This window comes from Cololabis saira, chromosome 23 (assembly GCF_033807715.1).
Source record: "Cololabis saira isolate AMF1-May2022 chromosome 23, fColSai1.1, whole genome shotgun sequence".
Taxonomy (NCBI): domain Eukaryota; kingdom Metazoa; phylum Chordata; class Actinopteri; order Beloniformes; family Belonidae; genus Cololabis; species Cololabis saira.
Window position 1 is genome coordinate 18382253 of NC_084609.1, and position 65209 is coordinate 18447461.

Genomic DNA, 65209 nt, shown 5'->3' on the forward strand with positions numbered 1-65209 from the left:
TTCTAGTGCTTCATTTGAAATGTGAACCACAAAAAAAAACACAGCATGGTTGGCATCTCAGTGGTTTGTTGGTCACCAAGGTTTCCATGTTTCTGCCACAGTCCAACACCATGCATGTTAGCTCATTAGTAATGTATAATTGTAATTATCAGTGTGTGTAGTTGTCCATCTCTAGGACCTCTGCATTTCCACCCAAGGCAGCTGGGATATAGATCCAGATGAGCCCTGTGACCCTGAATAGGAAGAAGCAGGTACATATGATGATGGATGGAGTGATGACCTTCGTCACACAGCCAAGGGTTTAACAGCAGGTTCAACCCCTACACCTGAGCTAGTGCTGCGATTAAAGCAACTGTTTGAAAGATGTTGTTTTTTGGGATTTCTAAAATATACCTTTGTGTAAATTGGGTTTTCGTATGCTTCACAGTTCTTGGTGAGGCTATTTTTTTTTAAATGAATTTGTTTATTGTAAACAGGACAATGATAAAAACAATAACAAGAGCAACAAAGTGAGTAGAACATTACTATATACAGTACAGGTGCTTGCTGATCAGGGAAAACAATTAAATAACAATAACAACGGTGAATAACAAGAAAAAAAAAAGCAGCACAATATATGGGAGTCTCTTGAGAAAGAAGAAGAGGTGTGCTCCATCTTCACATCGAATCCTGTTTACATTATTTTTTTCCATTTTTATAGTGAGCTTTTACCCACTCCCCCCACCCCCCACCCTCGCCCCTAGGTATGTTGAGCCACAAATAATAAAATGACTAAGTTAATAAAAATAAAATCATAGGTTAATAAAGGGGAAAAAGTGAATAAGTAAACTGGTTAAATAATAATAAAAAAAAAGGGGAAAAGAAAAACAGCTTAATAGACAAGAATGGGAAATTAGTATAGCAAGATGGGAAGAAATTTCAGATGATAGAAAGGAAGAGGAAGGGTCACCTGTTCTCCAGAAGACTAGAACTAGGAGACCTCGTCAGCATCAGGAATGATAGTAAGTTCTCTTATAAGGACAAACAGGGGGTCCCAGGTATTCTGGAAAGATTTCAGGGATCCTTTCAATGAAAATCTTAACTTTTCTAACTGAAGGCATTGTAAGATATCTCGTGTCCATTGGTCATGTGTTGGGGGGGAGGCATGTTTCCATTTGAGAAGGATACAGCGTCTAGCCAGCAGAGTGGTAAAGGCAATGACACGGCGTACAGTGGTGGGCATATTATCAGCTGGGGGAAGACCAAATAATGCAGTCAAGGGGGTTAGGTTCTATTATTGTGTTGAAGGCCTGATCAATTGTGCCAAATATGTCGGAGCAGAATTTATTCAGCCTTGAGCAGGACCAAAACATGTGTAGATGGTCAGCAGGTGATTGACTGCATCTGTTGCAAGCATTGTTTCAATCTCGAAACATTTTAGCGAGCCTAGCATTGGTAAAGTGAGCTCTATGGAGCACCTTACATTGCAGTAAGCTGTGTCTGGCACGAATAGATGATGAGTGGACTAAATTGAGAATATCGCTCCACTGGCTATCAGATTGGTGAGGCTATTGGCCCAGAAGTTACAGAAGAAGCAGGTGACAACACATATGGGAAGTGTCAGTACATAAAACAAGTGCAATCTGGAGCTTGTCAGGGATGTGGAGGATAGGACCCAGACGCAGGAGACCAGGAGGCAGGAGGTCCAAAAAACGTGTTTATTTCTAACTTAAAGGAGCTTGAGGCCGGATTGTGGCAGGATTTATGAAAAAAATCCGTATACATTTTAAGTTTTCTAGTAATAATGTCAGATGAAGCGTTCCAAACCCAAAAGAATGAGCCCTCTACTGTATCTCTCCTTTGCCTTGTGTGCTGCAAAATGTGCTGCAATTCGGTCCCGAATTTCCCGCGCTGGGCTGCGGATGTGACGTCACATGGCGCTGCATGTGCGTTCTCCCCGTTCTCCCGTGCCAGTGTGGGTACCAGATTGTATCGGCCTGAAATATTTTCCCCGGAAGTGTGCATTTTTTCCCCGCGATGGTATTTTTTTGCCATGTTAAGCTAGGAAGGTAGTTTTTCACCATGTCTTCACATTCAAAACGTCTTTTTTGGCAATTGCGGATTAATCAGTGAGCGCTTAGTTGACGTTACATTTTTTTAATTATATTTATATAATGTATTATGACTATTTTGCTTAGACATTTACAGATTCAACAATGAGAACATATAGAGACATACACTTCTGTAAAGTCAGAAGCAGCAGATCATAGTGGAGGTAAAAGGGAGAAGAAACATATACAAGGAATTATCAGAATTATCAGTGATTTTACTGACATAGGCTACGGTCAAAAGCCAATCACAAGACGGAACGTCATCACGTACGGTCAAAAGCCAATCACAAGACGGAACGTCATCACGTACGGGGAGCCGGTAAAAAAAAGCAGGTGGGAAAAAAAAGCACCGACACCGGCTTCACTGTTGGCTGCAGTACCCCCAACGGCCGTCGTGGTGAAGGGTGGCGCTAGAGAGTCTCATTTCTTAAAAGGAGCCTCAAGCTCCTTTAAACAGACAAAAAGCACTGCTGAGAAGGATTACAAACAAAAACAGAACATGAACAGGACAAAACCCAAAAACTCAACCTGAAATATGGGGGGTAGAAACAGTACGGACCAGGAGGGAGCAAGGGAAGACAAGACCAGATATATACAGAAGGCTTGAGGAGACACAGGTACAGACGATCAGGGCAGACGGGAACAAGGGGAGTCAAGACAAAACTTAAACATAAGGACATGGATTTTCAAAATAAAACAGAAACCTAAACACCAAAACTGTGACATTAACTCAAAGGCCTGACAACAATTGTGCTGCCAGCTAGATTTTTTTTATTTATTTATTTGTTCTGAGACATAGTAAGCTATCCTAAACCCTACAACTAATAGAAAGCACCTAGCATACCTGTTGTCGTGAAGCTGAGCACTCTGGTCATTAAATCAACTGCAACGGTCCTTGTACAAGCAGTATTATTGAGCCGTAGCTGTAAATGCACTGACTTAGGCATATAGCTAAGGGTTTTAAAGTTTTATGAATTAAAACATCATGGGTGTTATGATATGTATTTGTTTTTTTTCTGATTGAGTGGGTGATAATATCTTACAAGAGGTTACAGGTACAGTTAAATATGGCAGCTATTCTGGTGTTCAGTCCTGACTGATCTGACAGGACTTGCTTTGTTTTTTCCCCTCATGACTCCAAAAGCAGGAAATAAATTAGGTGACAATGAATGTAGTAAAGGGCCGTCCAGCTCCCCACCACTGAATTGCTGTGCTGTAGTTCAAACAGAAACATCTGCCTTGTTTCCTGCACTTCCCTGATGAGGGCAAAACAACCAGGCCTGTCATAACACACATTTGTTGCTATCAGAAGGCAGGATGTCAGTTCGGGCTGTCGCCTCGTCTCAATAAGTCCTCAGTAGTCACCCAACAAAGACGTCATTCTGCCTACAGGCTGACAATACACACTTGTGAACAGAAATAAAAATAAAGATGCATCTTATTGAAGCCAATAAGAGATTATATTGTATATTTGTACATGTATACTGAAGTTTTAAAGTCATTTATTATCAATCTTGATTAGAAAGCAGATAAAGCAAACACAATTGATGAAATGAGACAATGGCAGAGTGTGTATGAGGGGTCATGAAGAGAATGAGACAAACAGACACAAACCTTTGAGCAGCTGAAATCTTGCATTTGGCAAGAAAAGGTGAAGACCTTTCTTTCAGAAATCTATGAGTAGGGTTCAAAGTTGAAAAACCGATTAAAAAAAACTGTTATAAGAAGGAAAGGTCATGTAACGAGGTAAATATGCCAGTCTCTCAACTTTTGGTGAGTGTCTGGCAACAAATAGTAGAGTGGGTTGTATTCTCTAGTTTTGTGTAACAATAAAAACAAATAAGGTTTAGGTTTAACCCTGAACAACTTCCAAATCTGTCTGGATGTAGGTTTACACAATATTTTGGTTTATAATTGGGTTCTCTTTACCTACCTTCAGGATTAGCTATAAAATACGATGCTCTTTAAGGTCATATGGATGCATTAACATTACTCTGTATATAATTCTTCAGTTTCAGGCATTCGTCGACGACACTGGAATCGTTACCCTCAATTAAGAGACAATAAACGTCATGATGAAGAGATGTTCACTGGCTCTAACATAGAATCTTCTCCCAAAAGCCATGTAGCCTAAATCAAAGATTTTTACATTGCCCTCCCGACCCAAGTCCCCGGGATCATCTGGTAGAGAAGAGTGACTCAAGAAAGATTTGTCAAACTCCTGTAACCTTGTTCTGACAGACAGTTACAGTAAGTAAGCTGGATCTTGGCATGACATGACAATTCACACTGCAGCAAAAACCCTCCTCGTCTGTCTTTTCTTCTTCTTCTGTAAGTCAAGAGTCTTTTCCACTTCCCTTCCCTGAGGTGTGGTGCTGTTTTATGAATGAGTCGTTATGCAAGAAAAAGTGACCTGAATACAGACAGGCAATTCGAGGGAGGGAGGGAGGGAGGGAGGGAGGGAGGGAGGGAGGGAGGGAGGGAGGACCCAAAGTGCTGAATGCCTGCAAGTGACGTCATTATGTTGTGAAATGAAATAATATATATGCGGCTGTTTGCGACTGCTGGTAGTATTCGGGTACTATTATGAGTACATATTGTTTTTTTGCTGGTGTATAATCATGGCTAAAGCTGGAGGTTTACCAGTGTTTATTAAGAAGGTGTAATCTTCACTACGACATAACAATATGCAGCAGTGACTCTGTTATCATCACATCTGCCGGATGGTGTAACAGGGTTTAGGTGCCGGTGAACATCACTTAAAATGTGAAGTAACTCCCATAACCTTGCAGCAAAGCATGTTTTTCTCTCTTGATTCAGGTTCATTAGACATAAAGTAGCACTCTCGGTGCTCTGGCTTCTCCTACTGTCAAAACATGAGCATTTTATGTTGAATGGGGATTCTCAATTGACCATAGATTTGAGTGTGTATGTGTTGTTTGCCCATGTGTCTCTTTATGGCCTTCGGTGAACTGGTGTGTCCTGCCTCTCGGCTGATGACAGCTGGGATAGGCTCCAGCCCTCCCACAGCCATGAACTGGATGAAGCAGGTATAAGAGAACAATCATTTATATTGAAGCACGTGTAGGTGCCCCTTCACCTCCCTGTTGCACCACAATGTCACTACAGAACAGACGGGATAAACCAAACAGTGGTAAGAGAGCATTAAAGGGCAGCTGGATTGTCTCAGGACTCATAACAATCAGAGAGTCAATCAATTCCTTGCTAGTATACTTTAAAAAAGTGCCTTTTACAAATCTTTTGCAGACACCGTAGGTCATGCAGTCTGTAACGTTGCAACTAAATATCACTGGACCTGCTGCATCACTAACGTCAGTGATTAAACTTTAATCGCTTGTTTATGTCTTTATACAAAGAGCAATGAGAGTCATTCACAGGGTCGGCTTCAGATAACCATCAAACAGATTATTTATTTCGGCAGGTTTATTGAAAATAGTGGATATAGTTGAACTTCAAACTTTAAAAATAATGTTTAAAGCAAAAAAAAGATCATTACCAGAACAGTTACAACATTTGTTCAGATTGGAGGATGAAGATAACAGACTTAAATTTGATTTCAAACATACTTTTGCAAGGCTAAACATAAAACAAATGTGTATTTCTGTTACAGGTGTAAAATTATGGCATAGACAAAGCAAGGAACTGAAAAGTTGCACAAGTTTGTGTCAGCTTAAGAAAATATTTAAAAAAGAAAAGATAAGTGCCTACAAAAAAGAAGAAGGAGAAAGAGAAAGAAAATAGATAGAAGAGTGGTATTTTTGTTTGTTTTCTTGTTTATATATGTATAGATAGATTGGTGTTCAGTAAGTCAATGTAATTGTATTAACAGAGAGGGGCAGGTATCATAAGTTTTCTTCTTCCTGCTCCTTTTCTTTCATGGTGATAATGTGTACTTCATGGAATTTTCTACAACATTGTTAAGAAGATATACCATGAATGGAATAAATGAAATGAAATGAAATGAAATGAAAAAATATGTGACTTGCAGCCAGAGTAAGCTTATTGGTTGAGTTGAGTGTGAGCAATATTTGGTGATCTTTAGGAAGTGTTGTCTACCTGTCCTGGTGTCTCATCGCTCAGTAAAACCAACCCAAAGTAACTTTGGTTGTCTCTTACCACAACTACTACACAGCTACACATGTGAAAGTAGCTCACAGAGCTACAGGGGGGTTTTGGTTGCGGTCTGTATTGATCTGCCACACAGTTTGAGACTTGATAACAGGCAGGGTTCAGTCCACTGATTGAAAATTACTGGTCAGCACTTTTCAAATCATCCAAATAATGGATCAATTGTTTCAATCAAAACCAAAGTCTTCAATAGTCCTAACAGAGACTTAAACGGGGAATCAACATTACTAATCTAAAGAAGATAAAACTTGGTATTCCAGTAACGTATGTTGTTGATTTAATCTTTCTGTGGAAACCAACAGAAGCTCAACTTACTGAATTCTTGAGTGCTGCTCGTCAACACTGTCTGACAGGTTATTGACCAACATCGGCAGCGTTAGCGTGACTCCCTGTTTACATGCTGCGTGCTGGTTACCGCGCCCCGGAGGGGTTGTATGAATGGACATTGTTAATCATTTACATGCTGGGCGAGACCACCGCCGGGCCCCAAATGAATGTATGAACAGCATGTTTATGTGCGTGGCTGCGAGTAGATAAGTGTTCTGACCTGGTCGTCCCCAGTAAGTGATCAGTGACACAAACGGAGCTAAGTGGCACAGTTTCTGGCCTCGCTAACAGCAGCACCAACCACGGGGAGGCGTGGATGTCATGTCAATATCCATCAAAATATTTACAATTATCAAGAGAGGAGGGGTTAGGGGCTGGCATTGGAGGTGTTTTTATGTGTATCTACTGTATGTGTACAGGCAATGAGGAATTCAACCAATCAGAAGACAATTGAAGCTTGGGTGCAAAAAAACAAAGATAAGAATAAGGTGGCAGGAAATTAGCATAATATGGACACTTTAATCGGAGGTGCAAGAAAAAAAAAAGGTTTGAGAAAAATATAGGATCAAAAACATCCAGAAAATCTATTGTGAAACTTTAATGTGTCATCATAAGCGTATTAAACATCTTTTTTAAATGGAAAAAAACAAGCCACCATACACAAGGTTAATTTGGTCACAACATTTCATGAGTATCGGACTCCCATACACCGTAGACAAACACCCATCCTTCGCAAAGTTTTCCAGTAATTTGTCTTTTCTACTTTGTATTCAGTTGTGAGTGGTTACGGCGAGGAGTTAAAATTATATAGTTAGGGTTAGAAAAGTAAACACGATTAGGGCTTGCAACATTTCAGTGACTTGAGCACAACCCTGCACAAAACAACCACCACCCCCCAATTATTAACCAGGAATTGTGAAACCTAACCCTAAACCTTCCAGGTGAGTGGACTAACTATTGCACATTTTGCGGTGATACGGTGATAATCAAATTACACCAAAAATGTAATAATAACAGTATACAAAGCTTCGTAATGAAAACATTACCCTGAGACATGTTGTGACTATGTCATGCGCACAGAAATGAAAAGACAGTCAGGCTCAAAAGCCGAAACACATCAGAGACTAAAAGTGAGGAGAAAAAAGCTAGAAAACCACAGCCTGCGGTGTTATTGCACTGCAGCTGTCTTGTATAACCCTAAAACTCCTGAAATATTGAGATGCTGAGGAAGGGCCTGAGGTCGTTCTGGGTACCTGCTGCAGCTGAAAGGAGGGATTCCCTTCTGGCTGCTTGCTGACTTTTCTTTTTACGCATGGGAGGATAATGAGGATGGTTATATAACATGAGGAGGGCTGAGGTGAGAAGGTTCTGACTGCAGTACCCTAACATCTGCAGTGGAATAGAGGGGAGGAGGAGGAGGAGGAAGAGCAAGGTTTCAGAGGAGGAGAGGGGCAGAAAGGGGGATAAGAGAAAGAATAAAAGCCCTGAGAAATAAAAAGGGGAAATTAAAGAGAGGTGGGAAAAGAGGGAGGGACACATGTGACAGGAAGGGGAAGAAAGACGGAGCGGCGAGGGTTATGTGAAGGATAAAGGTTAACCCACTTAAACGATAAGTTAAAGGAATGATATATGAAACGGTCACATTTCACATCACCCCGACCATAACCAACGTCGGGGTTGCAGTAAATGCCTCCGACATGCACCAGTCAAAACAAGATGTCTGTCCTCACCTGTTGGCTCAACATCACTAGCAAGTGACGGCGGTGTTTTCACCTGCAGTCAGCAGTCACAGCGAGAGATGATCTGGTGTGTCAGAGGAGCACGGCTATGTTTAGGTTGGGGACACCATGGCCATCGAGGCGGCAATGTGGTCGCAGCACTTTATTATCACATGCTTACATGGATAACTTACACCGTGTTTATGGCCAAAAAAAAGGCCTTGCGGTTGATTTATGATGACTTCCAACGCTGCTGCCGTCACGAGGGCTGGTGGCAGCTCCTATAGAAAGCAGCTTGGTTCCTCAGATGAGGAGGAGTAACCTTTAGAGGCATAGCTCTCTTTTGATTTGACTCCTTGGAATTAAAATAAGTATTTGTACACCAGAATTTAAACTCTGAGATGTGAGAAATGCAAGCTATTACTAAACTAGAATGAAAGTCATAGCTGCAGTTCTGCATTTGAAAGCCTCTTGGAAGAAGTTCAAAATATTAATCAGTTTTCTTCTGACAAGAACCTCTGTCCCAGAAATGTTTTTATAAGCAAAAGCTTTTATTCTGAAGTGACTCAATTGGATCAGTCTCGAGATTCACATGGAGGCTGCATGGCCTGAAAAAGTGACAGTGGAGGTGAACGAGTGCAAAATTCTGCACAGGTCCATTTATATATATATATAAAACAACATCATAAATAATGTTTTTGTGTTTTGAGTGCCTCACGTCTCCCGTGAGCTCCTGTTTATGGGTGTGAGTCAGTGACCGACTACTACAAACTATCACTTTGCTGCTCTGGGGGCGACCTGCGCAACAACAAAGCCTTCCCAGAGACGCACCGGTTAATGTTTGGTCAGATAATTCAGATACCAAAAGGGAGTCATCGTTTCCTGCTCTCAGAGAAAGCCTGCATACCACCCTGAATGACTCACTGTTGCCATATGAACAGAGACATGGATCGTAAAACATTGTAAATATTGTGAAACCTTTTTTTCTATGTGTGATGAAGACACATAATCTTTAAAAAAATAAATCACATGTGCTCCCTTGTAAGCAATAAAGAGAAATGTGTTGCCAAAGCATGAATGTTTCTCAGTAAAAATCTTAACTGGATGAAAACGTGTGATTTTATGGCCTGGGCTTTGGGCTACTGGTGCTAAGGTGAAAACAAACTGAAATGAATGTAAACATAAAGAAACGCACATCTCGTTGATTTCAAGGTTTCGGTGTTGCATTTGGCGCCCCCTTCTGGTTTCTGGAGGAAGCGCTAAAGGCGGCCAAAAGATTTAGTGTCATAAATGACAATAACACTAAAAACTATTTTGTGTTCTGCTGCTTTGAGGTGAAATGTAAAAATGAAGGTATATAAAAGTTATAATTTAATGAGAAAAAAAATGTACCTGAGTTTTACCATTATTCAATAATTACTATTGATTACTATTATGTTGAATAGATAGCACTAAAATATTCCAATGTAAAACACATGTTTCCGGCCATAATTTAACTCTAAAGTATCGGCCACTTAAACTTTCCCATTAAAACTGATGACTGAGTTGGGCAAAATTTTGAAGTTATTTTATTCTAATTTCCCTTTAAGATCTGAAAATTATCAATTTAAATGTGATAACTTGAGTCTCTCTCCAGGCTCACGACTCAGAGAAATCAAGCTTTGAAACTGCACATTAAACATTAAATATTTTTCAACAATAAACTCACAGTTGCACTAATAGTTCAGATGTAGAAAGTTTAAATATGCACTGTTTACTCAATATATCAGTTGTGAAGAGATATTAAGCGCTCTATCAACTGAACACAATATTTTAGCATTACTTTTAACCCACGTGGCCCCAAATGTTAATGCTGGTTGGGTTGTTAAGCATGCGAAACTATGAATGAAACAAATATCTACCCTTTAAATATATTCTTATTGCCATAAGCTGGCAGGATTCCACTATTGTTGGTCTCTCAAGAAGCAAATAAACAAAGTCATGATGATTTCAGTGCTTAGGGAGACAGGGTGGCACCTCGCAGGGCCTTCCAGTGACTCGGCATGTCCACTGTGCAGCGATAAAGGGACATTTATTTTAACAGAGTTTTTAAAGATTTTGTAACAGACAAAGCAAAAAGTGAATCAAAATTAGAATTTCCTTTAATCCTTAAGATACAGCATGTTAACCTGCGTTTTCTGTGTGCATGTCCACTTCCCCCACGTGAGAGTTTGTGCGTTTCTCTTTCACCTACATGAAAATCACTGCTCACCTTGTGTTTATTTGTTTTTATACTTCGTTTCCATTACAGGAAGAAAAAACCCACAATGGTCAGTGAGATAATTTGAAACTGAGAAGTGACAAATAATTTACTGCAAATTGACTGATGAAAACGACTTGGACAAAAATGATGGGACCTTTCATTTAAATTTTCTTTTTGTTTTTCACAACCTTTTGAGTGAATCACTGCAGTCTAGGGATTTCTGTGAATCTGCACCTGTAGACAGGTATTTTTGGTCCTCATGAGTAAACTGCTTCAGACGTCTCAGGTTTGAAGGGTTTATTCTGTAGACTGCATGTTTGAACAGATGCTCAGTAGGATTTAAACATTTTTGTGTGCTTAGAAGCGTTTGGGTCAATATCCTGTTGGAGAACCCCTGACCTGCGACTGAGACTGAGCCTCTTGACATTGAGCACATTTCCGTCTAGAACGTCTTGAGATTTCATCGTACCTGCAAAGATTCAAGACACCCTGTACCAGCTCCAGATGACAGCAGAGCATCCTCCATGTTTCACAGTAGCTACAGTCTTCTTTTCTTTGAAGGCTGTGAACATGTGACTTGCCAAAGTATGCTTTTACATCTCATTTGTCCAAAGGAGATTCTCCCAAAAGCTTTGTGGCTTGTCTGAATGCATTATGACAAATTCCAGTCTGGCTTGCTTGTTTTATGATTTGCTTTTCAGTGCAGTCCACTTTGGCCCAAAAAGTGACAGATGGTGCGATTTGACACTGATAAACATTGACCTTGGAGTTCACCTTGAATATCTTTGGTTCCCACAAATATTATCCATCTTTTATTTGTTTCCATGTTTGTCTATAGTTTTCTTTCTAACCTCATCAGATGATTCTCTCCTTTCCTTTTTCTGGTCCACATTCAGTTTGGCAAACACATTGACACTAAACAGCAGGGACCACTTTTAACCCTTAAAATAACTATACTGACCAACTGCAAGACTGAAGACACCTGCAATGATAATGCTTTTGTTTAACATGTCACTTTGGTCAAATTATTTTCAATCTTTTAAGCAGGTCTCAACTCATTTTTCCAGCATAGCTTCAGGAGTTTTTGTTCAATTATGCTGCTGAACCATGATGCAAATGCAGTACCTGGTTTCATTAGTAATTTTTTCAGTAAATGATTATTACTTTTACTAGTCTCAAGCCATTTCAGTGACCATTACAAGTTTTTCCTTTCTTTAATGGAAAAGTATCAACACATTTGTCCACTTGTGTTCAAGGAAACTGTCAATGTGCCAGAAAAACTCAAAATAGCACCATGTTTATAATGTTGGACGTGAACTTCTTTCTTTTGGATGTTGTTCTTCCTTAATGCCCGTGCTTTCCAGATTTCTTCTCAAACTTTGAGGTGTCTCAAGATTGTAATCATTGTAATATGAATAGGCCTGTTTTTCTTTCTCAAACCTTATTTGTAAACGTAAAACAGAAGCAGCCATATTAAAAAATAAAATAAAATCTGTTCTCCCCTTTACAGATATTGAATTTTTATTTTTAAAACAGTTAAAGTTCCACCGAAAAAAGTGAATTATAAAATGTTTTGTTTCTTTGCTCCAACAAAACTGGTTCCTGGAAATTAATCACCACTAATTTGTCACCAGACCCTGCACCCTAGTCTGTTCATTCAGTCATTTGAATAAGGTGTTGCCACTGCTCTGCTCCTCTGCTCTTTAGGTGCCAATGCCGCCCCCTGCAGGGCAAGACTGGTACTTCAGCAACCTGTCACTTCGGGAAAGACGCATCCAGACGACATAAAACAGAGGAGACTCCTCTTACTTACTCAACTTATTTTATTTACAGAGTGTTTGTAGAGGCATGTATGCAAATTCACTGAAATTACCAACAGAACCTTTTTACTTTTGGATATCTCAATGTTTTGATATATTTGTTTCTTGAAACTAGTGATAATTTCTCAGTTTAGTTAATTGTCAAGTTCCTCAAGTTTTGAGCCATGCTCCATCTTTCAGACGTGAATAAATGTAGAAATTAGAAATAGCTAATATTTCTAAGTGAAGATGGGGGAGCAAACAAAACCTAAGCAACACAGAGCCTGTGATAATCCCAGAAAAGGTGGCTCAATGAAAGTATTCTCACATAACATAATGTTTCGTTTTTCCTCAGTCCCAAAACAATACGATCATGGAGAGTATAAAGATATGCAGAAATTAACCTTCTGAGTCATGATCCGAGACTGCTATCAGTTCAGTATCTTCTAAAATTAAGTTTTAGGATTCTTTTGAGAATTTATTTTCGCCTAAAGATCAATCGCGCCCTAAAATTTAACATGTTTTCTCCAGCCAATACAAAATGCATTAGGGCCTGATAGGATCTTCAAGTTTCGGTACGTTTTATTTGTAACATCACTTTCTACTGCAACCACAATGACCCGATTTCCCCTGCTGAAATCAATTAAATGCACTTGTATGTATAATCATTACATCCATATCACAGAGAGCAAAAGCATTATTGACCAACAATGTAACTGATGACAAACACCTAAACTTTCCCTTTACAGAAAAAAAAACAACCCAAAACACCACAACTCTGACCAAACCCCATGGCAAGACAAGTTCAAAGAGCCCCGATATCAGTTTGGTTCTGGCTCTTTCAAATGAAGTAACACTGAAAACAAAAGAGAACAGGCAACATATAGCATAAGCAAATGGTGTCTAAACAATAAAATAAAAGCAAATGAGGTTCCTGCAGTCTTAAAAAGTTTTCAGTCTCAAACTTTTTAAGGATGTGGAAGTACTCGACACACCCTCCCCACACTGTCCACAAAACTCGCTGACGGAGGAAATGAATGCAACAAAGATGACATCCAGTTCAGTGATGGAACCTGTTAAAAGTCACATTTCGGCCTGCTGTCAGGATCATAAAACCACTAGATTTTGGATTGATTTGCTCACCTAACTGGCATCTTTTCTATCCCAAGACCCATGTTGAAACACTAACGTAAACAACGATAACATGCCATCTACATGGACTACAAAGGGCCGTGCTTATACACATCAGCCGTGGGTGTGAGTATGCATGGGTTCTCTGATAGCAAATTTGGTAGCCATTTCACAAAATCTTCAGATTTATTTTAGAGTAAAATATCAGTTTATGCCTAGAAAGGTTCAAGAGTGTCTATATTTATTTGTGTTTTTGTTTCTTATGGGATTATGCTAATCATGTCACCTTTCGTGAACTGTCTTCATTGCCCCATGTGCTTCTCGGAGGATGCTGAACTACTGTAGGTGCAACACTCAGAGTTGTGACATGCTTGTCTGCACGGAGCGAAGACCAACCTTTTTGTTGCATGTACGCTCTTTACCTCCTTTAAAAACATGCTCCCTAATGGGCAAAGACAAACCTTAAATTGTATTTTGCCTCATAACCAATGTGTGAAGACGACAACTGTAATCAATGTGCTGAAATAACACAAAATGTCATTTCTCACAAAAAGACATACAGATGTGTTGACAAATAATGCATGTGTTAAAAGAAGGACAGCTTTAATGCATGAACATTTTGCAAACGTACCAGTATGTGCCTAGCTCAAGACAACATATTGCATGTGATTTTAAGACTGTAGAGGGGAGGGTGTCATTCTGTCCATGCGTTTAAATAGCAATGAAAGAGGGAGGAAAACAAAAAGAACAGAAAAAAAAGTGTGGGGGGGCTATCACACATTTAACGCGTCATAGAGAGGAAAATAAGTCACCCGGAGGTCTGCAGCAGTAAATCTCGTCATTTCTCTCAAATAGATTTGGACTTATCTTTTTTTTTCTCTCTTTTTTTCTTTTTGTGTCCATTAAATTCAAATGTTGACAGAATAGGAGTACATTTTGTGGATCACATTCAGAAGCCTCTTCCCTCTTCTTCTATACTTCAGTGTTGCTGGCGTAGAGCCTGGTCCATGTTCGGGCTGCGGAGGGCACAAAGACAACAGGCGTGTTGGGTGTGAGCCGAGTTTGATGAAGTACTGATAAAAGCAAGCTAATAAAACATCTGGATGTGTAAAGACACAATCAAAACAATTGGTAAGGCAAATAAAAAATAAAATTATGAATTTATTTTATGTTTTGATTCAAAAATTCAACAAAGTTTGTATCACAAAAATGTCCATAACTGACCAAAATGCTCAAAAAAAGAAGAAACGGATAGTATTTCATAAATAGTGGCACAAAGCATTTATGTGAGATAAATGAGGACATTTGTGTTAAACCTGTCAGCACCAACAATGCTGACAAGCCTTCTTTTGTGCACAGAGCCAGTTTGCAGCGCTCCAGTCAAGTGGTTAAACGTCTGTTTCCTCTGTCACTGTCTGTACACAAGTTGATTGACATTTTCAATTAAAAAACTGAATAACTGCAACAAGACAGGTATTCGCAACCTTACTTTTATACTTCTTTTTCTTCCTTCTTTTATCTGGATGAGTGGAGAGCAACAGAATAATTTCTAATATTTCATTAGGACCCTTTTCCAAAACAAACAACACATTTTTCCTTTCATGAAAACATCCTGTCTTATTGGGCTTGAACGCGTCAGGGATGAGAGGTCAGGTTTGAAGTTTGCGACAGGCTCTTGCAGTCTTTTATTTTTACCGTTACAACAGTGCTAAAGTCTCCGACAGGTAAAGAGCGCTGAACATGACAAATGCTTGAAACTGCATGTTTGATCGGTCTAGTTAGACAGCGACGTCTTTGACAATCCAAAGGTTTTAACGTTCCCGTGGAAACATCCAACACTGAATCGGCGAGCTCCTAATTCCTAGGGTGCATTCACACCGCCTGCATGAAGCTGGGTAGTGCACACACTCCATCCCGCTCAGAGTTCATTTGCTCGGAAAGTCTTCTCGGAAAGGTTTGTTCGGAGGTGTCCCTCCCTGTGCAGTTGGATTCGGGCCAAAGAAGCAGAATCTGATCCGCCTAAAAACAAACGTCTCGGTCCTCCTCAAACCGGCCAAAGGGGAGGAAGGGGACTACAACGCAGGGCATGATGGGTAAACACAACCTAAACAAACATGCGTGTAGCGCGCTTTCGAGGTTAAACGCTTTGCGGTTAGACTTGGACTCAGGACAAAAGCTCTAATAGACAAAAATATATCACAATTGCTAGTAAACACGAGAGTATTGAAGTTTGCATACTAACTAGCGTGGAAGTAACGCTGCATTAATCAGCAACTCTTCGTCTTCACTGTTTGTCATCGTCCCCTTCAGCAGGGTTCGTCACAGCCAGGGAGGGGGAATACGTTAATTAAACTAGGCTTGTTTCACAAAAGACACTGAAAGCAAACTCAGACTGGCTGAATGTTGCAACTGCAATCGAGCTGAGTCTGCCGGTTTATTGAAAATGCTGGTGTGATGACCTTAAAACACAGCTGAGGTCATTTACACACTCAGGGGAGGAAACGTTGAGATTATGAATAATTCAGTTCTTTCACAGTTATGCCTCACAATCCGTGAAATTAAGTTTTGTTTCCTCCCAAAGCTTGTTCTGATAAGTAAATGGTGTGTTCAGTCACACACAGCGCCATCAGATTGTTTTATTCAAAATGTACGTAAAATTGCTGTGGCTCCCTGCTTGACTTTACTCCAGGTTGTACGCAGTCTTTTTGCTGAATCATTCATGCCTTTGCATCAGCTTGTGCTTCTCTCTCTTTCTCTCTCTCTCTCTTTTTTTTATTGAGTCAGCAGATCACAGTTATTGTCAATCCACTTTTAAACATTTCAAACAACTCAGGAAATCTTTTGAATTTGCAACATGTGTAAATCTAATTTTGGCCAGGTCTCTGAAGTCGACCCGCTGTGAGCTCTCCTCGGGGAGACAGGAACGCCAGGTAAGGAACAAGGAACCCGAGGTTGGGAGTACAGATTGCAGCTCTACTGTTGCCTCAGCAACAAAATTGATGACATGTTGTCAGCTGTTATTCTTCTTCTCCAGCCAGAAATAAATGTCACTGAAACAGTGACGGCAAACCTTTGGACCAGGTGGGTGGAGTTACAGAGACTTCACTGCCATCTATAAAAGCATTTCTCATACATGAATCTGTGACAGCTTGTGACAATGGTGATAAAATTTGGTGAACTCTTTTCAGAGTACAAAGAGGCTGTTAGTGCGGCCAGTATTTGTGCTGGAGCATGTGGTCAATAGTTTTAGTTTCAGAGAGCTGACGGCAGCTTTATGGCAGATAATTAGCTGCTGACTTGAATATTACAACACCTGAGATTGATGGTTTGGTCTCGTTATAAGACTCCTGCCACCATGAGTTTATGCCACCAAATATGAAGTTCATAACTTGAGCATTTGTTAAGGAGGGGACTATCTATACTTTATTAATTAAAACCTAAAACGTATCCTCACCTGTCTCAATGGCATGGCTTTCGTTTTTCTTCCACTGCTCTGCAACATCATTTGCCAGGGGATCATCTGGGTTGGGGGCACTTAATAATGCCTGGATAGATAGCAACACTGTGCGGATCTGCAGAGCTGGAGACCACTTATCTGTTAGGATTCAGGAGAGGAGAAACAAGAGATTTTAAGTCAAGTATGTATACATAAAAGAACAATCTGCATTCAATCATCTGCAATAAGCTTCTGATGGCAATACATTTGTATGACAGTAAAAACTGAGCAGAAATCCTTTGTAGATAAAACTCAGATCTAGTTTTAAGTATGGAGCACAAAAATGACAAATTTGATGTATTATTGTAATAAAATGGCCGTCACCGCAGGCCAGTGTGACTCAGAACCACACACAGAAGGGTTGCGTTTTCTGCTAATTTAAGGATCTGATTTTCAGCTATTTCTTTTCCGTAGCCACACTTTGGTTGTGATAAGGTACCCAGTCTGGTGTGTTTTAATGTGTGAAAGTCACTGCTTTGAGAAGTGTATCACAGGTCTATTTCAGCATAAATATACAAATACAGATGTTACATTAATAAACTATGATAACGTTAAGAGTACACAACAGTTTGGCTGCAGTTTCTTAAAACGTGTTAAGACTGAAAACGATTAGATCTTGTACTAAATGTCGGTGTTAGGACCATTTAACATTTTTACATTCCTTTTCCTGTTCAGGATTTTCAGGGCGGGTCTGGAATCTGGGCTCCATGATGCCATGACTAAGCATTTAAGACAAGCAAAAGTGGACCTTGCCCTTTACACCATCAAGTTATAAATAGGCCAACTAATCACGTATTTAGCCCCGGACAAGCCAGCCATACCATCGAGCTGTGTATCAGATAACTAGTTCATTAACTGTCCAGCCTTCATCACAGAAATGCACATTGCCTGGATGCCAGATGTGCAAAACTTCAAGGCTGCGTACTTCAAATAAGAAACAAGAATGAGATTAAATTTATGACAAGCAAAGTTTAAATGTGGTACTGCAGATGTTGGAGGGTCTACATACTCGCTCGGTTTTATGCTCAACTGATGGAAAAGCCAAGTTGAATAAGTCTGTAACAGGAGATTCATTTTTTTAACACAAATGTGGCAATGGAGAGGTTGGTGTGCTGTGCACCGACTCAGAGAACCAAGACAGACCAAACAGAAGTTTGATGGATTATTTTGTGCAGCAGCAGCAGACGGATGGAGACTTGAACACCAACATCTGCCTAATTTTTTCACTTGATACTTTTCCAAACTCCAACCCTAGGGACAGCAGAGATTAATGGACACACTGATTTCAGTTTTTCATGGATGGATTAACGGAGTCTCGGGCTGACTGAGGTGCTCGCCATGGCAACAGCTTGGCAGCATTGTAATCAGACTATGACTGAAACCGTACTTCAAAATGAAGAAAAATCACTCAAGTGAATTATTTGTAGAGAGAACTCTTATTTGTGTGTAGAGTATTATCAACACTCTGTAAAATGAGGATGCAACAATTTTATAAACTGATACGTATACAGAACTATATTTTGGTAAAGCACCAGTACCTGAGCAAAGTGACTGCTTAGATAGGCACCGTTACACGTGGGCAAGAGTGTAACAGAATTTGTAACTCATGCATTATGACTATTATAATAGTATAATCTATCACACCAGTAGGCAGGATGTGTTAATAGCTGAATATTGTTCCATGGTTGTGAAACAGAGTTTATGCTCTGTCGTCTTTTCCAGGTATGCCAAGCCTCAATGGCAGCACCTGGCCCCCTTCACTGCAACAAAGACATTCAATTCTGTCTTATTATACTGCTTTATATTTTAAATTTGTGCGTTACCTGGCAACAGTGCTGCTGCAGGCAATCACTGCGCCCAAGAAGTGGTGCTTCACCAAAATATATGTACCTGTTAAAAGGGTAGATGCAACTTATTTTATAGTTATCTCTCATGAAACTAAATGTACCAGTCACAACACGTAAATAAGAACATTTTAGAGTTTATTAGGTTTATAAAGTGGTTTCCAGCAGAAATGAAAGCTAATGAAGCATGTACCACTGATCATTTCAAGAGATCTCTCTTCTCTCTTTTATATATGCTCTGTATAAAAAGGCAGAAGTATTTATTATCCAATAACTTGATTAGGCTGATTTAGAGTGTATTGATTAGTCAAATAAATCATGTAAAAGTAAGCGGCACAATTAAACAACGTTGTTACCTTAGTGAACACCTGGAAAGCAGTCAAAATATTAAAATTCAGTTCAATTCTGATTTCACATACAAGCAGTCCATTTTTGTTAACTTTTGTTAGTGGACATCTTTTACGCTTGCCTGAGGTCTGTCAGTCAGCCCCTTTACATTGTTGAATTCCCTACGTTCAATGTACGGATCTAGTGTGTTTCCTGTAATTTTTACATTGACCGACACAGGGTGGCGTGTCGAGCTGCTCCATGAATAACTGGCCTCCGAGGGAAGTCTTAACCACGGGTCCGGTCTAATGTAAACAGAACTGACGCAGGGCGGTGGGTCGTGGGATGGGTTTGTAGATCAAGTGACCTGAGTACAACCCACCAGGGGAGTTTTTATTTAATTATTATTTTATAAGATAAGGAAACAGCCGATGAGAGTAACAACAGTAGTAAGAGGTCACAGTTAGGGTCTATAATTGCAAGATCAGTAATTGGGGAGACAAGGAGATCCGCGAGCTGCTCAGCCTCGGAGCAGAGACGCCATGAACTGGGGTTCATCCAGAACCACAAAGGATGGTCCCTTATTTAAATAAGTGGCCGCAAAAATGACAAACCAGGGGTTTGCAAAAAAAAAAAAAAAAAAAACGGCCAAAAAGCACTCATCCTGATGTTTATCCACCCTCATTTTGAAAATGACACCTGTCTAGTGGTGTATGAATCTTGCTGATGTGGGGGCAATATGTCCTTCTAAACGCACACACAGGTTACGTTATGTTTCGATCACGCCTCCCGACTCAGCAATAATAGCAAGATCCTTTCAGCAATTCTTACTTTCTTATAATTTTAAAAACAGAAATGCACACAATTTTTTTCCATTGTAATTAATGTTTGACTCGTTGGTTAATTATCGAAATCATTTGTGAATAGATAAATTGAGAGTGTAGATTTACTTCTACTGTACTCAAACTTTATGGTTAAAACTACTTAATGTCTTAGATCAGTAACACTTCCAAAACTAATCATAACAATCCTACTTCAGTATTCTCTCAGATGAGGTTTTAGGTTCACTTTTAAAGACTAGTATATCATAGTAGTAATAAATTATCTTTGGCAAATTTTATTAGTCTGATATTTCCTTAAAAAGTATTTGGGAAAGCAAAAAAGCTCAGGAACCTCATACGTACAAATAATAGCCATGCGTTTGTGTGTTTTTTAACAAAAGAAACAAAACCCCCCAAAAAAAATGGAATTTGTTTATGGACATGATTCAATGATTAATTCAAAAGCAAGTGTTAACATAAATACATGCAGGTTGAAGTAGTGTTGTGCTTTGTTTTTACCTTTCAAAATGTCTAAACATATTCTTCCCAGTTTGTCAACATTGGGGTGATAGATTTTGGTCATGAATCGCACTTTGGGAGCTGCCATGGGATACTCTTCTGGAAGAAATAGTTCAAGTTTAAACGTCCCTCCTTCAAAAGGAGAGTCTTGAGGCCCCGCGATGACCACGTGGAAGTAGCGTGCATTCCCTTCATCAGGCGTAGCCGTGATCCCTGGAACTGGCTCAGCCATCAACCGCTGTGTCTCCTGAGTGTGATCAGAAGGAGAAAACACAAAACAAGACATTTCTGAATTAAAACCAATGCTGGAAGAAAACCTGTGTGGGCATCAGCAAATTACGGAGATTGGTGACGCACAACTTTACCCTGGTTAGTGAGACACACGCGTTTATCTACAAAACTTACATGACAGCATTCCAGGAATTCCTGTTTAACACAGTGAAAGCACTTCTCACTCTGCAGTTTCTTATTTTAATTTAAAACCACATGATTTCTTAAAAAAGAACTAAATTGAAAAGATGCTACATAAAAACACTTAAGCCGCTTTTGCACTGGTACCACCTCAGCTCGGTTCTACCCGTTTTGCGCTTTCGCACTAGGGCTGAGACGTGTAAAGCCGCTCCAAATCGGTACTTTTTTCTGTAACCATTTCAGCCAGGTTCTTTGCGGGCTGAGCAGGGACTATTTCTGACGTCACCACCCTCCGCGCCAGGGATTGGTCGGGGGGCGGGGACGTCACCACCCTCCACGCCTCTGGTTGGTCGGGGGCGGGGGCGTCAGACGTTTGAATCAGGAAGCGGGAGTCAGAGAGAGAGCGACCCGCGGCTCGCAGCGATTTTATTATAAAGCGCAAAACGTCTGTTTGGTGATCCAACTCTGAGGTGCAGATGTTCATAAACCTGGTAGCTGTCGAGAAAAAATTAAAAAAGCGATGTAGACGGGCTGTTTTACTCTCAGCCGCTCCCGGCTCCAGCTGATTTCTCATCTGCGCCGACACAACAAAGGTGTTGCGCAATCGAGTACGTCACAGCAGCTTCACCCAAACCTCCCCGCTTCTCCCCTGGCAGTGCGAAAACACACGAGTAGAGCCGTGTAAAGCCGCGCCGAGCCGAGTCGGGCCAAGTAAGTCCTAGTGCAAAAGCGGCATTAGAGACAAAGTTGTCCCTTATAAAAACAAATCCTCCAGTTAAATCTGACATTGAGTTAATTGTTAAGTGTTGAAATTTTGAATAAAGTAAAACAAAAACGACTAATATAGTTTTACACAGCCATGAGTAAAGTTTTCAAACACTGAACATTTTAATCAATTTGACTGTTAAATATAATTAATGTTTTAATAGTCCTTTTCTGTCAATTTTAAGCCACTTTTACATATGTGCCACAAGCACCTTAATCATCACTTTCCCTCCCTGTTTCTTTCAAATTACTGAGCTCTCCAGTTTCATTTGGCTTCAAACCAAAATGAGCTCACAGCAGTGCAGGTGTCTTATGCTGTGCAGCTAAATCAATAATCTTAACACTGATGGATGCTCATCAAAATGCACATGGGTGAATACAAGTGGTTAACCACCAGGAAATGAAAAGCCGGCACTGTTAAGATACAGCAGAATAAGTGGGGGCAAACTGTTGGAAACAAACCAGTAAACTATGATAAAAGTATGACATTTCCGTTGGTTTCGATAGCCGTATGCAGACTGTTTCAACAAGTTGTACAAAATAACCACCACCAGTTTCAACAATTACAGATGGTATAATTTATATAAATAAATGTGACAAATGAGCTAATTGGAAAAGCTTCTTGTACTTGACTGCATGCCCAAATAAAAGATACATTTTAAATCAAGAAATATTCTGATTTCGATTAAGTAATGAAGAATTTTATGTTTAAAAAAAATCTGCAAATCTGTCAACATTGTAATTCCTTATATTAGATTAGACTAGATTGTCCTTTATTTCTCCCTCAATGTGGAAATTCGCTTTGTGCAGCAGCAGTACACTCAACACACACATGCAGGGAAAGGGTAAAAAATATATAATTACAAAATATAAACAGTATATACATTGAAATAAAAAATAAAAATAGTGCAGTACGAGAAATAAATAAAAACAGTGCAAAAAAAGCAGGTAGGATGTTTATGAGGTAGACATACAGGACTGTCTCAGAAAATATTGTGATAAAGTCCTTTATTTTCTGTAATGCAAAAATGTCATACATTCTGGATTCATTACAAATCAACTGAAATATTGCAAGCCTTTTATTATTTTAATATTGCTGATCATGGCTTACAGCTTAAGAAAACTCAAATATCCTATATATTCAATATTCAAATACTAAAAAAATGTGAATATTCTGGGGATCTTAATCTTAAACTGTAAACCATAATCAGCAATATTAAAATAAAAGGCTTGCAATATTTCAGTTGATTTGTAATAAATCCAGAATGTATGACATTTTAGTTTTTTTTTTTTTTTTTTTTTTTTTTTTTTTTTTTTTTTTAAATTGCATTACAGAAAATAAAGAACTTTATCACAATATTATAATTTTCTGAGACAGTCCTGTATATTGACCTTTTTATGATCAATTTTAATTAAAGAGTCCAACACATTATGATCAACTGATATGTTGAACAATTGTTAGCAAAAGTAAAGTGGATTATTTGCATATCAATACAAATCTAACCAGGAAAAACAAAAAAGAGGAAGTGCAACCTTTTTTTCCCCATTTTTAATGGAGCCAGCAGGTGCAGCGACATGTCATAAACAGGATCTGGCTCAATCCCCGCTCGACATAAAGCACCACTTTGTTGTCCAATTCAAGGTGAACATTCGTGGCAGATGAAAACCAAGGCTCGAGTTTATAGAGACGAAGGCGTGGCGAGGCTTCAGCTTGTCAGCGGCTCGGGCTGAAGGCTGATTTATGGTCCCGCGTCACACCGACGCAGAGCATACGTGCGTAGGGTACGCAGCGACGCGTAACCTACGGCGTAGGCTACGCAGAGGCTCGTCCATGTGCGGAGCTGCAGCCGCCGAGCCGAGCCGAGCCCGGACCCATTCATCAGCCCGGGGGCCCGGACCGGCCCCGGCAGCCGCCCCCGGCCCACACACACGGACGCTGTAGCTCTGAAATGGTCAAACTACGTGGAAAAAGCAGTAAATCTGCTCGCTGGCGACTCGAGCTCGCAGAAGGGAGTGAAACGGAAGTGACAAACAAAACACTCGTTAGCCGCTAACGAGCTAACGAGCTAGCGCGCTAACGTCAAGGTGCATGCGACATGCTGGCGGGTTCACGCTCGGACTGTCCCCCAAACACCCTCCACAGCAGCAACGGGCGGGCTCGTTGCTGTGAATATTAACCATCCAGTGTCATGTGTACCTTTATAATCCTACGAGGCAAACCGGCCATCTTGTTAGCGATTATATTTTTAGCCGTAGACTCGCCTTCTTCTTCTTCTCTGCGGTGACTGAACCCTGGGGGCGGGGCCAGACCGAGCGCTTCCGGTGGGGGCGGGGCCGGATGCCGCGCTCTTCCGGTGGCTCCGATGACGTCAGGATATCTTAATTGGCACAAGGCGTGGCTTGTTGTTCCGTTCAAATTCTTTCTTTTTGTGATGTTATGATTGTACATTTTTTAATGCTTTCTGGGAAGATTTGTATGACTGGTTATTCCCTAAATTTGTCAATTTCTCTAATCTAACAAAAGAAAACGTTTTTTTTTTTGGTATACTTGTAAAAGACCCAACACCTGATTTGGCAATTAACGCAATCATCCAGCCTTCCAAGCAGTTGACCCGGGTTCGATTCCCGGCCATTTTTCCTTCGAGACACAGGGACAGTTTCTTCCCCCAAGCGGTTGCTCTGATGAACTCCCACAAATAATAGTCTCAGAGTAACCAATCACGTGCAAAAAATCATCTAGCACCTTCCTCGACAACCATCTCTGCCTCACTCAGTTGCACCCCTCACTGTGTATTTCTTTGTATAATTTGTATAATCTTTTGTACTTTTTTTGTATAATTGCCCTGTAAAATTGTAAATAGGTTATGTTTATTTTTATTAAAAACTGTCCCTTTTTCTTTTCTTTTCTCTCTCTACCTCAAACTGCTGCACCTTAAATGTTTATACTGTTTATTCTGTATCATAGAAATAGCACATTTGTTTTATTGTTTATTTTATTTTATCACCAAAGAGCGAAATTACCGGAGTCAAATTCCTTGTTGGACAATGTTCGAACCTGGCCAATAAAGATGATTCTGATTCTGATCATCATTCTTGGGAAGTTTTTTATACATAAAAATAGATTCATGAAACTAAAACCAAACTGTTGTGTTTTTCATAAGGAGCTATGTCACTATTTTTCATATTTAAAGTGTATGGAGTATCTTTTCTTTTAATTTATTTTAATTTGTATTATTTAATTTTATTTCCGTATATCCTTTTACTCTATCTTACTTTGTGTACTGTCTGTTGCATACCTACGTGCTTTCTACATTGTACCATGCCATTACTGTTTGTAAACTTGTTCAATTTTGCTAATAAAAATAAATAAATAATTAAGTATTCATCCCCAAGGGGGAATTCATTTGTCACAGCAGCACGACACAGAACAGAAAAAAACAGGACAGACGAATAATAAATAAATTACATAAAAAACATAGAAAGACTCTACTCTGCTTGCTGGATAAAAAAACATTACAAAAACATTACAAAAAGATATAAAAACAGTAAAAGTGCAGTGGTTTAAAGTGCTTTTTTTTTTTTTGCAGTAATGTCATGCGAATGTCACTAAATAATGACACCAACAACAACAGCAGTACAAACTACATAGAACTGTTGAAAAGTCTGACTGCCATTGGGATAAAAGACTTCCGGAAACGCTCTGCCTTGCACTGGAGCTTATCAGGGCGCTCACCGCCACATGCAGGGGGTGGGAGCAGTTGTCCACTATAGATGTCAGTTTCAACATTTAATCAGCATATTGGATTTCTATGTGCCCCTGCCTCTCGCCTGTAATTAGCTGGGATATGCTCCAGCAGACCCCCGCGACCATGCAAAGGATAAAACGGGATGGATGTGTTTCTTTATTCATATGACAGTTGCGTTGTAAATGATTCAATTGAAACGGGTTTAAAACACTGGAATAATTTATAGCAGTGGCCAGATAAAGATCCTTGAGCAATTAAATATATTTTTCAAATGATGGTTCATGTATTGAGACTTTGAATGATCAATGTACCCACCATTAATTAACATCAAATCTGTTTAATCTTGCTACCTACATTTTTTTTATTTTTAAAGCTAAATAGACCACTGTGTAATTGTTACACAAAATGTTATCCAATTTGAATTATTTAGGGATTAATGCAGTTAAATGGTCAAAATATTGCACTAAATCAGAAAAAAAACAACTTTCAAACAAGTTTGTCATTTTTTCTTTTTAGTTTCTCAATTATTGTATTTGAAAGACGTCATTACTATGTGACCAAATAATGATTGGAATGGTGATGTGTCTTTTTTTATCTTGATTGTTATGTCTTTTTCATAATCCAGTCACATAATCCCAAACATCCAATTACACAATAAAATAATCTTAAAACTTTAAGTGCCCATGCAATAATAGACAAAAAAAGTAATAACTGTAGTTGGTAATCATAATGGGTTAGTTTAGCAACATTTTTGTGGCCAATAAATTATTTACAAGATGCAGCTCGAAGTTGTTACTCTTTTTGACATGACTGCAAGCCTTTGGTAAATGGACAATGATGAAATGAACATCTTAGGTTTATGCACCAAATCCCTTGTAGAAGTAAAACATTACATATGCCTCTGAGAAAAAAGATGCAAAGAGAAATGGAAAATAATTTAAACTTGACAACGGAATTGATTAACATTTAACATTTTATTCAACATTTTTGTTGCAAGACATATGCAATTTGCATTTTACAAAGTTTGACCTTTAACTATCTGTCCTTTGGGGGGTTCTTGTTGATACGCCTCATGTGATACCTGTGAAGAGTAAAAAGACTAAATTAACTTTGATTATACAATATGCATATTCAGAACTTGATGAGCACAAAACAAATAGTTTTAAAGGAGACCTATTATGGCATCTAATACCTATTTTAAACAGGCCTTGAATGTCTTAAAAACAAGCTTTTGATTGTTTTTACTAAATAAATTAGAAATTCAGCCTCTGAGCCATGTCTTTATCTTCCCATTCTCTAGCCTCATTATCTATGCAGGATTCTGAGTGGGCGGGGAGGCTATGATAATGAGGCTCTGTGCTGATTGGCTGCCTGAATGACGTGTAGAAAATGGCGGAAGCTCCGGCCGGCGGAGTTAGTTGTGGTCATGGTTTCACGCATCGGAGGCCAACCTATGTAAATCGCATTTTGGTTACGTAACGACGGGAGCAGAATCTGAGCGGCTCGTAGAAGCCACATCAGACTGGATGGCTCATCCGGGCAGCTGTACAGACACTGCAGAATGTGAGTTGCTTTCCTCCTTCTCTGAGTTGGCAGGCTGAGGGGAGACCACTTTATATATGTTAAAGCAAGAAAAAAACCTGTTTTTCATAATAGGTCTCCTTTAAGGCATTTCACACCGCCTCAGTTATAAAACCAAAATACCACAAGCAGCAAAACAGTTTCCCTATCAAAGTTTGAAACGGACCTGATCCAGCTAGTCCACTACTGTCAGCTGATTTCCAATACAGATAAATCAGTGTGGTAAAAGACAAATACAGGGTCTCCTGTCGTGATCTGTGTCACAGCATATCTGAAGAAGTTCCAGTTGAAAACATTTGGATATTGAATTGGTGTCATAAAGAGGATACTCAGTGATGTTCATTATGTTTTTCATTTATGAACCATTCTTCTTTGTACAATCATCTCCAGAACAGACGGCTTCTTTTATCTGTTTGTTCAGGTTTTAAAGTCACTGGCTCTGACGCCGTTACCAACAGAGGAGCTTCTCCACAACAGACGTACAGCAGATATTACTGTATGTAGTACTGTACGTCTGCTACATATACGGAAGGATCTAAATCTCATTATATCATCTTCAGTTCAGTCTGTTGTCCAGGTTAACATGAATGTATTTTTCCATCCACGTTATGAGAATTGAATCATCCTAGAAGTAACCAGAAAGTCAAAAGACAGGGGGAAACGCATGTTGTAACATTCTAATGTACAGGGTGCTAGAAGCACTTTCTTCTGGAAAGTTTTTTTCTTTTTCTTAGTTCAGCTCTCAATACAAGATAATTATCTTATGTCACCATATTTTCCTGGAAGTGCGCATCCACAAGACCAAGAGCTTCAGCTGACACACCAAGTTTAAGGGTGTACAGCAAGAATCACTGCACAAGATGCAATTGGTTTTTACCAATTTAGCAACAGAGAAAATATATTTCTTTTTACACCGCATTTCACAAAGAACAGCTTTATGAACAAGGCTTAGTACCCAAGTGGATTTGCAGAAAGACGCAAGCTAAAAAGGTAGCGCTTTTCAAATGTAAGAATCTCTTGAATTTGAATCACAAGCAGTTGTCGTGTGTGTGTCAATTTGACTGCATCACAGGTACAGTGATCACAGTTGCTGAGTCTCACACTTCTTTGCTGTCAAACACCAGCAAGAAATTAATTCACTTCAAATGAATCTCCCATAAAAAAGGCTATACATTTCACATAGACAGGAGTGAATTTAGGACGACAACCCATACTGTTACACGTGGGCATATTATTTAACAAACAGAGACATGCAGCTGTAATCTTTGATGTTCACATTCATATTCTTAATCCAATTCTGGCTCAAACACATATGGGTGGATTTGAAGAGTTCAGGTAATTTCCAGGAAGTGTTGATATATTGAAAATGTGAGTGTCAGCTCACGGAACGGAGACATGAATTGTGCATATTGATGATCCCTTAGCTTTGCACGTTGGCAAGCTTCCAGGAATTCAACCAATCACAACACTCTGAGCTCTCTGATGTTCCAAAATAATGCAAGGTTTTGGGGCTATGCTACATGCAAATATTAGAGGTACCAAAGATTAAAACTAGATGTCTGGAAATTAGCATAATATGGCCACTTAAAAGGCTTAAGTCAGTGTGTTTTTTTCTTTTACTTACTGTCCTTTTGGGTAAAACCGATGTTTAGTGGTGAAAAACATCTTGCTCAGTTCCTCTATAGTAGGTCCCGCCTTCTCTCTGAGCACCTCCTTGCTGAGGTGGGCCTTTAAAACCTGATCATGGGTCTCAACCGAGTTGCTCAAGGGGTCTGGTCGTTCCATAGGCTGCAAAGATTTAACGCAAGGATAAGGGCCAATACAATTAAATAGTTTATAATTATATATTGTACTCAAGCGATTCTCCATGTATTCCTGTCGCTTACCAGCTATTGAATAATGAAATTGTGCATAAATAATATGAATGAAGAATGCTGTTTTTTTTTTTCCTTTTCGTGATCAAGTGACATCACCTTGTGAATAAAAAAAAAATTATACATTTTTGTTTCATTTTATCTGATTCGGTTTCAAATAAAAACAGGATGTATTAAGGAAAAAAAAAGCATCTTAAACAATACATTGTCTGCCTTAGGAGACATAAGAAAGAGAATCTTTGGTGAAATAAACTGCACATCAATTAGATCAGGGGTGTCCAAAGTCGGTCCTCGAGGGCCGCAGTCCTGCATGTTTTAGTTGTTTCCCTGCATTAACACACCTTATTCTAATTAACGGTCGTCACCACCTTGTCATCAAAGTCTGGATAGTTCTGTTGATGACCAAGCTCCTTGTATCACGGTTTGATAAAAAAAAGGGACACATCTAAAACATGTAGGACACTCGCCCTCGAGGACCGACTTTGGACACCCCTGAATTAGATCATTTGATGCAACCTTGTTAGATGATCAAAAACAAAGATATTTGTGAAATTAGAGTGCAACTTCTTACCTGTGTGAGCTCATAAGGAATGTCCACACCTGGGTGGTGGCACACAATCGTTTTCCCATCTGAAGTCACAGCAATCTCCACTTTACTAAATCCAAGAGATTGTAAAATTAGTACCTAGTTCAGAGGCCTGCCATCTTAACAACGTACCACTTCAAATTTTTGAAGAAACATTTATTTCTTCTAATGTCAACTGTTGAAAATATTAGATATACATTATGACTCGAAGCATCTCATCAATAAAATGTCTTACAGGTGACCACACTTGAGTTCCTGCTGCACAATCTGTGACTAATTAACTTAAAAAAATTCTTCCCCAACATTTGTTTTTAATGATTTGTCCTCCAGTATAAAACTGTTCAATAACATACCAGTTATGGCCCTCCACACTGGACTTCTGTCGAACAGGAACCAAACAAGCTGCAACAGGAAAAACAGGCACATTACACACGTTTATAGGACATATCGTCTATGATGATAGCTTTTTTTTTTCTCTCTCTTTTTTTTAATCCTTTAGGAAACGTTGATTCTCTCCTGAAGCTCAGTTTGATTAAATAATAATAATAATAATAATAATAATAATAAATAATAATCAGACTCATTTAACATGAAGCTATTCAGTCATATCTTCATGCACTTATCTCTACCCTTGTATTTACTAATATATTCGCTTGTTGAATAGATTTGTACTTTAACAGTAAATGTCTTGGCTGTAAAGATGAAAACAATCATTAAACGTTACGAAAGTAAAGCTGCTAAACAGGCTGTCAAGGTTAGCAACTTGCTCGCTCTAAAAGTCCTTTTAATGGTTACAACCGGTGACCCCAGACATGGGAACATTATCTACATTTTATACAAAATAAGAGGACATGACTTACTTTGAGCATATCGCGGCGCAGCGCCGTCACAGACTGAAGTTAGAAACCCTCCCAACCTGCACACACGACCCGCTGCCATGACTGCTGTCAGTGTGCACCAGTGTTATAGTTCCGTCTCAGCGCTCCGACGGAGAGTAACTAGTTCCGCTTCACTGCTGCCCTTGTTTATCAGTGAGGAAGGGTGAAGAAGAAAAAAGCCAGATTCCTCGGTCATAAGTGACTAAGTTGTTTAAGAACAAGTTATGAGTCAAACATACTCATATCTTAAAATCGCATGATCTTTTACACCTTAGAATACATACCCCTTAATTGTAGCTCAGTTTATAATTGGAAATACAACCTAGGAGTCATGTCTTAAATTAATATTTTTCCATGTTTATATATATATATGTTTTTTTTTTTTTTTTTATATCTAGAAAAAAAATTACAAAAATGTTTGTGCCAGGTTTTATCAGACATGAAATCACCAGTCCCAGTTATTGGTTTGACGTTCTCTGCAGTTTTAATGTTCTCTCTGAGCTTGCGTTGGTTTTCACCAGGTACTCTCTTCCACAGTCCAGAAACATGGCAATTATAAACTGACCATGGAAGTCTGAGTGGTTGCTTGACTATATGTGTTCATGTCATGGACTGGTGACCTGTCCAGGGGGAAGCCCACCTTTCACTTACTTACAGTTATAATAGACTCCAGTAGACCCCTTTCAGGCTAAATTAGAAAGAATAAAATTTGCCTTGAAGTTTCAAATTTGACCTCACATTTGACTGATGTTAACTGGATTACATAAAAGGAGCTGGGTAGGTTTTGGACCTATGTGAACAACAAAAACAACTCTTACAAGTTCAATATACTCCAGGTTTTATTGAATTTATAAAAGACAGTTCTATTTTTTTTATTATATTGAACAGTTTAAGTTTAGTTTCTCACCACTTGCAACTATCCCAGAACAAATGTATTAACTATCAAAATGTAAATCAGTTTCTTGTATTTTCTTTTCTTGTGAAAATAATCATTTTACATTTGTAATGTCCAGAGAAAAGTAAAACTCATATATATATGTTGAAGTAAAATAAACCGGTTAAAAATATTAGGCAGGGATTACAATTATTATAATCCCTGCCTCTACCTAATTTATGTATAATAAAATAAAAATAAAAAGAAATGACAGATGTACTCAGTAATACAACTATTTGAGATGCAGTTTCTTTGCTTCTCTTAACACCTCTTTAATGTTCATAAAAACATTGTTTTGTGTTAACAGAAAAGCTGACTTTTCCAGACAAGCCTGTTAACACAGTGAATGCTGTGTCACATAATCCGGCTCTCTTGTGAACCAGTCTTGGGGCACCGAAGGGATACTCGACACGTTTCCATGGTAACTCAGTTTGTTTACGAGCTGCTCTTCAACCCCCTCCGTCACTGGGCGACCTCCATGTCTGCTGTGGCCGCTGTGCTGGATGACTGCGATCCCATATTTGGCACTAACCGCTCTCGACTGCCAAACACTTCAGCAACTGAAAGCAAAGAGTCGTAGTCAAATCGTAAATAAAACCGCAGTAAAGGCCTGATTAATGAAAGGGATGGTCTTTTTTTATAAATCTGTAAAGTTTAGGATTAACTGTACCTGCTGCGACGTCACTGATATCCCAAACCCGCAAGCCTTCTTTTTGTCCTCCGAAGGCATAGGCGAAGGGAAGGTCAGGGCAACACGAAGCACAGAACAGCACGCCCTGTTCACAGGTGGTGAAACAAATGAGCTTAATGACTTTAACATACTTCCAAAACAAACTACAACTCTTCAGTGACAGAGGGGTACATACCATTTTCATATCTCGAGAGTGCACCAGGCTGGGTTTGTTGCCTAAAATGTCCCAAATTTTAACATGTTTGTCAGCTGATGAGGTGACGAGGCATCCTTTAATCTGGCTGCTGAGTTCCAAGCCTGCAGGAACGGCAAAATAAAACCAATGAAGTAAATTTATAATCTGGATGAGCTTGATTTCATCCACGCTCTTCTTTAATATCTGGAATATCGTTCTACCAACCTGACACTTCTTCATCGTGTGCCCGTAGCGTGAACACCGGCTTATCTGAGCGTGCATCCAGACAGTAGACAAAGCCATCTTCAGTACTGGCCTAAAACAAAACACACACAATTCCAATACAGTTTTTCATAAAACAAAAGCGACAAGTCCAAAATTGTCCCGCTCTTGTGCTAAAAAGAACTGGGAAAAGAGACCATATCTCCCCAATATTAGCCTCCTTACACTGGCTCCCTGTAAAAGCCAGAATAGAGTTTAAAGTCCTCCTCCTCATCTATAAAGTCCTGAATGGTCAGGCTCCATCCTACATCAAAGAACTCATAGTTCCCTATTATCCTACTAGATCTCTGCACTCACAGAATGCAAGATCACTTGTGATTCCTACAGTCTCCAAAAGCAGAATGGGAGGCATAGCCTTCAAATTTCCACCCTCTAACCTCTGGAATAATTTTCCAGTCTTGGTCCGAGAGGCGGACACACTCTCTGCCTTTAAGAGTCGGCTTAAAACCTTCCTCTATGAAAAATCCTATGCTTAGAGTCAGCTAGCCTGATGTTACTGTGTTTTTTTTAATGTTTTGCTATTCTGTTTCTCCGATGCTGATGTTTTCTGATGCTTATGTTTTATATTATGATGTGTGATATCTGATCATTTTTATCTCTCTTTTTCGTGTTGTGAAGCGTCATGAAATTACCTTTGTTATGATTTGGCGCCATAAAAATAAATTGAATTGAAAAGTTACCGCCAAAATCTCGTCAAATATCGTCTGCAAACCTTTTTCTTAATGAGTGTAAATCTCCTGGAATCTCAGAGACTTCTCTTCAAAACAAAGGAAAAGATCCGGACTTTGAAAAAAATGGGTAAAAAGATATTAATTTTTGAACATATTATTGCGACCATAGACTGCATAAAACGATGGGCGATGCATTGGTTTCTGAAGAACAGTTTTGATGCACGTTCCTCTTCCGGCACTGCTCAAGAAGATGATGGGAACACGGCACACGCCCACCTCATGTCAATCAAAGTAAGCTTTGCTCCCAGCTACTTCAGCTGACCCTTACTGAAATATCTAGAGAGATAGTAAGTGTTTGGTAAACCAGAAGCAGAGCTTTGAACTCGATGCTGCAACTGGAAGCCAGTGTAGGGAGATGAGCAACGGAGTGACATGAGCTCTCTTGGTTGGTTGAAGACTAGACGTGCTGCTGCATTCTGGCAGTAATGGAAACTCACTAAAAACTGAATGAGGCAGAGAGCATGTGGAAAGAAATACAGAGAAAGAGATGGGCAATCTGTTGGATTCATAATTTCTATTTACTGTACAGCTCTTTAAAAACATGACGCACAAGAGGCTTTTCATTGTGGTTTCACATGGACGCTCTCTTGCAGCTACTGTTGAGAGGGTACGAGGCTGATGTGGTATGGACACAAGATGGTGCAACTCTGAAACAGTGATCCATGTCTACTGGCACCAAGTTTTTGTTCTCAAATTGTTTTAAAATCAGCCGTAGACTTCAATGTTAAAACATGGATTTATGATAAAACTGTAAAGTTCTATCGGTTTGGTTGAATAAAAGATAATTGAGAAGGGTTCAAATAAACAATAAAATGCCTTTTAGGTTTCCACTAAAGAGTTCTCCTCTGCAAGACTGAGCTGCCACATATATAGTCTAATCTTTTCTTGACATCATTAGGAAACACACCATTATGGTTTTTGAATGCATGCTAGTAAGAGCTATGGTCTGGACTGATGCCAGAGGACTTCTCCATGTTACATGACATTAAAACCTTGCAGGGTTGAAGTGACTGCAGTCAGGACAGCTCTCTTCTGCCTGCACAAGCCAACATTTGACACAGCTCTGCTCTTAAAGGCTTAAGATGTCACTGCTGCATCACACAGCTTTATACTGGGATCCACAGGTGAATATTCTCTGAGATGTATTCTCCTAAATGGGATGTATTCAGAAATTGTATAAAAAGAACTGGGAAAACCACCAGTTTCTTTTTAATGTCCCATGCCTGGTTGATCCTTTAATGGGCAAACTGGTGGAAGGAGCAAGTTTAGCCACTGGTTGGAGCTGGCTGATCTGAAATCCATCTGCACGATTTGACTGCTTACCAGGAAGTTGCAGGGTGAAAAGTGGTCCCAGGTTAGACGTTCCACTTGGCCACTGAACCTCCACGTCCGATGGTTGCTGTCTGGACTTCTGCAGTCATAAAGGACTGTGGTTCTGAAACAAACAAATGTTTTAACTACTGTTACTACAAAGCTGTTTTGTTTGACATAGTTTGTTGTCTTGGATCTTTCATGACACGTACTTGTCGTATGATCCCGATATCAAAGTCTGGGCCTCAAACGGATGGAACTTTAATGTCTGCACCTAAAACACGAAGAATTTTTGTTTCACAAAGCAGACGCCTGGACATCATGAGGGTATTAACACTTGACAGAAATGTCATTACATTTTTAATCTTCAGTAAATACCTTATCGGTTTGCCTTCGGAGAGTTGTAGCTGGTTTTCCTTGAGACAGATCCCACAAGATGACCGTGTCATCTGCAGATGCACTGGCCAGCACGTTTCTAAGTAATAAAAGTTTGGTTAATTTTACAATAAAAAGATACACGTCCTTTTAACTTGATGCAGTGTTATATGGAAACTGACCCAACCAGTTTGTTCCAGGATAAGTCCAGAACCGCATCTGTGTGTCCCTCAACCGGCTCGGCTGCTGCAGCCTGCCATTCACAAGAGCAAGGAGGATGCATTCATGACATTTAGCAGCAGGAAATCAAGTCCAGGACAAGAACAGATATTAATGAAACAATGCTAAAAAAATGACAACAATAACCATAAGGAATGGTCATCACTTTGTTGGATCTTTAATTAAACCATCTTTACCAGAATATGCATCAGAGCACCAAACAGTTTTTTTTTTTTTTTTTTTTTTTATACCTTCTTGCTTTTCTTTTTCTTCTTGGAAGCCTTTTTGCTCCCGAGGGAGAACACCGGCTCTAAACAGTCCACCACATCCAGGTCCCACACGTCTATCTGAGGAGTCATGTTGCCCACGGCCACATAGTTTGCTGCAATTAATAAGGACACATAGAGATCATCTTATTTGATCTATTTTTTCCACTTAAAGCACAAAATCACCTGAGACAGATTTTCAAGTGTGATACTTGACTGTAATGTTAATACATCTTTGAGTAACTCCAGCCTTTCTTACCTCGTCCTTCTTCAGGGTTTGGGTCAAAGTTAAGCCACTCCACGCACAGAGGATACGCTGGCAGCAGAACATCATGATGCACATACAGAGACTCCTCATCACAGTTGTAAACTGTGAAGAAAGTAGTCAATTAGTTAATGTTCACTTCCATACCAAGAGATTATTATGTGTTTGCACATTGAATTTTATTATTTGGACAAATAGTCTATAAATTTAAGTTTTTTTTGTATTCTTACATTTTATGGTTCTTCACTTCTCAAAAAAGGAGCCACAGCGGCAATACAATGACATAAAAGTGTGTGTGTGTGTGTGTGTGGTCACATATGAAGCCATTTACCATAAACCTCTAAACTGCAGCAGTCCTTGTCTGCTTTGCCCGCCAGGATCAGGTTGTCAGAGGGTTTGATTTGGAAGTCTTCTCGTTCATACTGGTCCTAGAAGGAAAAATAACCACACACATTTTGTTTTTAAAATTATATATACGAGTCTAAAAAAACTGTCCATATGCAGTGATGAACAAATTAAGACATTCAAAGTGACACAAAGGAATATTTTTCCAGTTTGAGTTGGTGGATCCCTGTCCCCGCGTGGATGTTCAGTTACAACAAATTGACTGAGATTTTTTTCTTTTTCGGCCACTTGTTCATATTCTCTTCTGTTCTTATTTTCTTGGGTATCTCAGTGACGTCTGCCATGTCAACTGTAGCTCTGTGAAGTAGCTCCACTGTTCCTGATGTGTGACGTGGTGCTATAAAGTGAAATGCAGTAAGTGCAAGTGATGACTGGGATGGGAGTCCAAAGTTACTTTGGGTGGTTTTATAGAACAACAACAGAGTCTGTCATGTGATTACAGAATGTCCAACTGTCAAGTCAAGTCAAAAGCTCAGAACTTCCATTTGGTTAAGACTCCAGGCAGGATTATGGGGAGCAGACCACCATCAGGCAGCCTAACAACACTATACCAGACACTTCCCACCTACTGCAACCTAAATACAAGTTACCTGAACTCAAGGAGAAAGTACACAGGGTTCCTTTCGGTAATCACAACCACTATAAACATGAATTTTTCTCTCACTTGAGCTCATTAACAAGCAAATGTAGTATAACCAGAAGCACAAGAAAACTGCAGTACTACTTATTGATTGGGATGATTATGGGTGGATTTGCTGTAAAGTTGGATTTGCTGTAAAGTGTACACAAGTGTACACAAGTGTACGAGTATATTAATGGTGAATTTGTATAGTTTATAGTTTAATATGTGTGTTTTATTAATAGTTTTATTGGATTACATTTTTTTTTTTTTTTTTACATCTTCTTATTGGATGTGTTTTTATGAATTTATCATAGATTTAATGCAGCAATTTTTCTCTCTCCAGGTCAAATTTCTCCTAAGGAAGACAAATAAATGAACCTATGACTCTGAATTTCTGTCCATATTTGGGACAGGAGACCACTAGAGCTAGGCAAAATGTCCCAAAAAATAATACTTCAAGTTAAATTACTAGTACTACTATCATTTAGCAGACGCTTTTATCCAAAGCGACTTACATCTGAGAGAACAACACAAGCATAAAATCACATAGGAGGGTCCAGCTGGATCAGTGCTGGTCAGACTGCTGAGCGTCCAGTTGGACACAGGTGCTGTCACGCCAGTGCTAGAATATATGAATATGAATATATATATATATATATATATATATATATATATATATATATAAGAAAGCTACGTCTAAAAGTGTGTGCAGCTACTAGATGCAGTTTACAAATTAAAACAGATATTTTAATATACAAAGAAAACTATGTTTTACTTGATAAAGTACATCTTAATCCATGCACTTTGTGCCTTCTGTGTAATAATTATACATTTCTGTTATTGCAAAATCTTGTATTGGTATGTAGAGTATATTTTGTATTGTCCTCCATCTCGAACCCAATTTATTGTCATAAACCTTTTTTTTTTTTTTTTTTTTGCTCCATCTCATTATAATTTTTGTAATAAATTTGCTCCCCCCATTTATTTCAAATAATCTTCTGCACATCTTCACAATATTGTAAAAATATTTTTAAAAATTGAGTTGAATTAACCCTAAATTATAGATATTTACATTAGATATTAGGTGTTACCTACTAAAGATAAAATACTAAATGTTAAACTGATCTCAGAGGATACGCACCGTATCTTTGATGGTGATGTAAGGATCCTCCTCATTGGAGCCGAACACGGTTAGTCCAGCCAGGCTGTCACCGAGATTAGCGGTCACTGAATTGAAGGAACACAAACACAGTATGAAAGGTCAGTTTCTGCAGCGCACTCTGGAAACTGGACTGAAGACAAAGTTTTACCCAAAGACGACTAAATGCAACACACACACACACACACACAATTAGTTAATTCCTCACCTGTATCCTCATCATATTTATCCAGGCCATACTCTGCCAACTCATCCTCCTCTTCCTCTCTTTTGTCATTTTCATCGTTTGGAAGTTGGGCAACATCATCCATGTCATTACTGGGACTCTGGTCAGGAGGCAAGCCCTCATCCTCTTCTTCCTCATCCTCAACTGTCAGGGCTCTGTGTAAGAACACATTTTTGTTGCATACACGGGAACAGCTATACATTTGTTTTCCCACTTACAATCCCAGGTAACAATAAATGTACAACTCAAACTGTGAGTAGGTTTTTATGAGTCTCCTTCTGTAACATACCCCAACTCCTGTTTGGTTTCAGCAATCACACGCTGCAGCTCCTCTTGGCTTAATTCCACCTTGGATTCATTTAATAATAGAAAACAATGAGAATCAGGGAAAGGAGACTGAAATTAACTCGTCTGTGATCATCTTATTTTAAAAATCAATGAAATACAAACAACAGATGCACATACAGGACTGTCTCAGAAAATTAGAATATTGTGATTTTCTGTAATGCAATTACAAAAACAAAAATGTCATACATTCTGGATTCATTACAAATCAACTGAAATATTGCAAGCATTTTATTATTTTAATATTTCTGATCATGGCTTACAGCTTAAGAAAACTCAAATATCCTATCTAAAAAAATGTGAATATTGAATATATGAATTTGAATATAATATGAATATTCTGGGAATCTTAATCTTAAACTGTAAACCATAATCAGCAATATTAAAATAATAAAAGGCTTGCAATATTTCAGTTGATTTGTAATGAATCCAGAATGTGTGACATTTTTGTTTTTTTTAAATTGCATTACAGAAAATAAAGAACTTTATCACAATATTCTAATTTTCTGAGACAGTCCTGTACATTTAATTTTAAGCTGTACGTGCTCTAGTTACACAAAGTGTCGCATACTGCCTCACAGTTTTTACACTGACAGACTGGTGTTTAACATCAACAGTAAAGGAAGTTAAATAGATATATCACATATAAGCTATAAGTGTTGACAGATTAGCCGCCGGGCGGCTAACGTCAGCTAGCTGTTTACAATCCTCACCTTGTCCGGGGTTTCCTTGGCAACGCCACGTCTCACCCAGCCGACACACGTGATCTGGGCGCTCATTGTGGACAATCGGGATGTTTAAAAGATCAGAACCGGCAAAATCTACTAAACGTGTAATTTTTCTCTTTTACTGTCAAGCTGAAGCTGTTTTCACGTGGACGCCGGGGTCCTACGGCACGTGTAGACGTCGTGGGTGGGGTGTCTTCAACTTTGCCTGATCAATAATACCAACTCACAGGAAGACTTCCATTTCCAAATAAAGTGTCTTGTTTTTTTAACTGTAACACAAACTCCCGTTACAGTCAGTGATACCATTATATTTATGTCTTATTGAAATATTACCACTTTTATGAAGCTCGAGCTCCGAGCCACTTCTAATACCTACTGAGATGTTTCTTTTGTTTTCATCTTTAATATTCATATAAGAATTAGATACATTAGATAGGGATTTGAAATTATGTAGAACCTTAACCTTATTTAAAAAAACATTGAAAAGAAGGATGATTTCTTTATATCAAATTAATGAGTGGTGATGCTTGCTATGCTGAGTTGGGTATTTATTTATTTAATTAGTGATTTGATTTGATAAGGATGAAGGTAACATGTAGACTGCACCTTTATTTTACATTTTTTTTATTTCTTGAGGAATTTTTGTTATCCCCATGGAGGCAATTTGTTTTACTGTCAGTCATTTCTCTTACTTCTTGCTTTCATTTCATTACTTTAATTAATCTTTTTGAGAGTAGGCAAATAATAAGCTTTGCTTCAGCCTACACCTTTTTCGGCCTAGATGTTTTCTTTGAACAGTGTATTCGTTTTCTTGTTGTCATTTTTATTCTTTTTTTTTTGTGATGTCATGACCGAAATAAACTAAACTAAACTAAAACTAAACTAAATAAACTTAGTAAGACATTTTGATTTTGGTATATTGGTTCTTTGTTGTAACAATGCTTCTTGGCAATAAATCTTAAACTATCGGAAAGCCTGTTTATTTCCCTTTTAAACTGTAACACATTAGTAAGGAACATGCGTTTGTGGGATGAGCAGCAGAGCTGAGGATGTGGGTTGTGCCCATGAAAAAATGTCCATATCTTCTCTGCCTAAGCCAAACAGCCTATTTTGCTCTTGTTTTGAGCTTCTGGTTCCCCCAGCCAATAAGGGCACCTGATTGTCATTGTCTGTGAGCATGGCCCTGCCACAGTGGTGGGATGGGTGTCTGCTCAACATTCATGCCACGTCTGACTGACCCGGACAGGGTCATAGGGCAACTTCAAGCGGGTGGCGGTCCGGCTGCGAAGTGGGTGTCCCAAAAAGACGACCCCCCAGAAGGAAGTTGGATCGTAGGGTGAAAGTGTGGAGAAGACGTGGAGAGCGCGATGCTGATTACTGCACAGATAAAGTAACATCTTTTGGTGGAGGAAGTGTGATGGTGTGGGGCGGCATCTCCCTCACTGGAAAAACAAGGCTGGTCATCATTGGAGCCAATCTCAATGCAGAGCGATATGGAGATGAGATCCTGCAGCCAGTGGCGATCCCATATCTCCACAGTCTGGGGCCGAACTCTATCCTCCAAGATGACAACGCTCGCCCCCACAGAGCAGGTTCATCAGAGACTATTCCAGGATTTGGGAGTGGAGAGGATGGCGGGGCCTGCCAGCAGCTCTGACCTCAACCCCCTTGAACACTTGTGGATCAGCTTGGACGTGCTGTTCGAGCCAGGGTGACCAACACAACCACGTTGGCCGACTTGGGACAAATGCTGGTTGAAGAGTGGGATGCCATCCCACAGCAGCGTGTGAGCAGGCTGGTGACCAGCATGAGGAGGAGGGTCCAGGCTGTTGTGGCTGTGTATGGCTCTTCCACCCGTTACTGAGGCTCCTGTTTGTTAAATTGATCAATTGTTAAATTGCCAATGTGTTGTTTCTTCAAACTTCAATACACCAAACAAGAGTCAAAATTGTATGACATTCGCAGAGAAGATTTTTCATGGATACCCAGATACTCAGCTCTGCTCCTCATCCCACAAATTACAAATGTGGCACCATTCAAAAGGGAAATAAACAATCTTTCCAACGGTATAAGATTTTTTTGCCAAGAAGCATTGTTACAAGAAGTAATCTACCGAACACAAATTTCCTTACTTTTTGTTTAAGTTTTATATATATATAAAAAAATATATAAATTTGACTGTTGATGACCTGACTTTTATAAAATTGGAAATGTTTATATATATTTTTGTGCCTGCAATTAGGAACAGGTATGATTGATCACCGGGTTTTCTGAATTGTGGGTATTTAAGATTGCAACTAGTGGTCTGAATAAACATTTGCTGTTGGAAACATTACATCAAGAAATAATAATCTACGCTTATCTGATTCTTTTAACACAAGGTCCCCTCTTCTGTCCTTCAATTGAAATATTGTGCAGCTGCTCATTTCTGAGTTCATGTTAGAGTAAGTGAATAACATGTAAAAAATGCTGGAAAAAAATTGAGTCTGTAGGCAGTTGTAATACAAATAAAATAGTTTTTCCTTTTTTTAAAAATAAAAAAACAATGTAACAATATACATTAAAAGACAGCACACATATGCATCAAAAGTTGCTGATACTGTATGTGCACATGGTGGGTATAGTACCATAGTTAGGGACAACGTAATAATACAGCTTTGGTTATTTTAGAGTCACACAGGAGACAACTACATCTATAATCACAGAATGTGACATGCAGCTCAGTGGTCATGTATAAAAGGACTCTTGACTCTGTAAATAAAAATATTTCAATACAAAACTGTGCATTAGTGCTAAATACAACAACAAGAAATACAACAAGCAGAAACATGGACTCCACATAGCTGAAACCATTACACAGGATCAATCAAGCTTCTGATACAATAAAGCTGTAACTGTACATCTGTACATTTGTATTAATTAAAATGATTGCATAATTATTAATACTGTGTTTTTGTGAAACATCACGTGGTTTTCTTTCCTAACAAACGTGAAGGTGAATTGACAAAGTACATTTGGTTAGTTGGTTTGATGAGAACGTATATCAATGTTAAACACAGTGAAATGTTCAGCAAATCATTTCGGTTCTTGTCAACTGTAACAATAAGACAATAAGAAGGCACTTTATTATTGTTGCACTGAGTTTTATCCGAGCTCCAGCCCTCACGTATAGACCGACCCATCAGACGGTCACTTAAAAAACATAAACTCACAAAGAAAAGGACACTTTTTAGAGCCTTCACAGTGAACGGAGCTGATCTGAGATCCCTGCTTTTTCTTTTCTTTAATATCCAACTAGTCACCGACTAAATGAAAACATTTTGACTTCTCTTAACAACCACATATGAGGTTTTGAATTTAAAATTAAACAGATTGTCTAAATCTAAATCTGGTGAGGTTACGGTGCTAAAAATTCACATTTGATGAGCCTTGTGTTCAAAGTGGTATTTGTTGATAAGAAAGTGCTGAAAACGTTTCAAATCAATTGTTTGCACGAAGTCCATATTTAAGTTTACCTTGTTTTGTCTGATGCAAACAAAAGAGCAGGTTTAGCCAAACTAAAACAATAAAAGGACATTTTCTAAGATGAGGGGAAGCATGAGTGCTTTCTCATGCCCGACTGGAGCCAGCGAGAACACAGTGGTAAAAATAAAAACACATTCAGTGGTTTCTCCCTTCTTTGTCTAGAACCTCCTCAAGAAACACGTTTCCTTCCTGACTGTATCAAGAAAGAAAAAGGTTTATAAAAAAGGGCCTGATATCTTCTTCCAAGGATTTCTGTCAGAAATCCATATCCAATTCCATTTCTTCCTTTGTAGCACCTGCCATTTCATGGATCAAAGTGTCGTCTAGAGCTGGTTTCAAACGTTTGGTCACCAGCTTCAGGCTGGTCTCGTGGAGGATCACCTGGGTCAAGTACTTCTCTCGCTTGATCTGCTCTTTGACGGTGTATGGGACATCTGGGATCATGTACGACAGGATGAACTTGGTAAAGTACACAATGTGCTGAGAGGACAGGAAAGAGGAAGAAACCAATATCAAATATGTTAAATAGTTGAATCATACTTTTTTTCTCTCTGCGTGTGAATTATTTCCAGTTTATAATTCTATTTATACGTACCTCCACAACAATTATAAAAGCCATTTTGGCAGCTATCACATGCCAATAGAGGGTGTTGTGCTCATACTGTCTGTAATGCCCCGGTGGAAACCGAAAATCTCGATACCTAGAGGGGGAAAAAAAAAAATCATCAGAACATTTTGCAATATAGCTTAGTTTTCTGTATTGATCAATGACTCGTCAAAACAACCACTTTCAACTTTGATCAGAGCTCTGAGACTGAATATCGTGGCAGTGAGTTGTTTTTAAGTAGTTGGTTGCTTTATAGCCCCATGCAGTCTGAAGACATTGTGCCATTCTTGACGGCATGGTTCAACCTGTCCAACCTCATACCAAGCAAATTGTGCAGTGGCCATGGCAACGACTCAACAGATTAAACCTCAGATGTAGAGCCTCCCTTAGTCTGTCATAAAACTCTGCAACAGTTATCCTCAGTGGAACGTGGACGGTCCTTGGGCGACTTCAATCTCTTGCTCTGGGGGCACTAGATTGTTTTTTTTTACAGAAACTGTCATGCTAAGAGTGCTATTTGGAGGCATCTTTGGACACATAGACTGGACACACTAGGAAACGTGTAATCTTTAAGGGAATTTATCATCAATATGAGCCCGATGGCTGATGTCCACTATGCGGGATGAGCTGCTCACATTTCAAAGATTCCATTCATTTTCTATGGAAAGAGATGAGACGTGGTCAACCCTTTCTCATTTTGGGTAGACTGCAAGTTTATGTAGGCTTTGAGAACGTGCACGTCGACGCGCCAAATGAACGCAGGATACGCGTGACGTCATTGATGCGTACGTGTTCTGAAGTGCAAGTATAAATGAGCCCTTAGCCCAACTTGATGCGAGTGAAAGCATTCAACGCGAAAGCATAATCCAATCAAAGTAGATATTCTTGTCTAATTCATTGCGTTCGACAGGAAATTCCTCCTTTGGTTGGTAATCCTAGTGGTAGCATCGTAACAGAACATAAAAAAAAACTTTTATCTGCATTTAAGACCATGGAGGTGAAGCTGATGGTCTTAAACTGTTAAGTTTTCCACTTCTATATGACCCCTGGATACATTTTATACCCCAGTAATCCCACCACAACTCAAAAACCAAGTAGGAATAGTTGTAGATGTCTAAAAAAAAATCTGCTTTAATATCAAGTATTTTATGATCATTTTATAAAATATTTTCTTAAGGAAATCTTTTTAAGTAAATCAGAACCTGAAAAAAGTGGTTATTGATCTTTTGAATCCTTTTTTTGTTAAATGAGTTACATATATGGTCTCTTTCACAGAATCACATTACCTTGTAATTAAATTCATAATACGTGTCTGTTTGGAGTCTTTTAGACTTTAGAAAAAAACAACACAAGGGGAAATACTGTATAGGCACATGATTAAAAAGCTTTGTACCTGCAGGTGGTGAAGTTGGCGGCCGTGAAAGTAGCAGTGTTGGTCGAAGTGTTCCTGAAATCACTGATCTTGAATACGGACAGGGAACTGTTGATGTATCCCTGCATCGTGTGATCAGCGTGGTCTCCGTACGGGTAAACGGAGAAAGACCAGTAGTAGACTAGCCGTGGAATCATGTCTGATGTAAAAGCAATGATCGTGGCCTGGAGGGAGAGAGAGGAACACCCAGAAAGCGTTGCGTTATATTCAACTCAATGAAAATTTGATAGCATATAACAAGCTTTCTAGAAAATAGTGTCATAAGAGATCATAACTACATAAGAAGGTACACCATGTTTTCCCTGAGTACATTTCTGCATTAACGCTGCAATCACAGAAGTGTCAATAACCCTGGTCACGGGGACTGACACAGCCTCGTACCATCACTGCACCCGGGTTTGGACTTGTTTGCTGATAACAGTCTGGTCCTTTTTGACTTTGGTCTGCAGCATGAGACACCAGTTTCTTCCAAGAGAGATAAACACTGATTCATCTGCCCACAAGTCTTTCCACTGGTCCATGTCAGACAGTTAACAAGGTTAAAAGAAGGTTTCTTTTCTTAGACAGTTAATTCCCTACTGGCTCTTTAAAAACAATACTGTACTGCATGAACATTTTTTCCAAAAGTAATCTCTTGTCCATGTGGTACTTATTGGCTATTGGTGAATGATGGTTCTTGATGCAGGACTGTCTGAGGCAAAGGTCCAGGGTGTTAAGCTTTAGCTTATGTAGAGAAATTTCTCCAGATTCCTTAAATCCTTACAGGAAATTATGAACTGTAGGAGAAACAAACATATCCTTTCCAAGCTTCCTTTGAGCAACATTGTTTCTTTAACATGTTAATAACTTTTTTACTCATTTGACTCATTTCTGGAATATGTTGCAGGCCTAAAATTCACAATTGGATAAATATATAAGCAAATTAAATAAAGACGAGTTGAAAACATTGGCTTGTCTTGTAGTCCTACTGTTTGCAAATACCGGTAAATAAAAGTCAAATCTAGTGTTAAAATGAATCAAATTTCCTGAAATGGAGATGATAAATGTTTGTTTTTTTTAATGACAAAGATAATTTGATTCATATGCTTTAATTTCATCACACTGAAGAAGAAAATGCATTATGCCAAGCAAACGTTAGGCTTCAGGGCAGAGCCTGGAAAGGATACAACACAAGTGTAATTAACTTACATTTGTTGCAACAGCCAAGATGGCGATGCCTTGCAGAATGGGTTGCCAGGCTCCTATATCCTGGGCCTTCTCAGGCACGATGCGTCGAAACTGAGTGGTGATTTTCCAAGCGTCAACCCGAATCTCAAAGAGATTGTTAAGCAGAGCCAGAACTGGAGCCAGAGGGAAGGAGGCCACGAACAGGGTCACAAAGCCGAACTGGATGACTGTAAGGGATGAAGCAGACACATGCTGTCAATACTAGTCAAGATTCAATAACGCCAGGTGAAAAGTATAAATACCTGGTTGGTATACTGTAAATAATCACTTTATAAATTCCACACTGGAAACATTTAAGTTCTTCTGTAACAGACAACAGCAGTGAAGACCTCTTACCCATCTCCAGATACTCATAGAACAGTCCTAGTTTGGAGATGGACTGGAGCCTGTAGTCCTGCTCCCAGCGAGGTGTCTCCTTTTCTGAGGTTTTACCGGTGCAGTGGCGGGAAATCACATTCTTCAACCACCTGAACAGGAGTGGAAAAAACTGCATGAAGTCAGCATGATGAATGGAAAATGAAAAATTTAGTCACCAGCCTGGCAGCTTTGATACCCGTTAAACCCTATAGTTAAACTCCAGAAAAGAGCTGTAAGAATAATAAATAAAGTTTCTTATCGTGACACTACTAATAAATTATTTGTAGAGTCATGCATATTAAAATTCATAGATATTGTATATTTAAAAACATTAGAAATTTTGTTTTGAGTTAAGAATAATAGCCTTCCTGCTTGTTTTCAGCATTTTTTTAAATTAAGAGAAACAAATTATAATTTAAGAAGGCTGTGGGTCTTTGAAAGATGTCGTGTGAGGACTAATGTTAAATATAGATGTGTTTCATTTTTGGGAGTCAAATTATGGAATCAACTTAGTGATGAAGTGAAACTGTGTAAATCTCTGTTGAATTTTAAAAAAATATTGAAAAGTAAAATAATTAAGGATTACAATGCTAAATGATTTGAGTATAATTTGGTTAAGCAGAACAATTTAAAGGGAAATTTCTCTTTTTTTTCTTTTCATATTGCAGATAATCTGGGTTTTCTGTTGGAAAGTACAGGGTAGGCAAATATAAGCTTTGGCTTCAGCCTATTCCTTTTTCGGTTACAGAGTTTATTATTATTTTTTGTGTGAAACTGATGAGTGTAAACTTGTATGAAAGTGTTTTGTCATTTACACACATACACACACAGTTTGAATTGCAAATAATGTAATGTAACCGAAATAAACAATTAATTCATTCATTCAAATAGATAGATGATTAAACTATCTGCTCTGGGAACATTGTTTTAGTTTCAATTAGAAAAGGGTTCTTGGATTCTGACAGCTTACGGTAGCAAGACCTCTTGGATGTTGTTCCAGATGGCTTTTCCCCCCATGATGACGGAGAGCTGAGTGGTCAACTCAATAAGGCAACCGCCTGGATCACACTGCAGGTGGAAAACATAGGACAGTCAGGGGAAACCCATCAGAACGTTAAACGTTACAGTTATGCCGGATGGGCTGACGGTACCTCCTCGTTCCTGTATACGTTTAAAAGATAAACAGGCTGTCCAGGATAACCAACTGCTTTCCCTTTTACGAAGGCAATGTAGAAACAAGAGGAGTAGTAGTTCACAAATTGAAAGAGGAACATCTTCAGCGTCAAGCTGTTTTCGTACTCGGTCCTGGTCCGTGGCAGCTCTGCAATTACATCAGAGATGATAAAAGGTTTGGAGATGAAACCGCATTCTGCTCAAGAAAGGTTAGATATAAAAACTTCATAGAACTCACCGTAGTCTGTGATCCAGATGGCGACTCGCTCATACAGAACATTGAGGATCATAATAATAACAAAGCTGAGGAGGGAGGCTGTGACCGAGGTGGCCATCTGAGGAGTCACATACTCCTTTATCGGCTCCAAATCCTTCAAGTCATTATTTCTGAGTTTAGACGAGAAAGCAATGAAGACAGCCAGACGGTACACAATGATGGCCACAATGGAAGCCAGGATCAACATAATCTAAAAAGGACAGAAAACGGTTGAGATCATTAATCAATCGTTTTTGCCATAATTTTGAAAAAGACTCAAATGCAAAATGAGCTATTGTGATATACTTTCCCCCAGAACACGAGACACAGTAAAAAGGTTTAGGTACATTACCCAGAAAAGAACAGTCCCGATTCCTACGGAAATCCGAAAGCATCTCCCACAGGATGTATACGGCACTTTTTCTTTCACCTAAATCATAAAACAACTTTAAAACATCACTTTGAAACAATGAACATTAACAAAAAAATAAAATACTGTCTTTGACTCCTGCACTAAAGAAGTAACCACATTTTTTATACAACATTAGTATTAAAAGTGGTGTTTTTACCCCTGTGACTGGGTTTTTCCTGTCATAAATACATTTGGCTTCATATTCTGGCCGAGGTGGCTCTTCCTGCTCCAGGAACTCCACTGTGTCCCATTCATAATCCAACTCTGCCTGGTAGCGTTTCCAAAACTCCAGGAACAAAGTAACTGCAGGAATAGAATAAGACAGGAAAAAAACAAGTTGTGCTACTGTGAAAGAGAAGGAAGCGACACCACAGTAGAGGCACACTAGAGAATTATCTGTGTTTCCTATCATTTACAATTGTGAACTGACAATTTTTCCCCCACTTATAATGTGGCTAAAGTTAATGCTAAAACGAACACATTGGTATTATTAGCTCCTCATACATGTCAAATGATTTCAAACTGGATAAAACTTACCCCAGACCGACATGAAAACTGCAAAAACCAAAGTCCCAAAATTATCAAATATACACAGCGTCTAAAAAAAGAACAAGACATGAGGACATGAGCGTCACATGAGTAAAATGAAAACAACACTTTCAAATTGAACATGCCGTCAATACAATATGAAATAATGTTTTTTTGACATAACTGTTAAAAGTAAAAAGCAAATAAACATTGTCAGAGACTGCATAGTGTGAAGTTCCACGGATTAGTTTTGTTATAGACACAAATCTCACTTTTGAGGTGTCACAGGTGCTGTTTAACGTCCAGAAGTTGCAGAGGTCACACTGTGGACACATTACAATCTTTCCTCCAATGTCAGGGTTGCACACCTCTTTGCTGCAATATTTTAAACATAAAAAAGACATAATTCAAAAAAGATAAAGCCAGTAATGTGGGGAAAATGAGCTGAATTCTCCCTTGTAGCAATAACAAAGTCCCTCAAACATTAATTACGTATACCTCCAGGTGCTTGTTTCTTGTGTCTTGTATCCATAGATGAAACAGCCTAGTCCTACAAATGCAGCCACAGCCAGCATTATTGTGTAGAAGCCCAGCCAGGCAAAGTAAATGCCAATCTTCTCTCCATAGTACTTCCTGAGGGAGAGAAATACATTTGTTGTTGATGCTGAATGCAAAGAGGAAGCATCTGATATACAACACCTTCTGTACAACTTAAATAGTAATATATTTTGGTGAGGAGACCATAAAGCTTTTCACACTTCCCTGACGGTGTATGGGAATTTGACCAACAGGGTCACATGGGCCTTCTGGACTTGGAAAAGGGATTCAATTATGTCCCTTGGGATGCTCTGGGAGTATGGGTCCGTTGCTATGGGCCATTCAGTCCCTTTACAAATGTAATGGGAGTTTGTATGGCTGGTAGTAAGTTGGATTTGTTCCAGTTGGGAGTTAGACTGTGCGAGAGATGCCCTTTGTCACCAATTCTATCCATAATTTTCACCAACTGAATTGCTAAGCGCAGCCAACTGGTTGAGAGGTTTCGATTCAGTTCAGTGTGTCAGTATTTCATATCTGCCTTTTGCAGATGATGCAGTCCTGCTGCCGTCATCATGTGAGGATCTTCAGCTTGCAACAGAGCAGTTTGCGACCGAGTGTGAAGCAGTTACGATGAAAATCAGCAATTCCACAACTGATAATATGGGTCTTAATTGGAAAAGGGTGGAAATACCCTCTTCGGGTGAAGCGACGCCTCAAGGAGAGGTGATTAAGGTTCTTGCTGCCTTATTCATGGGTGAAGGAAGAATTTAGAAGGAGATCAACAAGCAGATTGGTGCGACCTCTGCAGTAATGTGGATTCTGTACCGTTATGTTGAGCCAAAAGAGATGGGTCAAAAAGCGATACTCTCCGTTTACCTTATGAGATCAAGTGGTTGCATCTTGTAGAAGCTCTTGGGGTGAGCCCATTCTTCATAGAGCAGAAACCTCTCATTGGGACAGCCCTCTTCTTCAGACTTCACATTGAACCTGGACTTTAATTGTAAAAAGAGAAACATTTAACATACAACAGCATGCCAAAAATACACTACAAAAAAAAAAAAAAACAGAAAACCTACATCATGAAGGGGATAGGCAGCTTTATACACTCCACCATCCAGCAGTTTGGTGATACCAAACTTCTTGATGTTCTTCCGTATTTCATAAGGAGCTCTGCTCAGGATGTAATACGCCTGGATAAAAGGAGAAGAGCTTAAAAGGTTCATTATCGTACATTCAGCATGCAGGACAGCCAACATGATTTTTACATCTTCAAAGGTGCTCTTGTTGATATAGTTTATGTAAAATGAAATCCTAAATACAGGACTGTCTCAGAAAATTAGAATATTGTGATAAAGTTCTTTATTTTCTGTAATGCAATTAAAAAAACAAAAATGTCATACATTCTGGATTCATTACAAATCAACTGAAATATTGCAAGCCTTTTATTATTTTAATATGGCTGATTATGGCTTACAGTTTAAGATTAAGATTCCCAGAGTATGCACATTTTTTAAGATAGGATATTTGAGTTTTCTTAAGCTGTAAACCATGATCAGCAATATTAAAATAATAAAAGGCGTGCAATATTTCAGTTGATTTGTACTGAATCCAGAATGTATGACATTTTTGCATTACAGAAAATAAAGGACTTTATCCCAATATTCAAATTTTCTGAGACAGTCCTGTATATTGAGCAATACACAATAGCAAGCCCGCAAAGACTTTAGATTAACTCCATCACCTAAAAGAAGAACTTGCGAGAATGTTGAACAAACAATAAAATGATGCAACTTGCCATCCTACTCCTCATGGATGGAGTGAAGAAGAGATCTTTGTCCTTGATATAGAAATATTCCTGGCGTTCTTTCTCAAAGGGTGCAGTGAAGTACTCAGTCTCCTTTCGGATCAGTTTTTCGTTGGGATAGAAGTGCTTGGTGATGCAGGATAAATAGCGCCACATGGAAGGGTTGGCGTTCAGGTCATTGGGCTGGATGGGAACCTTGATGTGCAGGACCTCGGCGTAGGTGCACAGCACATCCCATGGCATGTGAGCTTTGACAAATATGAGTTTCTCGTCAACCACCTGAAGATTACAAAGAGACTAAGTAGAAGATACTGGAAGGGAAGCAGCAGCTTGAAAGGCCTTACACTTACAGAAGGGGTAGCTTCCAATTCCAAACCCATCTTCATCAGACTGGCCTCAAAATATTCCCGTCGTCTCTGCGGAGAAGAACATTAAAAAAAAGGAGCTTACAGTTTTTTTAAGAGCAATGATGCTCTTCTTTGGATGCTATGATCCAAATTCTGAATTGGAAATAAATGTTAAATGAGTTACAAACCAACTTTTTAGCTTATTCAAGTTCTGAAAAGTGCTTCAAAATTGGTTTCTCATTTACAGAGTCACACTAACACACCCACATCCACACAGAGCTTCTATTAAATAAATCACTTAAAATCACTAAATCACTTCAACTATAGCAGCACTTTTCATTTTTATAATGAACATATTGGTGGAAGGGGGAAACAAAGCCTTCAGTCTATGGTATCAAGGCGATCTCCATCTTATTATAAAGCCAGCTGATGTTCTGAAATAAGTTCTCGCACTGTAGTGTTCACGAGACTTGGACAATTTGTGTTTATTTTGCACACAAAAAAAACAAAACATGTTTAGTCCTTTTCTGAGCTTAAAATTGTGTCTGATGTAAGAATTTATTTTGGATTTTGGATAAGTCCTAAAACACGGTACAGGGTGTCTACAGGTTTGACAGAGTTAAATTTAAGACTTTTTAATACCATTTTCAAACTAAATTTTAGACGAAAAAGACAAGTCACTAAGAAATCCAGCGCTGAGGTCGAGGTTGCCAGATCTGGCTGACAGGTTCCAGCCCAGGTGCGGAAAACATCCGAAATAATGAAAAACTAGCCCAAATCATACATTCTCTATATCAAAACCGTCAATTATTAAATGCATTAATACATTTCAAGCTTCACCACACCACTAGATAGCCCCAAAAAAGTTCAGGCTCCAGACAAAGACTAAAATTAAATTGAGTAGATTAAAAGCAAATAAAATATCAGTGAGTTCATTTTGTACGTTTCTACTTTTCTCTGCCATAATGGCAACTTTTTTGTTAATAATTTCTCCTAAATATTTAGTAAAATCCAGGAAAAGCATCCCAAATATAGATTTTTCAGCCCAATGGGGCTGAAACTTGCCCAACCTGGGAACACAGATTTAGAAACTCTGCAGGAGATTCTCCTCAAAACGATGAAATAAACTTTTTTATGATGACTGGATACATTCCCTCTAAAATTAATACCATTGGATTGAGATTTAAGACTTTTTAAGACATTTAAAAAGGCCTTATTTTAGCAAAAAAGGAATTTAAGACTTTTTAGGTACCCGCGGCCACCCTGGTAAAGCATATCAAATACACTTATCCGTTAAATTATCACAGACATATTTCTACTGTGATGTTGGTGCCGGAAATTTACTTCTCAAAGTAGAACAGGGACATGTTAAATTTTTGGTTCAGTGGGCCCCTCATAGTTGCAGAGATTACTTCACTTTTATGATACCGTCTTTTTTCCTTCCATCATCACTTTCTTGAGTCTGTTTTTCACCTCTGAGATGATATCCACTGCAGTTCTGTGAGCTCATTTCATTATTGTTGATGTGTGACACGGAACAATACAGCAAAACCAGGACAGGAGTCCAAAGTTACCAAAGTTAGGGATGGGAGAACGTGAAAGCTAGACAATACTTCCTAAAATTACAACCTGTGACAGCACTGAATCTGCTCTGCTGAAGTCCCAGAATGGCATCTGGATCAACAGCTCGGCATGCAGGGACCTGTCCTGCATTGGTTCAGACCCTATTTCACAAATCCATTGCGATTAATGACGTTTCCTCAACCTCAGCCCCTTTGACCTCTGCCGCGCCACAGGGATCCATTTTGGGCCCTGTCCTGTTTTCAGTGTACACGCTGCCATTAGGGTCAATAATTTCCCATCATGTCTTTTTTCTTCTGTATGATCTGCAAATTTATCTGCAAATCAAGCCTAGTTCATCAGGTGCCCTGGAATCCGTCTACAGATCATTGAGACAGTCATTAAACTCTGACGGACTCAAAACTTCCTCCATTTAAATGAGAGTAAAACTGAATGCATTGTGTTTGCTCCTTCCAAGCCCTCTAGTAGTACTGTAACTGAACCTTTATGTCAGTAAATAAAATCATCATCATTGTTTTCAGTTAACTTTTAACATTATAAACTGCACTGCTCACCTCTATTGAATTTTCCATTCCAATAACACATTCATTATTTACACTATAAATAACCATTATGAACACTACCAGCAAGAGGAGTACCTATACAAGCTATGGTAACGATCACAGTGGGCTAAAAAAGAAAAACAAGCATTAAAGAACAATGCATTTCTATGAAATTAAGATGAAAGGGTTTGTAGAAATTCAAAACTTTTAATTTGATCCATTTATTATTCATGACAATTCATTTTTCTGATAAACTTTACTGATTCCATCTCTTCATCTCTACTGTCATCTCCATTATAATACGTACAAGATTTCAAGACAAAAAAACAAATCTTAAAAAAACATTTTACAAAAAATAAAGTTTGTTTAAAGTTTGTTTGACATCTCTCCAGCAGCAGGAACAGAAATAGATTGTGAAACTTCCATGTGACCAAGTTGGTCTGTGAGAAAACAAAATAAGAGGGTGTGTCTGGTGAGGAGTGCAGCGCAGCTCAACCTCCAGGATTTACTCCGGCTTGGGAGGACTATGAATTAAGAATTGCCTAATTTGTGGTGGATCTGCTGTGGAGAAAGACAAGCTCTAATAAATGTCCGTACCAGTCAGGTCTTCCGAGGAATTTCCTGAAACTGGTGGATCAACTTTTGTGTACGTGAGATCTACTGCAAGGCATGTTTTCTGTCAACGCTTACTTTGAACATTTATAGCTCTGGCATAACTGTCTGATAACAAAATATTTCGAGTTGCAACACTCTACAGCATGCAGATTTTCAGTGTTTCCAAGCACCGAGGTGCACAAATATTACTGTAGGCCTATTGTGAAAGACAACAGTGGTAACAAACACACCTTCATCTGCCAGTTCACGCAGATGTTTTTCTGTCTTTGATCACATACCATTACACCAATTTAATTCTGATTAATAATGATGTCAAAAGTGGTTCATATTTAGATATGGTGACTTACCACCAAACAAATATGATATTGATCTGCTTGCCAGTATTCTGGTATCCAATGTGAAGAAATCATGCTCCTTATTTGTGGAACTGAGAACGTCAAATGTTCAAGCAAGATTTAAACATGCACGCCAAGTCACAAGTAAATAGTTTCATGTCAAAGACTGTGATCGAGGTGCAAATAAAAACTCCTTACACAAATATGCAAGAGCAAATATGGTTTGTAGGAGTAATAAAATATTTGTACTGATGCTTTCTAAAAAGTACTCATGAATAACTTTAAATTTCACTGAAATAACTACATTTTTTTTTCATTTTTGTATCAAATACATGACACATTGTAATTTTACAAAATGGATTACAAACCACTAATGTTATCTACTATCAGATGATGGGATATAAAAATCCTTATTTAAAAAACTTAATTTAATTGCCATAGTTAACGTTGAGATCTATGACAATGCTCCGTTTGCAGTAAGACTCAGAGATATATATTACGCAGTATTCTTTACTGAACCAACCAGATGAAAAATTCACAAAAGTGACAAACTTACTTTCCGCCTTTGGAACGTGTGCCTCTTCTCAAAGTCCTTCTTTTCCTCGTCTTCATACACCAAGATGAAATCGATCCTCCTGACCCCATCGTTGAAGAACAAGGAGTCTGGTTTGTCGTTAAACTCTACCTGAGGACAAAAGTATGGACCTTCAGGTAAGTCTACAGGCTGAAATTCATACTCCTCTTCCTCCATGGTGCCATACATGCTGAACAGGAGTGGACGGTCAGTCTGCGGACGGTCTGAGCACAGACACTGTTAAACGCTGTCCTTGATGGGATAATGTCATATGTGATGTGGAGCACGAGGGGGAATTACTGTAACCCCCGCCCTTCGTCTACCTCCCTCCCACTATTTACACAATCAGACCTGTGTGACACAGCTAAACATCAATAAACCTCTTGCAAACGGTAGCTAAGTTTTAAAAGGCACCAGATAGAGAGACATAACTGTCTGTTAACTAAATATTTCTCTGTGAGAACAAAAACCACTGAAGAAAATATAGAATCGTCTGACAATTGCCTGCATAATAACAACTACAAACACAAGTCTACAGGTGTATATATGTTACAATATTATTTTTGAATGATGTGAACTGAAGTGACTCACCAGATGTGCTTTGGCTACTTGTGCCCCTTCTGCGATGGATTGATACGTGGGTAAAAACTCTTGAGGATATACTGTAAAAGAAAAACCAAGAAATGGAAATGGGAGCGCAAACATGATAACAGTCATCAACCACAAGCCAGGTAGACATTACTAGAGCCTAATGATGACAAACTGATTTATAAGTGGATTAAATTCAGATAGGTAGCACCATGACAAAATACTGCAGAACAAATAATATTTATAAATAAAGGAGACAATTGGTGGTGGTGATTATCCATTATTTAAAACTTTAACTCTGAAAGTTTGATAAGAATAAACTATCATTAAATATAAGTAAAACCACATTTATTTTGTTTGGCAAGACGTTGGTACCCTCAGATATACTGGTTGAAGTAATTATTGATAATGTAAAGCTTGAAAGAGTCTATGATGTTTCTTTTTTAGGAGTAATAATAGACCACAATCTTAACTGGAAGCCCCACATGAAATATATTAGATCAAAGTTGGCTAAAAGTATCGGCATTCTAGGAAAAACTAGACACATATTAAACCAAAAGACATTATTCATATTTCATACTTTATAATTCATTAATTTTACCGTATCTGACGTACTGTGTGGAGATTTGGGGAAATACTTTTAAAACCAATCTTCAACCCATTTATCTAATGCAAAAAAAAGCAATAAGAATCGTAAATAATGTAGGATTTTATCATCACACAAATGTTTTGTTCTGGAAATTAAACGCACTAAAATTGACTGACTTAGTTGAATTTAAAACGGCACAGATAATATACAAAGCAGAAAGCAAAGAATAATTCACTCCCCTGCAACATACAAAAACTGTTTAAGGATAGAGATGGGCAATATGAGTTAAGGGGGGAACATAATCTCAAACAACCAACAGTTAAAACAACACTTAAAAGTATGTGTATTTCAGTTACAGGGGTTAAGTTGTGGAATAGCTTGCCAGATAATCTTAAACAAAGTAAAAACATCATACAGTTTAAACATAGTTTAAAACAGACCATGATTAGTAAATACCAACAAGATTGAAGGACAAGATGCAAGAGAGAGAATTATGGAATTATGCAGGTAATAATTAGTGATCTTTTTGTCCTTGTTTTAATCGGGACTATTTATTATTTATTTTTCCTTTTCTTACTGGTTCTTTGTTGTTACATATATTTTTTTTTTGTGTTTTGTGTTTGCTTCTTTTTTGGGTGGAAATGCTAGAAAGCATTTGTTATAGAAAGTGTAAATAATAATAATGTGAAGGTTAAAGGGTAGGCATTTATAAGCTCAGAGCTTCAGCCTATTCCTTTTCGATCCAAATGATTACACGACATGTTATGAATGAGTGTACCATATTGAGCACATGATCGAAATAAATAAATAATAATAATAATAATAATAATAATAATAATAATAATAATAAAGTAGACATCTTTAATAAAATCTATATCAATTCCAGTCACTAGTGCTAATTTACACACATTTCCAGATTGACAACATTCAAATTCATTCATGTTCTGAAGGAGTTGACAGATATGCGGAGGGGAGTGGCAATTTATGACAAGTAAGGCAAATAAGGTGAAGACTAGAAAAACATAATGTTGCTATTTTTAACAGGTGATTGTAAAGATCATGTGGTATTAACGCAGCACCCAGGAAAGGCTGAGCCTTTGAGGAATAAAGATAAGCAGAGATTCTCCCTTTCCTCCAAAAATATGTGAAAAAATCACTAATATGGTTAAGAAATTAGACAGAATCTGGAGGACTTTCAGTATGTTGAGGGCGGAGCTAATATGTTAGGTGTTTTTATGTGGCGTTTTATCAACTGCAGCCTGAAATAAGTAAAGAAAGAACACTATTGTTGGAAAGATAATTTAAAAATGTTATCATCTTATGCAAATGTTCTTTGGGGTTATCTATACTTTCACTGCAAGGCAGACTGATCCAAAATGCAAAAAGACCTTAACTGATAACTTTGACGGTTTACTGTTCACTGTTTTTTTTCTGACATCCTTCGTTACACATCAGCTGTCTCTCCTTTATAAAACAGATTTGCCACTGGGGTCAAGGGGACTGCACATGTTTTTGTTTGTTTTTTTTTAATATTCAGTCTGGGTGTCCTTCACACATCCACAGCTGCATTCGTACCTTCTTCTAGTTAACACAAGAGTGTATTGCTCTTTAGAAAGTGAAAATACTATGTATTGTACTAAGTTGCTGTATATTACAGTGTGTCTCCAATTACTCAACACAAGTGTATTTATAACACTGTCCGAATCAAAGCAACAGGAAAAAATATATTCAATATATCTCTTAAAATATTGTGTGCTCAATTATGCATGACTGTACATGTTCTGTTTTAATAAAACAGATGGCATGAATTATAATAAGAATGGTCTTGTAATATTGTCAAGGAAAATGGAGCACTAACTGAGGACAGATGTCGTTTTGAAAACACAGTGACCATAGTAACATGATGGGAAACTCAGCACTTCTTCCTTTACCTTTAACTGAACTGAACTGTAGCAAAGCTTACTGTACAACCAGGTGAGTTTGTATAATAAAGGAGCTTTGCAGGGATGAGACAACTCTAGGTCGTTATTAGATGGAAAGGAGAGTAGACTTTCATTAGGGACCAAAATGATGCGACACAAAGCAGTTTTGAGTGAGAACAGAATGTGTGTTTGCACCAAAATGGCAATTTATTTTACCACAGGGAGAAATATCCCCCTACATGTATAAATGAACGGCAAATAATTGTTATTTTAAGTCACTGACAGGACTCAAAAATGTAATTTCAACTCAGTGATAGTGTGGATAAGGTCCCTAAGATGAACTGAGGTAAGTCCATACAAGCTGAGTACTGGTGTCACACAAACTACTGTGAATAGAAGGAGGACAGTTCATAGCCTCCACTTATAAGTACAGATCCAGCTCTGGGGAAGCAGAGGGTCTCCCCACTTTTGTGTCTATTTGCAACTGTTTGTGTGACATCGTCTCTGAACTTTTACACATTTTTTAAAAACATATATACACTTTCTGTACCCATACAAAATTAAAAGGATTCTTGCAAGTCCCCATCTGCTTGACAGCAAAAATACATTTTTCTTATATAATTGTAAATATATTTGAGCAGTAAGTTAGCATTTTGGTGCAAATGCATATTCCATTCTCAGTCAAAGCTGCTGCAACACGCATCATTTGGTTCCCTGATTAAAAGTTTACACCTCTTAAGTAATAGGTCTGGGGCTGTTTTACCTCTTGAATGTGTCTTAATCCTTCGGAACATTTAGACAATGCTCTTGAGTCTCTGAACTTCAGCACGTTCACATTAAAAGTAAATAAGTGGACAGTAAATTCCTGAATTTGACATCCAAGACTTACAGTTAGCCAGTAAGCAACAGACTCCGTCCCGACTCCACAAAACACCAGGGAATTCAGTTAAAAATCTGTCTAAAAGGGGGCGGAAAGGCATTTCCAAGAACACAATCAGCTCAAGGATCTAGCCTGCGATGAACTATGAAAATCTGAGCTTCTTTCTTTGTGGTTACGACATTTTCTATGTCAACCATGACAGCATGGGGCAACTCCACCTGGTAAAGGATATTTACAGCATATTATTGCAGAAGACCCAGACACAAAAGAGGAAATGGTCCCTAGACAGACAAGTGAACACGTTGTACTGCCAGCATACATTTCCAGCAGTGAATATTTTCACACCTGCTTCGAAGACAAGTCAGGGCTGCTTGTATCCAACAATTACAGGTTTAAGTTATAGTTTCACTTTGTAATCTCAGGAATCCAAAAACTCCTGACGGCTTACTAATAGATTGCAATCAGCCACTTGGCAAGTTGTCAGAGGCGCCACATTGGTGTGTTTACTAACTGGTGATGATCATGTTGTCATGGTGGTCATGTTGTACATTTTCTCTTTTCATTATTCATTAAAACGTTTTTTTGTGTTTAGTTCAGAAGATAAGAACCATAGGAGGAAATTTGATTTTAAACATCCGTTTTCACGCACCACTTTAAAACAAATGTGTATTTCAGTATGTGGTGTAAAATTATGGAACTCCTTAACAATTGATTTAAAGGATTGTAAAAATATTCACCAGTTCAAGAAATTGTATAAAGACCACACAATTAGACAATATGAATTTAACGGGTAAAATATATTTTGTTGTTTTTGTTTTTATATTGTTGGTGAGTTAGTGTGTATGTTTTCTTATTTTTATGTTTTGTTTTTTCATTATTTATTTATTTTTGGTATTATATAAGTAGTGATTGTTGAACAGACGGACAAACCATCTTCATATGAATTGTTTTATTTTTTTTGAGAAAGGGGCTTGGTATATAAGGCTTTCTTCTTCTTGCCCCTTTTCCATCATGGAATGGAACATATGTGAACTATTTCCATGATATGGAATAAATAAAAATGAAATGAAATGCAAAATTATATATTTGCTCTTTGTATTGCACCTGATTCTGATTTGAAAAGTGTGGTTTTACAGTTTTCCGTTTCGAAACTGTGACACATTGTGTGCACCACACAGCCATTTTTTAACAGTTGTTCTTCATGCAGTTGATGGGTTTAGGATTTTCTGAATGTTGAGTTTCTATATTATGAACTACAGTATACTGTAAAATCAACAACAGGTTTTACGTTTTACTGTAAGTAAACATAATACACCTATAGTAATTTATCTGAAATATAATAAAAAAAGAGGCAAGAGAGGCTGTAGACGACTTAAAAAATTAGGTCAGAGTCAAAGTTCCTCATGAAACATGCTGTCACTGCTGCAATCAGATGATGGGCAATAATGGACGCGTTTCAATTATTTCATGGACAATAATACATAATCTCACCCCAGACACAAACAAGAGGGAGAAGAGACTATTGCGAAAGACAAAGTTGAGCTCTCACCAACTTCCTCGTCTATTATGCCCAATTGTATATCGCCAAAATCTTCGATGTCAGAGTCCATCTCCAGGATGTCGCTGTCGCTCATACTGTAGTGCTTCAAGTTCACACGACCAGCCGGACAAACACACCGCTGCTGCTGCTGCTTCAGAAACTAACCCCGTCCTTCACACCGCGCATTCCAGCCTCATTTGTCAAGAAAGTTTGTATCAGTGCCGTCAAGTTGGGGCTTGAGAAAGTGGAAATCATACGGGTGGGGTCTGCTCGGAGGAGGAGGAGGAGGAAGGGGGTTTTATGGCTCAATGTTCAGGGTTTTCCGCCGATTCTGTCACGTCTACGCCCACTGCATCGCTTTAAGCCTGAATTATGGTTCCGCGTTAAATCGTCGGCGTACCCTACGCCGTAACCTACGCGGCTACGCGCACCCTACGCCGTAGGTTCTACGTTGGTTTACCGCGGAACCATAAATCAGCCTTTATGGCTGAGCTGGCTCTGAAAACCAACACGCTCCCACAACTAAACACACGACGAGCAAACTCCCACAACTAAACTACAAAAGATAGCAATGTTCTGTTGCTGTGGTTTTGGCTTGTTTGTTTGTTTTTTTTTTTTTTACCTGTCATTGTTTTCAGAGGTGTCAAAAGTATTCACATTCATTACTCAGGTAGAAGTATAGATACTAGAGTTTAAAAATACTCCTGTAGAAGTTGAAGTATCAACTCAAGTTTTTTACTCAAGTAAAAGTATAAAAATACTGGTTTCAAAACTTCTAAAAGTAAAAAAGTAAAAGTAATGTAAGGGAGAAAAAAAGCCATTAAGGACAAAAGCCATTGAAATGAATGCATCTTAGTATAATGCAAATATATTAAAGAACCATATATGTGTACTATTGAGCATTAACGTGTTTCAGAGAGCAGGAGATATGATGACTAGTTGCCTATAAGTATTGTAATGGTGCAAAAAGTTAAACTTCAGAGGCATGTTATCATTTATCCTAACCTTTATTGGAATGTACATCCAAGTTTAGTTGCAGGAATCTGAGGGCAACGGATGTAAGAACAAAACTGGACAAGAACATCTGAAACAACCACAACCAAATTCACTCTATCTGGATGGAGCAATTTAACTGGATAGTTTTTTTTTAAAGGCCGAAATGAAATAGAGTAACAAGGCTGTTTTTAAAATGTAAGGAGTAAAAAGTACAGATAATTGCGTGAAAATGTAAGGAGTAAAAGTAAAAAGTCGTCTATAAAATAATTACTCCAGTGAAGTATAGATAACCAAAATTTCTACTTAAGTAAGGTAACGAAGTATTTGTACTTCGTTACTTGACACCTCGGGTTGTTTTCTGGTGAAACTTCATCTGGGGGAATAATGCTGCTCTCCTAAAGCCTGAATTATGATTCTGCGTTAAATCGACGCAGAGCCTACGCCGTAGGGTACGGCGTAGCCTACGGCGTAGGCTCTGCTTTGGTGTAACGCGGAACCATCAATCAGCCTTAACCCTTTATGACAAACACAAAAGCTGTTCCTATGAATTATGTAAAAGACCACGGCGGACTCGATTTTTATTTGCTTATTTGTGTGTTTGCGTGTCTGAGTTAACATTGTGGGTGTTTCTAACGTAATTAATAAGTTAGAAGAAAGTGACGAAGGCAATCACGAGGCCATGTTTTGCGTTGATTTGGTCAGAATCGTCTCAAGTGACCGTTTCAGACATGTTTAGAAAGAGGGGATTGCAAGCTGTTCCTTCTTCTTTTATCCTTGTCTTCTAGACTTGTAGTCAAGACCGCCTAAACCGAGACCAAGACACTACCACGACCAGAGAGTATCAAGACCAAAACCAAGACAGACCAAGTCAATACCAAGACTAGTTCAACTCAAGACCAAGACCAAAAAAAACCTAGTTATTTAGTCATCTTGGTGAGTTGTAGAACATCAGCACCATCCTGGTTCAGCTGTTTAGTTTAGATATGAGGTTGTATTCAACTGCAGCACAATAACACAGAGAAGTGGATTGTCAGGGTTTGACATTCCCCCCAGTTGGTTTCTGTTCTGCCCCGCCTGTGTCCCATCTGCCCTGATTGTCTGCAGCTGTGTCTCGTTATCCCTTGTGTATATCTGGTCTTGTCATCCCCTTGCTCCTCGTGGTTCCGTACTGTTCTTCCCTCCATGTGTCCTGCCAAGTTTGTGCTCTAGTTTTTTTTTTTTATCCCTGTTCCTGTGAGAGGTTTTGATCCTGCCAAGCAGCGCTTTTGGTTTTTGGTTCTTGCCTTTTTGTTGGAATTAATAAACCCTTTTTGTTGCGAACTCCTGCCTCGCTCTCCTGCATCTGGGTCTTCACTACACCAGCCTGACAGAACGGAACCACCAGTATGGACCCAGCGGGAGACAGTGCCGCCTTCTGGGACATTGTGTACCGGGAGGCGGAACTCACTATCCCTTGTTGGCGGCACCCAGACGAGCTGGACTCCCCGGATGAGCTGGAATCCCCCTACCAGGGAACACGCCTGGCTCTAGGTGAGCCTAGGTGAGCCGACGACGGCGTCGACGCCAGCCCCAGCTAGCCGCTGTTCCGGTGGTGGTCTTGGGCGCATCGTCGGTGGTTGTCCCAGACGCATCAGCCACTGCTTCGGTGATGGTCCCGGACCCCCCGCAGCCAGCGTCCCGGACCCGGGCTCCCCCCTCAGCCGGCTCCTCGTATCCTGTGTCCCCCGCCAAGTCAAGGTTCCCCGCCAAGCCCTACGCCAAGTCTTCCAGGCCCCCCGCCAAGGCCCAGGCCTAGGCCTCAGGGACGACCCCCCCCCCCTCCTCCAAGCTGTCTCGCCGGTCTGCCCAGTCCCGGGGACGGCCCCCGGAACTTTGGCCGTGTGTTGGCCTGGCCTCACTATAAATGTTTTCATCAATTAGCTGAGATCAAATATGTGTGCACTACTGCTATTTCTGCACTATTTGATGATTGACTCGAGTGCTTTTAACGATTGACATGACTACTAACTAGTCAAGGTTCAAGGTTCACTTTATTGTCATACCAAAAGACCAAGTACAAGTGGAACAAAATTTCGTTGCCACTGGCTCAAAGCAAGCAATAAAAACAATAAAAACTCTAAATACTAAAATAAAGTAGTTCCAAACTAATCTTACAGAATAACCAGCCTCCAACACCCCCTTCCACCTCAGAAAAGTCTAATGAATAGTAAATGTTACTGATTTAAATTGTACTTAATTTGTAGATGAAACGTGAATTTTAAATATTAAAGATACACATAATTATCAACTTGAAATTGCATTATTCACCATTATAGTAGCAAATTACACTGTATATCACTGAAATAGACCTAATTCTAAATCCATCACAACGATATGCAAATACTCAATATTCAAAAGCCAATGATACCATATTTTTATTCAAACAAGGCCGTTAAAAACACAATACTGTAATCAAATACAGACACACATGCAGATGCACCAAAACATGAAATCAAATGCAAAATACAAATAGTTTACAAAACTGTACATTAGCAAGAGGAAGAACTGGTGATCACAAGATTCTGTCACCTTGATATGTGCAATGGCATCTCAATTATACGAGTCCAAGACATGGCGAGACCGAGAGACCCGAGGCCGAGAGGTGGTCAACTTAGTCCATGTCTGACACGAGTGGAGGAGTTGCAGATTCTGCACTTCAGTCTAGTGCAGTGATTCTCAACCGGGGATCCGCGGACCGCTAGTGGTCCATAGTGTAATTTCAATGGGTCCGTGATAATAAAATATTCCTTTTTGTTTATTTCGTTTGCTGGTAGCACTTTGAGATTATTTTATGAAAGTGCTTTACAAATAAAATGTATTATTATTATTAGATGAAGAGCATCGCAGAGGTTTATGTTCACTTTCAGTAAAAGTTTTGTTTTCTCCGGCTGCTCTGGTTTCCTCCCATTATTAACTTTTACTTCAAGAAATCAGTCCATTCCTAATAAAGAATAAATAAAAGGAGTAAATTGTAAAATTGAGAGTTTTTTTTCATCAATCTTTCCATCATACTGTGATTCTCGATTGGTGGGGAAGTGATATGTACAAATTATCTTCTCTATTGTGGCTTTCTTTTCTGAAGTTATTCCTCTAAATACTGGTCATGTACATGGAGAATTCTTGTTCAACATTATTTATTACATTTTAATAAGATAAACTTGTCTTGGATACAGAACAAATAGATGAATTAACTGAATGTATTAATAATCTGAAAAAGTCTTGACCTCTCAATGACATAATCAACAGAATGGCAGCAGTGGAGCATAAAAATAGTGTGGTGAGAATATGGCTCTTTTAACGTTCAGATATCTTCTCATCCGTGCACTTATCACAGACGTTTATTGTTCATAATGGTTTAAAATCACAATATTTCATCAAAATTTAGATTTATTTTTGCATATTTTTAGGTGTCATATACATTTCAAGGTTGGACCAAAGGTTGGGTTTAGGCAGCCAACTAACTTTTATAAAATCTTCAGTTTTATAGCATAGAGAGTAATCATATTGCCAACTCATCTCCAGTGTAAGTAGTGAAACGTGAATTAGCTTAGACAGTTTAAAAATTATCAGGACTTCCGGCAGAAAACCAATCAGAAGAGGACACTGTGTGAATATTCATGAGGTCTTGCTAATACACAACCTGCCGTAGGGGGCTCTGTGTCGATACACAGATTATATTATCGTACAAGATTCACAAAACTGTTAATACTTCTTATGATATATAAATGATGCAGAAATATTGAAATAGCATTATTAAACAGAAAA

At 38.7% G+C, this 65209-nt stretch overlaps 4 protein-coding genes across 4 annotated transcripts; all 4 read right to left on the minus strand.

The window, feature by feature from the left end:
- Positions 1–12889: 12889 nt before the first annotated feature.
- ube2nb (ubiquitin-conjugating enzyme E2Nb) lies at positions 12890–23957 on the minus strand. Its single transcript, XM_061715314.1, has 4 exons — positions 23837–23957; positions 20464–20710; positions 16911–17051; positions 12890–14472 (listed from the first exon to the last, which is right to left on the minus strand). The coding sequence occupies exons 1-4, from the start codon at positions 23864–23866 to the stop codon at positions 14429–14431; spliced, it is 462 nt and encodes a 153-aa protein (XP_061571298.1). The 5' UTR covers positions 23867–23957; the 3' UTR covers positions 12890–14428.
- A 2383-nt stretch (positions 23958–26340) lies between these two features.
- Positions 26341–30411, minus strand: mrpl42 (mitochondrial ribosomal protein L42). Its single transcript, XM_061714367.1, has 5 exons — positions 30287–30411; positions 29780–29828; positions 29412–29496; positions 28591–28754; positions 26341–26466 (listed from the first exon to the last, which is right to left on the minus strand). The coding sequence occupies exons 1-5, from the start codon at positions 30363–30365 to the stop codon at positions 26421–26423; spliced, it is 423 nt and encodes a 140-aa protein (XP_061570351.1). The 5' UTR covers positions 30366–30411; the 3' UTR covers positions 26341–26420.
- A 729-nt stretch (positions 30412–31140) lies between these two features.
- Positions 31141–39195, minus strand: pwp1 (PWP1 homolog, endonuclein). The gene is made up of 15 exons (XM_061715177.1): positions 39024–39195; positions 38255–38313; positions 37948–38120; positions 37722–37807; positions 35885–35981; positions 35548–35658; positions 35274–35404; positions 34986–35056; positions 34807–34903; positions 34641–34702; positions 34441–34552; positions 32330–32420; positions 32105–32226; positions 31909–32014; positions 31141–31798 (listed from the first exon to the last, which is right to left on the minus strand). Exons 1-15 carry the CDS (start codon positions 39087–39089, stop codon positions 31701–31703), a joined length of 1482 nt encoding a protein of 493 aa, XP_061571161.1. The 5' UTR covers positions 39090–39195; the 3' UTR covers positions 31141–31700.
- Positions 39196–41534: 2339 nt separating this feature from the next.
- Positions 41535–60670, minus strand: ano6 (anoctamin 6). The gene is made up of 20 exons (XM_061715176.1): positions 60419–60670; positions 55482–55552; positions 54873–55001; positions 51247–51312; positions 50888–51175; positions 50169–50282; positions 49969–50084; positions 49054–49188; positions 48828–48930; positions 48565–48625; positions 48185–48330; positions 47968–48045; positions 47598–47826; positions 47338–47507; positions 47157–47254; positions 46166–46296; positions 45791–45996; positions 44564–44766; positions 43159–43264; positions 41535–43043 (listed from the first exon to the last, which is right to left on the minus strand). The coding sequence occupies exons 1-20, from the start codon at positions 60501–60503 to the stop codon at positions 42819–42821; spliced, it is 2760 nt and encodes a 919-aa protein (XP_061571160.1). The 5' UTR covers positions 60504–60670; the 3' UTR covers positions 41535–42818.
- Between the last annotated feature and the right edge of the window lie 4539 nt (positions 60671–65209).

What these genes read in the sequence shown, in the direction of transcription:
- ube2nb (XM_061715314.1), bottom strand. Translation starts at nt 23,866, where the DNA reads ATGGCCGGTTTGCCTCGTAGGATTATAAAG. An exon ending in TGCCTCGTAGGATTATAAAG is followed by an intron (nt 20,711 to 23,836) that starts GTACACATGACA and finishes GATCACACTCAG; the next exon opens with GAGACACAGCGGTTGATGGC. An exon ending in AAGCCATGCCATTGAGACAG is followed by an intron (nt 14,473 to 16,910) that starts GTGAGGATACGT and finishes TGCCCTCCGCAG; the next exon opens with CCCGAACATGGACCAGGCTC.
- mrpl42 (XM_061714367.1), bottom strand. Translation starts at nt 30,365, where the DNA reads ATGGCAGCGGGTCGTGTGTGCAGGTTGGGAGGGTTTCTAACTTCAGTC. An exon ending in TGCGCCGCGATATGCTCAAA is followed by an intron (nt 29,829 to 30,286) that starts GTAAGTCATGTC and finishes TTCCTGTTGCAG; the next exon opens with CTTGTTTGGTTCCTGTTCGA. An exon ending in AGTGTGGAGGGCCATAACTG is followed by an intron (nt 29,497 to 29,779) that starts GTATGTTATTGA and finishes TCTTGGATTTAG; the next exon opens with TAAAGTGGAGATTGCTGTGA.
- pwp1 (XM_061715177.1), bottom strand. Translation starts at nt 39,089, where the DNA reads ATGAGCGCCCAGATCACGTGTGTCGGCTGGGTGAGACGTGGCGTTGCC. An exon ending in AAACCCTGAAGAAGGACGAG is followed by an intron (nt 35,405 to 35,547) that starts GTAAGAAAGGCT and finishes TATTAATTGCAG; the next exon opens with CAAACTATGTGGCCGTGGGC. An exon ending in ACTCTCGAGATATGAAAATG is followed by an intron (nt 32,015 to 32,104) that starts GTATGTACCCCT and finishes ACCTGTGAACAG; the next exon opens with GGCGTGCTGTTCTGTGCTTC.
- ano6 (XM_061715176.1), bottom strand. Translation starts at nt 60,503, where the DNA reads ATGAGCGACAGCGACATCCTGGAGATGGACTCTGACATCGAAGATTTT. An exon ending in CAACCACTTGATCTCATAAG is followed by an intron (nt 49,189 to 49,968) that starts GTAAACGGAGAG and finishes TCTCTCCCTCAG; the next exon opens with GAAGTACTATGGAGAGAAGA. An exon ending in ATCCAAGAGGTCTTGCTACC is followed by an intron (nt 46,297 to 47,156) that starts GTAAGCTGTCAG and finishes ACTCCTGTTCAG; the next exon opens with GTGGTTGAAGAATGTGATTT.